Source organism: Phaseolus vulgaris, chromosome 7 (genome assembly GCF_000499845.2).
Source record: "Phaseolus vulgaris cultivar G19833 chromosome 7, P. vulgaris v2.0, whole genome shotgun sequence".
Lineage (NCBI taxonomy): Eukaryota > Viridiplantae > Streptophyta > Magnoliopsida > Fabales > Fabaceae > Phaseolus > Phaseolus vulgaris.
Window position 1 is genome coordinate 3,815,394 of NC_023753.2, and position 57,579 is coordinate 3,872,972.

At 32.1% G+C, this 57,579-nt stretch overlaps 6 protein-coding genes across 12 annotated transcripts; 2 read left to right on the forward strand and 4 right to left on the reverse strand.

The window, feature by feature from the left end:
- The first annotated feature begins 7,528 nt into the window (after positions 1 to 7,528).
- LOC137828612 (protein SOB FIVE-LIKE 6-like) lies at positions 7,529 to 8,904 on the forward strand. The gene is made up of 4 exons (XM_068635258.1): positions 7,529 to 8,212; positions 8,327 to 8,410; positions 8,490 to 8,557; positions 8,660 to 8,904. The coding sequence occupies exons 1-4, from the start codon at positions 7,550 to 7,552 to the stop codon at positions 8,691 to 8,693; spliced, it is 849 nt and encodes a 282-aa protein (XP_068491359.1). The 5' UTR covers positions 7,529 to 7,549; the 3' UTR covers positions 8,694 to 8,904.
- A 3,505-nt stretch (positions 8,905 to 12,409) lies between these two features.
- Positions 12,410 to 13,231, reverse strand: LOC137828613 (uncharacterized). Its single transcript, XM_068635259.1, has 3 exons — positions 12,996 to 13,231; positions 12,852 to 12,898; positions 12,410 to 12,730 (listed from the first exon to the last, which is right to left on the reverse strand). The coding sequence occupies exons 1-3, from the start codon at positions 13,213 to 13,215 to the stop codon at positions 12,599 to 12,601; spliced, it is 399 nt and encodes a 132-aa protein (XP_068491360.1). The 5' UTR covers positions 13,216 to 13,231; the 3' UTR covers positions 12,410 to 12,598.
- A 1,645-nt stretch (positions 13,232 to 14,876) lies between these two features.
- LOC137829507 (uncharacterized) lies at positions 14,877 to 17,839 on the reverse strand. Of its 2 annotated transcripts, none has more exons than XM_068636314.1 (8): positions 17,605 to 17,839; positions 17,167 to 17,240; positions 16,425 to 16,567; positions 16,265 to 16,311; positions 16,061 to 16,169; positions 15,855 to 15,916; positions 15,429 to 15,543; positions 14,877 to 15,162 (listed from the first exon to the last, which is right to left on the reverse strand). In XM_068636314.1, exons 1-8 carry the CDS (start codon positions 17,764 to 17,766, stop codon positions 15,011 to 15,013), a joined length of 864 nt encoding a protein of 287 aa, XP_068492415.1. In that variant the 5' UTR covers positions 17,767 to 17,839; the 3' UTR covers positions 14,877 to 15,010. The 2 variants fall into 2 exon arrangements, with proteins under 2 accessions (XP_068492415.1, XP_068492417.1); XM_068636316.1 differs by lacking the exon at positions 17,605 to 17,839 and adding an exon at positions 17,394 to 17,472.
- Positions 17,840 to 22,584: 4,745 nt separating this feature from the next.
- On the reverse strand, positions 22,585 to 23,365 carry LOC137829774 (phytosulfokines 3-like). Its single transcript, XM_068636677.1, has 2 exons — positions 23,062 to 23,365; positions 22,585 to 22,969 (listed from the first exon to the last, which is right to left on the reverse strand). Exons 1-2 carry the CDS (start codon positions 23,194 to 23,196, stop codon positions 22,844 to 22,846), a joined length of 261 nt encoding a protein of 86 aa, XP_068492778.1. The 5' UTR covers positions 23,197 to 23,365; the 3' UTR covers positions 22,585 to 22,843.
- Positions 23,366 to 24,780: 1,415 nt separating this feature from the next.
- Positions 24,781 to 45,568, reverse strand: LOC137829775 (pre-mRNA-processing protein 40A-like). Of its 6 annotated transcripts, none has more exons than XR_011084082.1 (32): positions 45,415 to 45,568; positions 45,059 to 45,114; positions 44,911 to 44,979; positions 44,480 to 44,827; positions 44,218 to 44,391; positions 44,047 to 44,123; positions 42,941 to 43,010; positions 40,167 to 40,219; positions 40,025 to 40,082; positions 39,558 to 39,925; positions 39,396 to 39,468; positions 39,211 to 39,306; positions 39,057 to 39,125; positions 38,858 to 38,935; positions 37,244 to 37,330; positions 37,115 to 37,149; positions 36,801 to 36,906; positions 35,326 to 35,406; positions 35,159 to 35,251; positions 34,997 to 35,050; positions 34,781 to 34,897; positions 34,505 to 34,603; positions 33,962 to 34,009; positions 33,793 to 33,885; positions 32,812 to 32,919; positions 32,646 to 32,710; positions 28,558 to 28,660; positions 27,630 to 27,914; positions 27,400 to 27,518; positions 26,880 to 26,989; positions 26,635 to 26,747; positions 24,781 to 25,188 (listed from the first exon to the last, which is right to left on the reverse strand). XR_011084082.1 is itself a non-coding variant. In XM_068636679.1 (30 exons), the coding sequence occupies exons 3-30, from the start codon at positions 45,089 to 45,091 to the stop codon at positions 27,396 to 27,398; spliced, it is 3,063 nt and encodes a 1,020-aa protein (XP_068492780.1). In that variant the 5' UTR covers positions 45,092 to 45,114; positions 45,244 to 45,311; positions 45,415 to 45,516; the 3' UTR covers positions 27,215 to 27,395. The 6 variants fall into 6 exon arrangements, 3 of the variants coding, with proteins under 3 accessions (XP_068492780.1, XP_068492779.1, XP_068492781.1); XR_011084083.1 differs by lacking the exon at positions 24,781 to 25,188 and adding an exon at positions 33,276 to 33,409 and having other exon boundaries at positions 26,461 to 26,747; positions 33,825 to 33,885; positions 45,415 to 45,554; XR_011084081.1 differs by lacking the exon at positions 24,781 to 25,188 and having other exon boundaries at positions 26,461 to 26,747.
- A 7,738-nt stretch (positions 45,569 to 53,306) lies between these two features.
- Positions 53,307 to 55,250, forward strand: LOC137828359 (F-box protein SKIP22-like). Its single transcript, XM_068634889.1, has one exon. The coding sequence runs from the start codon at positions 53,460 to 53,462 to the stop codon at positions 54,837 to 54,839; it is 1,380 nt and encodes a 459-aa protein (XP_068490990.1). The 5' UTR covers positions 53,307 to 53,459; the 3' UTR covers positions 54,840 to 55,250.
- Positions 55,251 to 57,579: the final 2,329 nt, after the last annotated feature.

A 57,579-nucleotide genomic window follows, 5' to 3' on the forward strand; every position in this document is an offset into this window, starting at 1 on the left:
TAAAAATATAATAAAACATAAAGCTTTAAAAGAATTTTTACAGAGAAAAAAATTATAAATAAAATAAGATAGTAAGTTTCACGTCATTAAAAACATAATAGATAAATATATAATTTATTAAATAAAAAATACACATCTATTGAAAAATTATGATTTGTGTATTAAAAACATAATAGATAAATATATCATTTATTAAATAAAAAATACACATCTATTGAAAATTTATGATTTGTGTATTAAAAATATAGATAAAATAAAAGGTGTATTTTTCAAAACTTGAACGGATGCGAGTGTTATTTAGTATACTATTATAATTTTTACTCAATAATATAATAATTTAATTATTAGCTTATTTGATTATATCCATCATTATTGAATTATAAAAAAAAATATCGAATACTAATAGATTAATTTTCTAAAATTGTAAGATGTATTTGTTCTAAAATAATAATAATAATTTTGAAAGAGACAATTATGATTTTAAACGTTTAATAAGATACTTAAAAACAACATAGGAAGGTGGTCCCAAACCATGACCATGATCAGTGCAACATGTTACGTCGTACGAGATTTAGTCCGTTGTACGGAAGAGCGTATGTGATAGAGTTACGTAGCCGTACAAAGAATTGACATGTAAACATTGGCGTAATGTAATAATTAATAAACACCCCAGTTACTGTTACTTTAGTTTTCGGAAGTTCTTCCTCCGAATCACTCTCAAGCTAAATTCAAAACTACCACACATTGTTACTTTAGCTTAGGGAGAAAGTTATTTATAGACACAAAAAAAAAATTCACACTAATTTAAAATCATTTTATTTTAATTAAAACTAAAATTGAAATATAAAAAAGTTACTGTGGAAATAAATATATATATATAAAAAATTCCCTTTCTTTATTAGTTTCATAAACTGGTCAGCATTGATTAGTTGTATATACAATATAGAAAGTGATTTTCTAAAAAAAAACACTTTTAAAAGTACTATTCTTTTTATATTGTTTGATTCTAAATTTGCTCACAGAACCAATCTATATTGTTGAATTGAAATCAATTAAAGTTTAAAAAAAAAATCGGCACTTGAGACGAATACATACTTATAAGTCTTGGCTCAAGAGAAAAGAGAAGTTGCTATTTCACAATGCAGTGAATCACAATTTAAATCTCCGTGTTCATATTTAGAGCCCAATAAATCATATATTGAATGAAAAATAACAAGAAAAAGAATTCTCATGTACATTCACTTAAAAACAACTATAATAAAATTTAAGTTCTGAGTAATTAAAATTTATTTAGTTTTAATCTAACAATTATTTTTATTAATTTTAGGTACAATAATGTGTATACATTAGTTTGAAAGTATCATTGAAAAATCATCTTTACATAATTTTGTTTTTATAAAACTTTACGTTAGACAACTTGACATTTTAGTTAGGTTGATACCCAGGTGTTAGGAAAATAAAAACATATTTTTTTCTCTTTGGTGTAGATACAAAATAGACACTTGTGAAAGTAATAAACAGACAAAAAAAATTAAAGCAAAATAGAATAATGACGTAAAAAAAACTTTTAAACTTGAGAAGTAAAATTCACAGGACCTACTATAAAAAATGTTTCTACTCTGAAAGTTTGATTATAATATTTGTTCATCTCACTTTGTAAGAAAATGCACAAACCCATTTTCTGCAAAGACAAGCCAGAAGGTAAGGATGACAAAGATTGAAAACTTTTGAATCGAAAAGTTGTTGTAATGATTCGAAAGTATATTGATAGAAGTTTGTTTGAGCATGTGTCCACATATACAAATGCTTATGAGTTGTGTGGTCAAAGCGTGAATCTGTGATTCAAAAGAAAACTCCAAGAAATAAAGCATCTCTTGTTAAAAGACTGGTGAAACTTGACTATTAGTATATCCTAACTTTCAGGCAATGAACTGAGTACCAAAAGTGTCTGCTACTCATCATCAATCTTCATATCTATCTTTGCCAATTGATTGACAAGACCCTTAAATGAATTTAAGTGTTTCATCATACTTTGACCATTCGTGTAGTTAAGTTTCGCCAGTCTTCTAACCAGAGATGTTTTATTTCTTGGAGTTTTCTTTTGAATCATAGATTCAAGCTTTGACCACAACTCATAAGCATTTGTGTATGTGGACATATATGCTCAAACAAACTTCTATCAATATACTTTCGAATCATTGCAACAATTTTTCGATTCAAAAGTTCTCAATGTTTGTCATTTTTACCTTCTAGCTTGTCTTTGCAAGAAATGGATTCATGCATATCCTTACAGTATAAGTGATCCTCCATCATGGGTTTCCGATAGGAATAGTTGTCTGTTGTCAACTTGAACATGTCTCCATTATAAAATACTTCTTCCATCTTGTATCAGAACCAAGTTCTAATACCACTGTTGAAAACATGAGAACTAATTATCCCTCTTTAGTATATAAAAAATGGGTACTTGCGGAAACAATAAGCAAACAAAATAAATTATAGAAAAATAGAATAATGACACTGAGAATTTTTAACGTGGGAAAACCTTCTCAACTTGATAAATAAAAACTCACGAGACCTAGTTCAGAAAATGTATTCACTATGAAAGTGAGATTACAATATTTGTTTCTCAAACTCTAAGGGTAACACTTAATCTCACCAAACTAGGATGAAATACAATAACTCTATATAGCCTTTCTCTAGGAATTTTAATCTCACACTATGGTGGTTATATATTCTCTCATTTACTCTTTATGTTGCTCTTTTCACTTGTTTGTTTTTTTTCTTCCTCACAGCTTCCCTCCCTTTATATATAGAATGAGAGAAAGTCTTCAACATAAAGAGATTATAGATAATTAATACTCGTTACATTTTCAAAATATATCTTCAACTTTTTAGATTGAACTTCATAATTTTCAAGAGAAATTAATTCCAAGACTTTGAAATGTTCATAATTAAATATATTCTATTGATCAATGATCAAAATTCATTAGTCACAGTCTCTTATTAATTAAGAAAGAATTCCTAACACAAAGTTCAACCATAATCTATCATTACTTAAAAAAACTATTAAACAATAAAAAAACATAAATAAATAAATAAAATTAGACCAAAATTCATATATATATATATAAAAAAATCTACAAATCTAGATCAAACTAAACATAGAAACTGAATACCTAAATAGGTAAATCCCGTAAAAAATTCATCACAAAACAAAGAGAAAAAACAGATAATAATTTTTTTTAGAACATCCAAATTTTCTAGAAATTTGAACAACATTGTCTTCCGTCTCATTTTTTTTTTAATCATTCATTTTATTTCAACTGTTTTTTCATTAAAATTATAGATTTTTTTATTATTATTATTTTCGTGTTTTTTTTTTCTCTCATTCACAAAACAAACATTTGTATTATATTATAACGTAGTTGGGAAGTAAAGATTTTAGCGCCTAATTAACCCGATCCATCGCAGATCTGGAAAATAAAAAGTAAAATATTTATATGAAGCAACTCTTTAATTTATTATTTACTATTTTAAATAATATATGTCCGAAATGGATGGTATTAATTTTTAAAACATGAAATGTAGCATTGAGCAGCTGTCACTAGGCCCCAGGGTAGGTAGGTATCCAGTAGCCACAAACACATTCTAGACAGCCCACATTTTTTTAATGTCAATTTAAGGGCATGTTCCTGCTTTGGATTTATGATTTACTCCACAGTGGGAAACAGTGAATAATATTTGAGAAAATTATAGAAGGACACCAAAGTGACCACTAAAGTATAGGAAAAACACAATGTACCTTTCGCTATTACCATTTACCAGCTCATGGAAGTTGACACTTTCGAAGGAGACTAGGTCAACATATTAATGGGCCCAAACCCATGCCAGATATTAGCTGGGTTTCAACTCAAAACAATTATGATGCCCTTTAATAATACTAATTATTATTTTTTTATTTAATAATATTTTTTAGTGTTTAGGGTTTTTATTACTTTCCACAAAAGCCATAAAGCCTTTGCATATTGCATGTATTAATTCTTGTGCTATGTATTTGCATTATTTAGGCCTCCTTTTCTTGGCGTTAGGTTCCTCCAGTTGTTTCCTAGTGTTTCAATAATGAGTATTCATCACCATCTCCTCTCACTAGAAAAATAAAAAATAAAAATAAAAAACCTCATAAATACTAGGAAGCTTCGTTAATTATAGTTTCCATGTTGGAACAGACAATTTCAGTTTGATTGATTAGTGTTATTTTGAACCAAACATTGACCATTTGGTTGTTGTATCAAATTTTAATATTAGTGACGGGTGGCTCAACTTTTATGGCTGCTGGGACTGTCTCTATTATTCAGTCAATTCTTTTGTACATAACAAAATTAAATAATCAAACTTAAAAACTAAGCAAATCATGGACATGAACATTCCATTTGATCTTATCCTAATTCACGCTAATCATATTACTATTACAGATTATTCGGTTAATTATTCTAAATAATTTAGTTTTTATTTATGATTTATTTTATCTATGAAATTCAAGCCTGAAAACATATTCATAGTAATTAAATCTGATAGGAGCCGAGTCCACAATATATTCGTTATCAATAAATTACTTTATGAAACTTAAAATTATTTTGGTGATTTTTTTGTTTTAAATCACATAAATTTCTATCTATCAATAGAAACAAAACAGTGCTCGCATTTTACTTTCTAAAAGTTAAAAGAAATATTATTATTTAAAACCAAATATATTAAAATTTATTTTATTATTTCTTACACTACAAGAAAATCATGAAATAAAAACTAATTTTTAGTAACAAAAAATAATTAGTTGTTAGACTAATTTTTTATTTTTTTTAAATTAATTTATATTATTTAGCAAGGTTTTTCTATCAAATTTAGAAACTAATTAGTATTAAAATCTTGGTTACTAATTAGATATTAATTTAGAAACCATTTAACAATAATAAAAATTAATTTAATTTTTTTTTTCTAAAATATTATCTAATTTAGTTAGTATAACAACTAATTATTTTTATTTCTAAAATTAGTTTCTATTTTCTAGTAATATATTAATATTATGTTATTTATTAATGATATTAAACTTATTGAAATGACATTATGATAATTATGAAGTATAATCATTACAAGATCATTTATAATTTAATGATCTTATAAGATGGTCTCATAAAATTTTATTTTACTTTAAGTGAGTTTTATTATAACGTATCATTCTAAAGTTTTGCTATGAGTTTTATAAGACTTGTAATGTTTCTAATTTTAACTTTTTTACAATTTAAAGAAATAATGTAATTATTTTAATAAAATATTTTTACTTTTAAGATTCAAAAGATTTTAAATCTTAAATTTAAGAACATGAGTATACTGCAAAAGATTTTTTTTATAAACTTATATCTTAATTTTAATATTCAGCTAATTGAATTCTATGAAGACAACTATATTCTGTACGACTTAAACTAAAAGTTGGAAATTAAATAATATTAATTTATATCCTATCAATAATTAAATAATACAGATTAAGCTACTTTTGTATATTTTCTCTGGGTATTGTTAAGTTGTCTCCGAATCATGTAGTACATTGTACTTGTATTATTTGACCATCATCACGTGCATAACACCTTTTTAATAGGTAAGATTAAGAATCGTTATTCACATTCTCAATTATATTCATCTGTTGCTTTCAAACAATTATTTTTTTGGTAGAAAGGAACAAACGGATAGAAATTTGGGATAATTTAAGAAAAAAATAAGAAAAAATAAGCAACTTTTTAATTTTTTTTAATTAAGAGTAGATATAAAAATTAAAAATAAAAATGAAAAATTATATAAAAACCCTATGAAATTAGAGTGGGTGCAAACCTCAACCCTATGAGCCGATCCTTTCATTGTATATAAGTGGAAACCTGGCTCTGATACCATATTACGAAATGGACTTTAAGTCTAACTCAACTTCATAAAACCGGTTCATAGAGTTGAGATTTGCACCCACTTATATACCATAAAAGGCTCTAATCTCTAGTCGATGTGGGATCTCCAACTATATATATAATTTTTTCAGAACAAGTGGACTTTGATATTTAACAAAGGAATAAAGATGGGAAATTCATTTTTGCATTAAAAAAAATCGTAATTAACCGTTATTTACGTGCTAGTTTTGTTGGTATTATAAATAAACTGGATCGAGCCGATATTTAAATTGAAAAAATATTTTTACCAGTTCTAATATTTATATATATGTATATATTTGAATTTATTTAAAAACTGTGTTATGTTGTTGAGATTTTATTTATATTTTATGATTTATCAATAATAAAACGTGTCTCCCGACACACTTCTGTAAAAAAAAATACTGGTTTGAATTTAGATTGAAGTGCTTGTACACGTGCAGACATGTGTTTGAATAGTAAGCAATAATACTGGAATTTGGAATATATACAAACGGATTTAAATGTTTTAAATAAAAAAAAGATACATTATATATTAAAGGTTTGAAGCAATTTGAAAAGACTATAAAGAAGTTAAATCGAAGAACTTCATGATTTATTAAAAATATACAAAGAATATTATAATGAATTTTGAAATAGTTATGAGGTGAAGCTTGTCCTTTTGAAGACGAACTCAATGCACACGTGCCCACATGCCTATGTGATTGCATGTGGATGCATAAATCCTAGTCAACTGCGCTATGCCCCAAAACATTTTCACAGTCTCTCCACTGATGCACTTATGCATCAAGCTTTATAACTTTTGCAGTGCTATTAATTAAAATACTATTAATAAATATAATACTTTTATTTTATTTTCCCTCTTCATCACAATAATATATAGATTATTTAAATATTAAAAAATATGCAAAGATGTAATTGATAAAAAAGTAACTAATGTAATTTTGAATTTTATAAAAGAATTGATAATTAAATGAGACAGAAGAGTAAATAATTCATATTTTTATTTAGTGTTATAAATAATTATTTTCATAGAAATCTTAAAAACATTAAATGTAATGGAGCATGTGATTGAAAAAGGAGAAACAATAAAAATACAAGGTGGATATAATAGTTAAAATGTAAAAAAGTTAATGTTATAACTCTTTTGTTTGCTAATAGACTGATTTGACAGACATATGTATTGTGAAAGAGGAGAAAAAGAGAGGTACTAATGTATACTAAATACTATAGTGTGTGTGCAGTGTCTATGTTCAGAATGTTAACGTACTTCTTTTTAGCATTCTTCCTTCCTACCAATCATCATGAATACTGATAAAAACCATTTTTTGGGAATCCCTTTTAGTCCTATGATTAAACAAAACCCTTTACTAAACCAGTATATATAGTTAGATTGTTCCTCTAAATTGGGATAATAACAGTGATGATAAGTGAAGAGAGAAAGAGGTGCATAGTATAGTAGTAGGTGTCCATGTTTTGTTTGTTAAGAGGGTACACAGTGCTTCGCTGTCTAGCATGTGAAAGGGGTGTGGCTCACCCAACTGGCACTTACTCATTGGCATAGAAAGGCTAATGAGAGGAGAATGAGGACAAAAAGTAGTGTAGGATTTATTTCACTCTCATTCTCTATGCTCTTTTCAACCTCCTATCCAAATCCACTCTTGTTACTTCAATACAACTTGGTGTGTGTGTGTGAGAGAGGACATTGCTCCCCAAAACCAAAACCACATTGCCATTCCGTTAATAGGGTGTGCAAGAGTTTCATATTTTGTTCCATTCTTTTCTTCCTTTTACCACTATCACTCTCTCATCGTAAATTGGAGACTCCTATATTTTCCTATATACTAGGAAAAAAGAAAAGTAAAGACAGGAAGATGAACACATTTGGTTCAGAAATACGCAGCAGTGGGTGTGAGTCTGGCTGGACTCTCTACCTGGACCACTCTTTCCTTAACCAGAATGCTTCTTCACATCAACACAAGGACAAAAGATTCAAAGATGAGGACTCTGGGGAGGAGGATTTGTCCATGCTTTCTGATGCTTCGTCTGGACCTCCTCATTTTCCACACTACGACTCTTACTTCAATGAACATGTCAATGGTTGCTTCTATTCACCTTCCAAGGCTGTGAAGCTGGCCAAGAGTGCTAAAAAGAAGCAGAAAGTTAAGGAAAATCAACACCTTGAGGATCAACATCCGACTTTTCTTCATGACACTGCTAGCTCTCCTGTTTTTGACTTTTCCACTGTAAGTTTGATGTGTTGAAAGCCAGGAGTTTGAGCTTGCATTGTTTACTATTTTACCAAAAATGATGAACCGCTTGAACGCGTTTGTTACTCATGGTTCTTGAAAATTTTGCAGGAAAATGTCACAAGGGGCAACCAGCAAACATCTGTAGGGAGTGTGGTTGATTATTCACAAGGCTCTTCTGCAACTTATTTTGAGGTACTTGACTTCTATTCTTTTGATTTCACTATTTTACACCTCTTTGAAAGACATGGCTACAATATTTATATTCTTTCAGGGAAGATCCTCATTCCAAGAAGAACACTTCGGTTTCTTACAATCAAAAAATGAACTTGAAGACAACAAGTAAGTTTCTTCTTGTGTGTACAGAAAGAAGAAAACAGATTTCTAGATTTCTACATTTTGGTTGTGATTGAGATTTTTTCATATGCATTCTTTGTTTGACAGATGGTACGGAGGGAAAAGAATGGGAATAAGGTGAATCTGCTAATGGCTGTCTCTGCAATGGATGGAGAATCGTGGTGTTGAAAGGGACCCTGTACCTTTCTCTTATTTATTTTTCTTTTGTAGTCGTTAATGTAGTGGGAAACAACATGAAAAGACAAGTTAGATTTTTTTGTTCACTTTTTTGTTTTTGATATCTTATTTTCTTGTCAATGAATGATGATTACATTTACAAGGCAGGCTTTTCGTATGTGTCTAAGGATGCTCCTCTTTTGTTTCCATGAAGCCTCACTAGCACTAACAACAGTGAAGGATTTAATATTCAATTAAAAATGAAATATAACCCATCCTTATTTTTCGTCCTTTTCGATTCACGCGAGCAATAATCTATAACTTCAAATACAAAATGTTAATTTGAACTCAATAGTATCATCTGTTCTACAAATAAACTAAAAAGAAAATTTCTAATCATAAAAAGTGAGGAAAAGACTAAGATAATTTGAACTCAATAGTATCATTTGTTCTACAAACAAACTAAAAAGAAAAATTTCGGGGTAATATATGCAACTGATAAGTATTAAAATATAAACTGACTAAAACTAAAAACTAATAAAATTTCATTATGATATAATCTAAAGACTTTATAATTGCTGCCGACTTTATATACAAACAGTGGTCTCACGAATAATTCAGATTTAGGTAACGTGACCCTTTTGAGAGTTAGGTAGGATTGGTTGTGATTTAGATTTGATTAAGTAGAATGTTTATATTAGTAGTTGTAATAGCCATGATTAAAGGTTAAGGAAAAAAGGGACAAGGGGTTTAAGAGTGTTGGGAGGAGGGATGGGCAATGAGGAGGTTGTAGAAAGAAAAGGAAGAAATGTGAAAGTTGATGTTGGAATATTTGGCTCATTCAAGCTCTCTGGAGATCTGCCTGTGATCTTCCTGACCCAAAGTAACATGACCCATTTTGTGTAGTTTCTCAACTTTTATTTTCTCTCGGAACAATCATCTTTTAAAATATCATATTTCATGTTGGTTTCTGTGCTCTTTCTCCCTCCAACTCTGTCTGCTTCGAAACTGTCGTAGGACTTTGATGTCATCCACAATTCTCCCTTTCATTTTTTTATTCCTAGTTAGTTCCTATTAAAATAAAGGACCAAAAATCTTGCATGAGTCCAGAAAGGTTGAAAAAAGCTAAAGAAAAAGATATCCATTCAGAATCTAGGATCACAAAATTATAATCTCAATCCACATGTTTTCCAGTACATAATAGTTCAGTTATTCTATCTATGTATCAATATATAACATTTTTCTATTCTTGTTTCATTTTCTTTTCTTCCATACATTTCTTAACTTCACTTATATAAAGACTAATTTGGCTCATACAACCAACTACACGCACTACTGATATGACTAATTAACCTATCTAGTTTTAAATGATAATTTTTAAATAACAAAGAACAATCTTTTGAAGTTATACAATGGTAGTGTGGATAATGAAAAGTTAAAGATGCAGAAGAAACGAAATTGTAGAGAGAGAAAGTAATTAAAAAATGAAGATATTCCGTGGCTTGCGGCATTCCATCGAAATGGATAAGAATGAAAAGGGTGGTGGTGGGAAGGAAACATCTGTGTTCTTCCAACCACAACCAAACCCCTCTGTCATTGTAAGAGGGTAAGGAGGGTGCTTTGTTTCTTCCAACAAGTTTTTTGTTTTTTGTCTCATCTCTTATTTATGTGACAATGCCCAATTTAGTTTGGATGTTTCCATTTCTCTGGACAATTTCTGCACTCTTGAAGATTGATAGCTCTGTGCCAAGAACATGAACATTTATTGTATAGTCTGAAACTATATCTGATTTCTCATAAATATGTAGTCATTTTTTTATTATAATAAACGAATAAAATTCAGTAATGTATCTCATAAAAATAAGCTATATCACAGATATATGATAATGTCCTACCTATGTTAATTTCTCCCAGGACTTGAATTATACACACTGTGAACATACATCACTGCATAATTCATGTCATGGTTGAAAGCAAAGTGTATACTGTAATTACTGTTCACTATCACATTGAAAAAGTGTAGCAGGCAAAATCATTCTTCCTTTACCTTTTAGTCAAAACCTACACTTCAAATCCCAATGGAATTTTATTTTCTTTTGAAGTGTAGAGTGTTATTTTGGTAAGTAGTACTAAATTTGCAGTGTTGAATCTGGGCTTCACATGTGGGACAAGGACTCTCATATACAGCTTTTGAGGACAGGATTAGCAAAGCAAGTGATAAAAAATTTGAAATTTGATCCTTCACAGTGTTAGTACAAACAAAAACATTGGAGGAAGGTACCCCTTTCTACAGGTGAAGACGGCTGCAGATTTTACTTCAAATGTAACTTCATAAAGGAAATTCATTCTTATAAGTAAAGTTCATAATAAGAGTTTTAAAATTCAGATCTTATGGAAAAGTTTCATTAAAACATGATAACATATTAAAAGAATTAGAATTAAAAAAACTGTGTCTAGAACTGAAAAATATAAAAAAATTCTATGTCAACTGTCATATTTTCAGAACATTACATTTAAACGGAATTAAATTTAAAAAAAATTAGAATTTTACATAGTAAAATAAAATTTTATAAGACTTAATTAAGTTTTAATAATTTTATAAATTTATGTATTTTAAATTAAAAAAATCCATTTTATTAAATATTTTAAATATTTTTTTACTTCTATTTAAGTATCATATTATTTGATCAACTTACACATTTTTTCTCTTTAATCTTTCACAGCACATCGATGACTCATTAATGGAAGAATTGGAAGTGATTGGAGAAAGAAGAAACATAGTTGATAAATGAGTTGGAAGCATGAAAAAAAAAAGTTATGATATTATATTAATGACAAAAATCAAACGCTCAAATACTTATCTAAAAATAAAAAATATTTTGAACACTTAATATAATCAATATTTTTCATTGAAACTTAATTAAAAATAAAATATTCAAATTTATGAATTATTTAAAATTTAATTAGCTTTTTATAATGTAACTTTTGTTCACTGTGGGAAGGATGAACTCTTATATATTGATACAAAGTTATGAATAAGATATACAAAATAGGGGTATTTCTTTGTTCAAATAATTTTGAGATTCTGAGATTCAGTCAAATCCAAATAAATTGACTTGAATTTTCTATGTGCAAATCCAATCCAATGCGAATTGATCCAATCTCGTAAAAGTTAGATGCCTGAGTTAAGTACATTGAATTCAAATTCCAATTAAATTCAACTAAAATGATGATAAAACCATATTTATTATTTGAAAATTTAATAATTTATTATTTTTATTTTATAACCATATTTTTAATAGAAATTTTCAAAAACATCTAAAAATTAGTGTTATTTATCTTTTAGATGGCATTAGGTTTGGAGCTGAGATTTAAAAAAAGATAATTAAATGTGGGTTTAATTAGGAATTGTGAGCATGAAATGCATGTGGTGATTGGTGAATCTAAAAGTAATGTTTGACCATACCACCAAATCATTCCTTGGATTAGTCACAGATTTATTTTTGAGGGAAGACTTTGAGGCCTTATTAGTCTGCCAAAAATATTTCATGTCCTTTGAACAAGTCATGGCAATGCAGTGAAATGCTTATCTTATTATGCTACATACAATTGCCACCATATCCAAATACCCCACAAGGCTGGAATTGTGGAAGACAGTGAAGAATGTGATGCCATCCAATGTAAAATTAAAGTCATTAATTGAATCACCTGAAAAGGTTGTACTCAGAGGATTTGAAGGACACAGTGAATCACAATGTACAGGGTTCCTAAGTGGATCTCTAGTGTACAATTCCATAGGTAGAGCTACAGTCTACAAAAGCAAATTCAATGTTATCTGAGAACCATAGAAAAGTACAACAAGAAAACCTTTCACTTGTTCTTTTGAAGCCACTCAAGGATATCCTTTTCTGCATCCGATAGCTCCCCATCCCTTCTCTTCAATGTCCCTTCCATCAATTCAAAGTAATCCTTGTAATTGCGTTTGTAATAACTATCCAGCCTCTGTACTCAATGTGATACAAAATTAGACACACCATAAAACAAACGTTGAGTGGGGTTCACTAGACAAAATAATCTTCATTTGGCAAAATATAAGAACATTCTCAGCTAGTGATTTGTTTACCTCTTTGTCATTTTTCTCCTTGTTTTCCTCTGATTTCTTCTGATACTCTGGAGATAATTTCAACACAACATTTTGATGTTAACAAAACCAATACAACTTGTTAAAGCTCAAGAGTAAAGAAGGAGAATGGAGAGAAATGTGTACTTTGAAGAAGCTGAGTCCTAGAGTCAGGTATTTGGGTGGTGGCAATTAGAGTGCTTAAGACAACGCCTCTTCTTCCCAATTCAATTTTGGTGCTTAGGTTTGGTGTGGATGTGTGTGGTGCTTTCCCTCGTGTTCTATGAACTGCTTGCAAATTAGATGAAGCATACTTGTTTAGTGTAATAGTTAGTGCCATCAATATGGTTTGCCCAATTGAACTCATTGGATATTTTTATTTGTCTTGTATGCGTCTTGTTAAGCAACCAAGAATCAAGAGTTATCCAAATGGATAAGGAGATGAGGCAGAGCAGGACGTGTGGACTAGCTTTTGTAGGAACTAACCCATGAAAAAAACAAAATCCATGTGGTCATACTGTGAAAAATTTGTATCTACTTTTTTAGGTAAGTCGAGCACATATTTAAAAGCTCTGAATTAAGAGTAAATTAGTGTTAATGTCACCATTTTTAAGATAATTTACACACTGTTTTTATATCAAATAATTTTGTGGAAATTCAACATTACAAGATTGATTTATTCCCCCATTAACATAGATTGGTTAATTTAGGACCATGCCGAGGTATTGTTACTGTGTTTGACCAGTGTTAGTAAATTTAATTTTAGATGGTGTCCATACGTTTTAAACTTATTTTTGGTTAAAAGCGAATATAAGGTGAAGTGATTTTGATAAAAGTTTAAATACATTGGCAAAAATTACTTTCTAGGGGTGGAAATAAAGGCACGAAGTCCTGTTTTATTTAATATTATAATATTAAAATATTTTTATAAAAACTTTATTTTGGCTGAAAGAGCAATTAAATATCACTTTATTTTTGTCTTATAAAGATCGGCCTGATCTTATAGGACTGAATATTATCTTTTAATAAAAATTATTTTCTTCTATTTTGATATGTCCTAAATTATTTATAATACTTCATTTTATCTTTAATTTTCACTTTTATTGCACACAAACTCCATTTAAATAAAATTATATTCCACTCATTTAAAGTTTCAAAACTGCATAATATATTAATATTTAATATACGGTCAATATTATTTATGTACTTATCAACTCGCAAGAATCTAAGTATTTAAACTAATCAACATAGTGAGATTATTTACTGTAAAGTTAAAAAAAAAAAATACTGAATACAACTACGGAGAATCGAAAATGTTCACAATTTCATTCTTATATTATCTTTTACACTATTTTAATAGCTTTTTTTTTAATTTATCCTTTATACCGTTTAAATGAATAATAGAATTACAAATTTTCTCTTTCATATCTATCTTTAAAACCTTAAGTGAGTCATTAATAATAAGAGACATGTTTTGTTTCTAAGAGAAATCAACCTCTTAGATGAATCTTGGAGAGTAGTCTTTGTCGGCTATAAGATATGCTAAGTTCTGACAAAAATAAGGATAATCTACACAAAGAAAATTAAGAAATTAAAATGACTTTCCTTTGTTACACTATTTGTTGTCCACACACATCACAAGTGATATTTGAACAATGAACTTCGAAAGATGCAAAGACAATAATTACACCGCATTACCTAGTAGATATAAATTGTTTATCCTAAGATGCATAAATATGGGGTGTGGTATGGATCCTTAATACAAAATACGACATTTAAATAATATAAAAAAAAATACAAACTTCATGATCAAAGGGGGAAAATAATCTTGAGAAATCAAGTGGGAATAGAATAAAAAATCTCTAAATTTAATTAAAAACATGACATTTCTGAAAGTGGGAAGATAAGTTATCTAGCTATACCCCAGGTCAGGTCGCTAATAAACTTTTGTGCAGCATTACCTGACGTGTCTTCTCCCTTGCCACGGGTTGGATTTATGAATTGATACCCACAGTGAATTCTCTCAATTAGAGAAGGAAAAGATCAACAAAATCTTTACTGCTTTATATCCATTACACTAAATTAATCTAAAAGACAAGTAAAACAAAATATATATTCTGTTTCTAAAACATAAGCATGCCTGACCTACCTACACTGAGGAATCAACTGACCGAAGTTTCCAGCGAGTCAGACCATAACATGACAGTTGCCAAAAGTGATATCGTGGCAGTTTCAACCCGAAGACGATGAGGTCCAAGACTAACAGCTGTAGCACCTGCTTCCATCATCAAACTCGCTTCATTCTCGGTGAAATCTGGAGAACCACATGGCAACATAAACTAACGTTAGTTCGATTTAAGCAGAAAATAGGTATATTTATTCCCTCCAAATAAACATAGCAATAAATAGGCAAGCACACAAGGTTAACACAGTGTTATTTTACCCTGATGATGAGAGGGAGAATTCACCTCAGGCTCACAGCCAACCTCAACTTATTATCTTATCAGTTGAACTTTCATCATGTCCAGACATTTGGTGAAACAAAAAGATGAAATTGAACTGCAATAAACATATACTAACCGCCTTCTGGTCCAATAATTATTAAGCCACTGGTTTCCTTTTCCAATGATGTCAATGCACTAAGAACAGGAGTTGCCTTCGCTGTCGCAACAAGAGCTAGTTTTGATTGTGCTATCTAAGGGACAGAAAATAGACCAAATTAATTAATGACATCAGCATAATAAGTTCATTAATTCTATTATGTATCATGTATATCAATTAAATTGCCAACAAACAACACAAGGATCAAATTCGTTGTTAAACTCAGGAATTTACAGGAAAGAAAAACGACAGCAAGTAGATAGAAGAGTGTAGACATCTAGAATTACAAACATATCACTGATTAATCCTATGGAGCTTATTACAATGTACTGGTTAAAATTATTCTCAAGGAATTGAAATTCATGCATAAATTTCTGGCTAGGTAGTACGAAATGGAGAGCTCACAAGGTTCAAAAGGTCATCAATCTCTAAAGGATCTTTCAGAACCATTTCATGCAGTCGTTGACCTGCAAAAGAGTTATCAAACAAAAAGCAAAATAGGGTGTCATTTTAGACCCAAGTTTAAAATTCACTTCAGTCTGAATGAATCAAAGATTCTGATGGGAGTATAATAATTGTATAATCTCAAATGAAAGTAAAAATACAGTTACATTGTTTCGATGCTGCTAAAATGACACGTTTCAATCTGTCCACCCGATTTTCTGAGATCGATGGAGAACGTTCAGTCAACAGAGGAGTTACACTATCGGCTCCAAGTTCCTATCGCATTTAAACATGAAAAAAAGAAAACAACCGTCACACATTGAAGCTGTAAGTCTAACCAGATAAAATCTCAATATATTATTGAAACATACTGTGCACTTCTCTACAAGCCAATCAGCACGGCCACCCTTTAGAGTACCTAGACAGGCATCGTTCTCAATGAGGGAAAATTTGGTTGTAAAAACTAAAGTGTACAAAACATGCAACAATTATTAAGTAATTGTAGTTTGGTATAAGACTACAAGAACTTGCCAAAACCAGCAAATACGTGCAATTGTGTATTTTGTGGAGGTATTGATATCAAATCACTCGATGCAACAAAATCAAGTCCACTGCGATCAATGTCCTGTATGCATCCTTCTACAAGACCTCCTTTCCCATTGAAGAGCTGTACCCTTGAACAGCATGATAGGATTATCAACAAAATCTTCTTAAGATCAGAGTGTAAGTGTAGTGCTAAAAAAATGAGAAAGAACTCTCTTCCTTTGCTTCCTTTGAATTAGTAACAAAGAAAATCGTGTCTAAATAAACAACCCTAGATAAACAAAATACTAGCCATAAATCATTGGAAATAATCTATCAAAGCAACTCCCCTCCCATTTCAGTACAAACAAATTAGTAATAGACTCTACCACACAAGATTTGTCGAAACAAGATGTTCGACTTTCATCTACTTGTGATTTACTAATGCCTTTATTCTCCTTCGTAATTGACATCAAGAAATTTATAACTACTATCTTTTTTTATTATAAACTTTTAAGTAAAAAAATAAAAAGATAAAATGAATTGAGTTTCTCTCATAAGCAAAATAAACTTACGCACTTAATTTTTGCATGATTTCTCTCATTTAAATTCTCCGAAAGCTGATTACAGTGATAAATTGATTTTAACTCATGAAAGAAAGCGAAATTCATATCAAACTTCAAGGAGAAGACAAGTTGTCACAAATCAAACTGTCCTATCTGAATAACGAGCAATCATCAATCAGAATTACCTATCGTTGGTGCTCAACCTCAATACTTTTGTCATATGCCAGAATTCATCACCTTGCACGCGTATAACACTACCCTGCATTGTCCCGGGTAAAAATAAATAAAATAATAAACCCATCTTTAACCAAACTAAATAAGGCATGCAAACCAGAATGACAGTTTAGAAGGGGAAAGTTGGAAAAAAGAATGTCAGAAAGCCGTTAAATGACATTTACAAAACACGACTTACGAACTTTCATCAAACCCTAGCTCCATGAAGCTAAGTAATTTATAAATTACACCCAACAAGGATAATGACAAACGAGTGGTTGCCAACTGAAACTCATTCCAAATTGAAACTACAAATAGTGGAATTGATAAGGATTTGCTGAGTAAACATGATTGTAGTAATATGAAAGAGTCATAAACGAAGAACGGAGAAAGAGGAAGAGAATGAATGCCTTGGAAGGAGGAAGAATTTCGGAGTAGAAGCGGGGAAGGCCACCTCGTGACTGGTCTCCATAATCGGAGGAGGAAGAGAATGTCATTGCACGCACCGTCGGGTTTCGGAGCCATGACCGATTCACGAAGCGAGGGGTTACGCCTCCTAGGGTTTGCAACATTTGTCTTCGGCACCCAGTTCAATTTCAATTTTGAGATTCTTCTTGTCTTCACCAGAAACGGTTGTGCTGCGTTTGCAGGGTGAGAAAGAAATGTTTGTGGCGGGAAAAACCCACCATGGCCCATATAGGTTAGGGCCATCTAAAATTCTAGTCCGTGGACAATTACTTTCGGCTTCTTCTTCCTACACCCCTACATTTTTCTTCCTGCACCCCCACAATTTTCTAAATCCCAAAACTGATCTTAACCTTTTATTTGAAAAAGGACACCATGGTTAGCGGAAATCGAAATCTGGGAGTGTGTTACGGATTCATCAATCCAGAACTGAATAGTTTTTTTTTTTTTTGGATGAGGGGTGTTCTGGAAGCAAATTTTTGCATAAATTATTGATTTCCAGATTGTTGAATCTGGAAGCCTAATTCCGTTACGGATTGGTAGATTCGAAATGCATATTTCTGTTACAAATTGGTGGATCTGGAATGTTTTTTTTGAATGTGAAATGCATATTTTGAATTACGGATTGGTGGATCCAAAATTTTACCGGAAGTATCAATCCAAAAATTTTCTGGATTTCATAATTCAGATTGTAAAAAAATAAATACAGTTCAAGAGCATTTTAGGATTTTTAAAAAATAATAAAAACAATTTAATATTTGCATAACATTGTGGGAATACAGGAAGAAAAATTAGAGTTGCAAGAAGAAACTTCACTACCTTCTGGAGTTTCTTCCTGTAACTCCATAAGAAGTGATAATCATCTTCAAACTAAACAAAGAGTAAAACATTACTGTTTTGGTAATGCTCACTTACTGTCTATATTGATTTTTCTAGACTTTGACTTCTCTTTTAAGGTAAACATCAAAATTATGAGAATAATAAGCACTAGTAATCCTAGGTGTCCAAGTCAAACATGGAAAAATAAATCCAGAGAGAACATTGTATAGTTAGGTTAGGTGGTGTGGATCTACATTTCTAAGCCAATTATAACCCACTCAAAATAAACAAATCCTTGAATTTGATCATAGTGGCTCCGAGTCAGCTCAAAGACACGCCACCATTAGTAGCATGCCAAAATCATGGTTGTAGACCAACTTATTTACATTGGTCAACAATGCACTAACTGTCCCATAATGATAAACTCCATGGTAAATATGTTAAACAATGAACCAAAAAGTTCCATACTGTACACATAATATCTCTGTTTTTAGAACCAAACCCACCAAAAATGAACGGACAGAATCACAGATGAGATAAACATGTTGCCTCTTGGTTTTCATTAATGATGTGTTGTGTGGGCAGGCAGCCGCAAAGTCCACTGCTAGTTGTTGTTTGAAACATGATTTGATTGATTACAGTTATGGTTAATCGAATCAGAAAGTGTATTATTGTTTGATTAAAAAAAATCATTTGTCTCCATTTTGCACCCTCAAGGAAAGCATCAAATGATAGATCCTTCTCAAACAGATCAATGGGCGTGGTTGTAACTTGTATAAGCTAACAAAGAAGGCAACCGGGTGGAAGAAGAGAAATCCACAATTATCAATATCAATGTAAGGTAAGAAGAATATATATATATATATATATATATATATATATATATATATATATATAAAATTGATAATCGAAAAGTAAAAATAAAAAAAAAATGTCCAACTTAAAGCAAAACAATCAAAATATAGTTAAGTGTCTCGAAAATGAATATTAAACATTCCTAACTTAAAACAACTATCTTGAAATAAAGTTTCTGAGAAAATTTCTATGAATATATCTGAAATCTAAAGAGAAGAGAAGATGATATTTGCAAAAGTTTAATCAAACCATCATTTTAACTTTACCTCTCACATGTGAAAATCAATTTCAATATACTTAGTCATTTTATAAAAAAATTGGTTAGAAATAATTTGTAATGTTAAATGATTATCACAATATGACAATGCAAACTAAGATATGACACATGAAAGTCTGCAAGTAAGAATGTGAATCATTGAATCTTACAAGTAGTGGAAGCAAGAGCACAATACTCAACTTTTAAGGAACTCTTGGATACTGTAGTGATATGAAATTAATGAAGATTCAAAATAGATAAAAAAAAAAAGTCAGTGATAGATCGACAATTATCAACACACCAAACCCAATCCAAATATAGTTGAAAGCCTTAGGCCGAAGAGTAGAATTTGCATAAAGAAATGTGCCTACACCAAGTGTACTTTTCAAATAACATAAAATACAAAAGACAACTTGATAAAGATCTTGAATAGGAGATGACATAAATTGACTCAAATGTTGAATATATGTAATGTTTAGACGTGTGTGAGTTAAGCGAAGAAGTCGGTCAATCAACCAACGATATGTCGATGTGTCTTGAAGAAGTTCGCTTGAAGTAAAATGAAGACAAGTGTTGTAATCAAGTGGAGTAGAAGAAATAGGACAAGAGGCCAACATGCCATTATCAAATAATAAATCAGGAGTATATTTGTGTTGACATAGATCACTGCTATCTTCAATGTGGGCAACTTCAATACCAATGTAGAATCTTAGATTTCTAAGATATTTTATTTTGAAAGTAGCATGAAAACATGAAGTAAGACATTGAATTTCAACAAGATCATCACCAACGAGGACAATATCATCAATGTTAATAAGGAAAGTAGTCATATAAGATGCCAAAAACTTAAGAAACATAGAGTGATATGGAGCATAATAATGATCTCCATTTTGAATAGAAGAAAGAAGAAAGACATGTATACCATTAACAACTAGCTTGCTTAAGATTGTAAATAGGTCGTTGAAGTTTACAAACTTCTCTAGGTTTTGATAGAGATAAACCAGGAGGAGGTTATATTTATACCTCCTCAATAAGATCATTATGCAAGAAAGCGTTGTTAACATTCAGTTGCTTGAGATGCCACTTATGGTGGACTGCAAGAGCAAGGAGGAACTGAACTATGGTTATCTTAACAACAAGCGATAAAGTATCAAAGTTTTCCAACTATGTGTATCCCTTGAGAACTAAACTTGTTTTATATATTGTTCAATAGAGTCATCCACATTATGTTTAACTATGGTAGTGTTAACAGAACCATCAACTTTACCGAGAAAAATATTTGTGCATAAATCACTGTTTACATTACCAATTTTTTGCTTGTTGTTTGTATCCCTAATGCAAAAGTTATGTGAGAAAATTAAATGACATTGAATTGAAGTTACAAGTTTAGAGATGGATATAGATTGAACAAGAAAATGGGATATACAAAATATCAGTGAGATAAAGAGAATCATGATAGTAGAAAAGTAAAAACAGAAAAAAAAAAATTTGTAAGAGAAAGCAAAATAGAAAAAAATGGAACCAAATTCAAAATTATTTAAAATAATGAGATGAAATTAAAAAATATTCATGAAACTAATATAAAAAGCCTATTTAACCGATAAAATATATATGATTTGATCTTAATGAACGGTTGTGTTGGATTTGTGTAAATGCATGAATACCCGAACACTAGGAATATCTTGACAGAGGATAGCACTTGATTACCTAAAGGCTATAAAGCATAACTAGTATGATCACGAAGACTAATTATAAACATCGTTGACTTGTATACCTTTTTTCCAATCTATTAGTTATGAAGGGAATGGTAGAAAATATGGGGTTTGAATTTGGAGATTTTCTTATGAAGGAAAAGTTGTGGAAACTTCTTTTTCTTAGAAATGAGATTAGAAAGAAAAAAAAAACTTTTTCTAATAGATTTTCACGGTAAAATAATTAACTTTGGTTAAACAAAAAAATTTCTAAAAATCTTATTTCTACACATATTGAGACTTTTGTATAAATTATTTCTTTACTTATGGACATAGATAAAATTTTTAAAAATTATTAAAATGAGTAAGTTATCTCATTTTGATACGAATTTAATTAAAATTTAATTATAATAAAATTATACTACCTTAACACAACTTCAAATTAAATATACTAAAATCTTCTTATTTTAAAATTTCTTCATGAAGTTGTGTTAATACAACTTACCAATCTTGATAATTAATAAAAATTCCAAAGATGAGCATGCCTTAGAAAGTTTTTGGATAAAAGTCACGAATTTATGTTTAAGATAAATTAGTTTGAAGTATTTAATTTTTGTTTCCATCCTGCACCAGGAACTTCATAAATCTTGTTAGAATATTAATCACTAAGTAGTCCTTTAGCGAAAACATTATCTTTTGTCCCAAACAAGTTTCATTATCTTTTAACAGTGATATAAACATTGATTATAAATAAACTAAGAAACGCCAAAGCTATAATAATGAAGGATCTATAATTTGAAGTTTTTCTCTTCATGCACATGTTATTATTCACTTTGGGTCCATTGTGTTGGTTATTTCCCAAACAAGTTCAAGACTTTACAGCTGATGCTTGGCTTCATCATTCAAGGTTCCATTCTCTTTGATATCACCAATCAAATTGTGAACATGCCAGTGTCCACCCACCACCACCACAAGGTATGAAGTCAGGACCAATTGGATTAGACTAAATAGACATCATGTTTTAGTGAGTGTACTTAATCATTGTGTCTCTTTATTATCTCTATTTAAAGAGATCATTGTAATTGTAATTGGGTGTAACAGAATATAATGAAAACCTAATAATTGTCTGTGTGGATGTAGGTTGCAGTTGGTGACCGAACCACATTAAAGATCTTGTGTCCTTTATTTTTCTGCAATTGATTCATGATTGTGTGTGTTGTTTTCGCGTGCGTTTTTCCCATAAAAAAGAAGCATACTTTCTCTAGTCTAAACAAAGTCTCAAAACAATTATGGACAAATAAAAATAAGGGTAATATCCAAATTTATATCTATCAAAATCGATATCTACATATGCATTGGTTACAATATATGAAACAAAAAGGAATACATCTTTCAATACAGATTATAAGAAACTCCTATCAGCAAAAGCAGTAAATGAAAATAAGTAACTCTTAGAATTTCAGAAGTGGGTTATATTTATGAATATATATGAAAAGTATTGCTTATGCATAATTACAATTATAATTTATAGCTTGAATCTGATATGAGAAGCTGCTATGAATCTCATGGTTTGTGCTTCTGTGTGTAGATATAATCCGTGTGAGCCACAAGTGTTCTTCTCATCAAGCAATCTTCTTCTGAAATACCATCACAACTTTCCTCCACGTCCAACTTCTCCTCTTCCAAAGCCTTAAAGCACATACCAGAAGAAGATTATTACCAATTGAATAATACAGAAGAGAAAAACATATGGTGTATATGAATTAAGAAAACAAACTCACCCCATGTTGAGTTTTGGTTGAAGTGAGAGAGGAAGAAGAAGGGCCAAGTCTTCCAGCAGCATATGTGAAGGTTAAGAAGAGGAATAAGACTGCAAGGCAAAGGGTGGCACTAGTGAACTTTGAAGACATTTTCATTCTCTGCTTTCTAAGAAAAATTTCCAACTGAGAATTACTGTGTGTATATATGTTGTTCACGCACCAAGAATATGACTCTATGATCAATTTATATAGATGGTTGGTGTAGGGGCACTGGTGGAACTTTACTCTTTGGATACATATAACTTTGCAGAACTTTTTACAAAGAGAATATGAAAGATGTATAAAAAATTCTTACTAAAATTTAATGCGTAGGAAGCTACAAAATCACTACCTTATTGTGGTGGGGACTACTCCTACTATTTTTTGGATTAATTACAATATTTTTAGAATGTTCTTTCTGTGGAAAGAATCTTTTTTGACTTTTGAAACATGAATGATACTTATGCTACAACCATTCATTCAAGATTAGCGTGGAAGATGTGTTCATGATATTTCAAGTGTCTGAGAGTGCTCATGGTATGTAATCATAAACTAAGATTTTAAGATTTTGTGCTTTCCTATGTATATTTGACAGAGATTATGAACGTGTGGTTTTGACAAATTGCATGAGCCCTGACAAGGAACGGTGAAGGGTTTTTTTAAATTAATATTGATTAAAAATTAAAATGAAATAAGGTGAAATTTGAGGGAGAATATTGAAGAATAGTTTTTTGTAACAATAGTACTTTAATCGTTAATAGTACCAGATAACTTAAGATATTAGACACATAGTAGTGTTGTTTTATAATCTATAAATAAACAATTATATCAGATTAACAAGACTTTGTACTTAAAAAATATCTGAAAAAACATAATGTAAATAATCATATCGACAACAATTGGTAGAAAAAAAAAGAATTTCGTACATCATGTGTGGCTGTTTCACTCAAAAGTGCAAATGTATATTTAACCATAAAATATGATGTTGCTATGATATGATTCGTTTTAATATCAGCAATAGAGAAGCAAGTTTGGTTTTTAAAGTCCTGATAAATTTGTTTCAGAATTTATTTAAATTGTGTTACAATTATCTGTCTAATATTTAATAGATAGCAGGAAATGTGTTTTACTCACCCATTTTAATGACGAAACGACTTTTAAAACGTTAAAAAAATAATTACGAGTATTGGAATTTTCTTTCTTCAACCATCGTAGTATTCTAGAAAAATGACTTTTAATGTGAACCAAAGCATTTGGTGGCCCTTGGAATTTAAGTTGTTAAGGATTTGTCAAATGATGTTTTAATATAGAGAAAATATGTTCCTTTATAAATTAGAATGTCATTATTTCTCTTTGAAATATTTCTCTTGGCAGAAAAAGTCCATTAAAATATAAAATATCAACGTTTTTTTTTATAAGATCAAAATAGTAATATTGAAGGAAATTTTGATACTTATTTTTGTATTTTTAGTTAATGGGTGACATGACATTTATGTTTAAAAAATAAATTTGAAGCTTTACTTTTTCCAAACACAGGTAGGACCAACTGCAGAAATAAGGCATCTATTGTGATTGGTGAAATGGTCCCAGTAATTGAGATGATGGATCTTTTCACATGCGTGTTATGCATAGCTTCATGTGTTTACTTAATCCTTTTTTTTTTCCTTACAATATAAAGCTTTAGAATATTAATGGCTGTGACATCAACATGATAATCCAATTCGTGACAAAACAATGATGATGTGCATCCACATGTAATGCAGAATTGATTACAGTGATTTTTAAAGGTGTTTGTGAAATAATATTTGGCATGTCTAATGGGGAACATTAGCAGCTACAAGCAATGAGAGTGCACCCAGTGGCACTACTGGATGACGTAAACGTGCCAAAAGTTAAGAATCAAAAGCATGAAATTTGCAAAAGGAAGAAGCTTTTCATTTGCATTTATTATTCAGCTTTTGCATTTCTAGAGATAATCTAGCTCAGCATCTATCTTTCCATATTCACGAGTTTCTTCTTAACAGGATTCTCATTTTTTGTACTTATGAATGTTGTTGGAGTATCTTTACCTTTCAAACAGATGCATGCATCGTAGTAACTTCTAGAAACCTGAAATTTATGAATTCTAGCTTGGTAAATTCCATCCCTTTGCATTTCGATGATAATATAAGGTCTGTATTCAAACCAATTTTTATTAGAATTAAGAAAGAAGTAGTTCTAACTGTGTCAAAAGTTAGGTTCATGTAGTTTCCCATGTACTTCCGGTGTTGGACACTAGAGATTAGGCCATTCTGAGACCTTATTGTAATTGAGAACAAACCTACCTCATTGCATATCAAGAGGATTGGAAAAGTCATACATAATAAGTAGTGTTTTGCTCATGTATCAAGTTATGATAGATACTTTGTTCACATACTGGTTCGGTTGAACCAACCAAGCTTTTAATTGAACCTTTACCAAATATATCTATGATAGGACATTGAGACAGATTTTCACATAGATTAAAGAATTGAGGTGGTCTACAATGTCAGAACTCACAAGTCACAATCTAGTGGCGTCTAAGGCTAAAACTCAGGAAATTGTGCAATAGCCCAAAAATTATTATTCAGTGATAGCAATACATGCCTGTAAAATTTCTGCATTTCTCTTTTATTATAAAGGCATTTAAGAGCGGAGGTGGGGACCAGGTTATGCAGAATTGTGTTGCGCAAGTCTTCCACATTAATGAGTTGATTTCGCTTGTCAACACAGAGAGGCAAGTAATGCATATATTCCACTTTTGACTTGGTATATATGACTAGTTAGTGATTAATGTTGTTGAGTGCTTAAACTCCATTATGCAAGAAAAAAGATAAAAATGACCCAAGTTGTCATTGTTTCCGAACTCTTTTAATTTGGGTGAAGCATTTAAGAAATTGAAGATAAGACCTTCATTGTAACTTCACACTCATTGTATTTTGAATATGTTTGTCATAATAGACGCCAGAAAATGACTTGAGGGAACAAGTTCTTACCAGCAAAGTCATTGAAATGAAAGGAGAAACGAATGGAAGGTGCGAAGAAAGGCATAAAAAATGGAGCATAAAGAAATAGCGCGGCGGTTGTTTGGCCATACTTGGACATCTTCATTAAATATTACCATTTTTTTCTGTTTGTTTTGGAATATATCGAATAAGATGCTTCTAACTTTCCAGATATCATATACAAGTCATAAAACACTGGTACACGATAACAGAAAAGATAAGGACCATTTGCTTTGAATCTATTCCAAAACAGAAATAATAACTTCATTGTTCATACTTCACCTTGGTCATTAAAAAAGGGTAGGCTAGATGCTATTTGTGAAAGAGTTCTTTGGTACTAACAATGAAAAAGGCACACTTTGAACCATAATCTGATACTGGATATCTATAATCTATATTTTCAATTATCTCGAAAAGTTAATTCAGTAATAATTGTAGGAGGGAAAAAACAAAGTTTAAAAGGTTTGTGTCTAGTATCAACTCCACTAACTATAGATAAAACAACGCAAGTCAAATAAGCGGTGCTTGTTACCTGATCAACAGAATGATTTCTCGGTTATGACCATTTCGGAATTTCCAATAGCTAGCGGTGTTAAGCATTTCCCTACGTGCTGAGTTCTGATCACAGGCCAGAATGCAACTCAACTGTAAATGATAATGGTTTAAACGTAGAATCAGCTGCAAACCATTAGCACAAAACCTCGTAGAAATCTTAGGCCTTGGCATTAAATTTCTGTGAATGTAGGTCCTTATATTATTAATGAGTTTTGGACACACCTATTCGTCGTTATGAATCATGTTCAGCCTAGGAATGAGAAACAATAATTGTTACAGGCAATCAGTGACATAACACCATCGCAAAGTAACCAAGTCCGATTCAGTCCAGTCTGCACTCAAAACATTGGTCTAAGATTCAGCGTTAAACTACAAATGATATTACATATGGACCAAAATGAAATCACATAAGTGCCAATAACCCTCCTAATTGAAGCTAACTAGATACACAACAAGTGGGATTTTATGTAATTAGTGATTTTAGTGATACACAAAGAACATGAACATGATTTTGTGAAAACTTGACATGAGAATGTTCATTTATCAATCAAAGCAAGTTGCAACAAACTGGGATCCTCACGTGAGAACTTAACCTTTCATTCTTGTGGCAAAATCTTCAGTGCAGAACATTAGAATACTAGTAAGTTCTCTTCAAAATGTGTTTGAATAATTTTTTTGGAAAAATAATACATATTGAGCTAAAGAGGTAAGCATAGGAGTTCGAATAGAATAATATGGCTACCATCTATCCACACCATCTCCAAACTCCCCATCTTCAAGATCTCCATGATCACCTTCTCTCCGGTGGTCTCTCTTGTGTCTTTTGTGCCGTCCTTCATCTGATTCATGGCCAGATGCACGCTGCTCCACCAAGGGAAAAATGCAACCAAAAGACAGAAATCAGTGAACAATAAATTATAGAAATCATTAACAATAACATCTTTAAGACAGACAAGTCACAAATCTACATACACGTTTTGACTTCTTGCGGTCACTACCATGACTGTGAGATTTCTTAGTCTTCTCTTTATCCATTTCGTGCTCGGGACTATGACGTTGCTTCCTTTGTTTTCTACTATCATCTTCAGACCTTTTGTTTTCTTTGGAGGATTGGATTTCAGATAACTCCATACTGTCACTGTCTGCTTTATCCTTCTTGTGTGCCTCATCTTTCCCTCTTTCACGCCCACCATCTTTTTCCCTTCTTTGCTTCCCTTTCCTTCTCTCTCTTTCCTCCCTGTCTTTTTCCTTCTTCACCTGCAGAAAAATTATTACAAGCTACTCAGTGACTCCTTTTCTATTGACAGACTTAACTTAATGAATAAAGAAATTCATATCAGTTTAAGATATTGCTGTCCAGATTTGACACTACTCCATGCCTGACTATAAAGATGGTGAAAAACTACAGAGGATTTGAAAATAATTTATATACTGAAATTACTACGATATGCACTATGTATTTATTTGGAAAATTCACTCGTATTCTTTGTTAATGGTAGAAAATTATAGTGACAAGCATGCATTAAAAGGAATTCATGTACACCTTAAAAGAAAAGGATAAAACAGAAAAACTTAAACAGAAGAACATACTTTCATCTTTAGAAATACTTCATTTAGCAAGATGTCCAGATAAAAGTAACAAATACATAAATTGGCACACTCTAGCATACATCACAATTCACAATGACAATTATGATAACTGATATTCCCAGCTATCGAACTAGGCAGCAATCAACTAGCTGACTGATTATCCACAACATATTTGCACTCCTTTTCTTCTTTATTCTCCCCTAGAATTTAGAAGGATTTGCACGTCGTATAATGATAGCTTATTATTCATATGTAAGAGAAAATGAATGACACAAATCTCAAATACATATGCAATGAGCAAAAATTATACCCTTTCCTCCTTCCGTTTCCGCTCACTTTCTTTTGCCTCTTCTTTCAGTTGTGCAATGTACTCCTCAAATACTTCCCTGCAAAGACTCTCATCTCCAATAGACCTAATAACATGACAAATAAAATAAAAATAAGAGCTTGAATGTATTATAGGTTAATTCTAAGAAGCAAATCCCAAAGACCAGTGTGAAGCAGAGAAGCTAAAACATGTAATCGCAGATCACACAGTGCCTGCTATACTATACCTAAGATATATACAATACAATATTAACTAATTTATAATACATGTAATGATGCTCTAATCTCAAAAAGTAAATCTGTTCAAGCCATTCATCAGTAATAGGCCAGATGAATATACCTGGATAAAAAGATCCAACCAAATCATATCCAGATCCAATTAAAAAAAAACTGGATATATAAAATATATTTTAACAGGATTACTCTTTGTCCATATTCAAAATTTCGTTCTATATCCACATTTATCCAAAAACCATTTTAGCAATGAACCTCTGATCCTTTTTCTCAAAAAAAATCCTCTGATAAGAAATATTCCATCAAATGTGTACTAAATAGTCATACTCATACGTTTGAGATATTCAATCCTCAACAACATGATGGGGTGTAATGGAGATCTCACACTAACTAGAAATATAGACAAATTATAGTGCATTTATGGTTGCAAATATCACCTTACAAGTCAGCTTTGAGAAGTTAAGTTAGACTTAAAGTCCACTTTCTAAGAATCTCCATAGTACTCGGTGAAAAATATCTTCAGAATCTTCCTATTCGTTCCATCGTTTTTTTATTTTTTATTTTAAAGGATTTGATTATTACAAATACAGATGATAAGAATGTAATTGGTGTGATTGTGATCAATAAAATAATTATTTATTTTCAAGTAAATGTCTGCTTCATAGTTTCAAATCATCCCTGGAGTTGGTTTTGGGCATTTGGCAATGGGAGGCACCAAACTGGGTGGAGGCAGTTCTGAGGAATGGAGGGTGGACAGTCCAATACATCCCAAATGGATACAGGTTCGGGTTCAGGTTCTGAAGTGGTTTTGTTCCATAATCGAGTGGTGCTGGAAGATCTGGTTTTGGAAGAGAAAATTGTCTTTGTAATCCTCCAGAAATATGGCTAGACATCCAAAGAGGTGTCAGGTGCCAAAATCAGCTTGTAATTGATACATTTTGGATTAATCAAACCATGCAGGTCTCTGATCATTAATACTCAAAATCAATAATCCAAATAGCTTACTAAAAAGTTTCAATACTTTAATCAAAGAAAATTATGCATACTAATCAATGTGTTTGAATCACTTAAATAACAAATCCCATGTATCAAAACAGCCTATTATGCAAATTAAAAAATGGTAATCCAAAGTACAACAACAATGTCAACATCAAAAGAAAAGGACCGTCCTCAATCTGGATCATTTCTTAAATTCGAAAAAAAAAAAGGACCAGATCTAGTCAAAGGTTAGATAAGCAAAAGAAAGAAGGCTTGAATCTGCCATGAAAACAAAGCCAAAACACCTGCAGTGGAATCTTCCAACCGAACAGCAGGTATTTCTCCCATAGGAGCAGCACCAGACATTATTTGACGGTGATCCCAGTCAGAACCGCCACAAGAGAAAGATAGAATGTTACGGAAGGTTTGTAGGGACCACAGGTGGAGATACAATGCTGCAGCACAATGGTGCTAAAAAAATTTTGCATTTCATTATTCTAGATTTATTATGGAAAAATAGGATATCAATCAAAAGTAATAAAGTGCTGGAACTGCACCATACAAGTATTTGGATACTCTATATTATAGTGTGTTTGGATAGAGAATTTTAAGAGGAGAATTCATTTTTATAAAGAATTTGAATTTTTTTATGACAAAAATATGTTGTTTTTTAGGTAAGGAATTTCAAAACAAAGTTTAAATTCTAGAATTTTATGAGTAATTGGATTACTTAAAATTAGACAATTTCAAATTTTATCTAAAATATAAGAATTTGAAATTCTTCATGCCTCTTTGTATTATCTCCGTAGCTTGATTTTGGTTGAAATAATGACTTGACTAAAAGACTAAGACATTGTTGGAATGACTATTTTTCCGTTGATATCAACTAAGATTGTTTTATTGATACTGATAGGAGTTATTTTTTAATAAAATTGTTAGGATTAATTTTTGTTGTTATAGACAACTGTTATTTCTCACTTGATGTTGTTAACCAGTTGGCCCTTATAGGGAAGACTCTTTTTTGACGGATATGAACTAGATTTTTTCGATTGACTTCTGGTGTGATTCTTTTTTTTATCGACACCAATGTTATTCTTTATCAATAGTTTGTTGGACTTATTTCTAATATTTGATTAGAAAAACTTTCAGCCAACATTAATTAGGATTGTTTTTGGCCAACTATGACAATTTTTCAGCCAACATTGATTGAAGAGTTGGTAAAACAATATCTCAAACCAACAATGTAAAAAACAACCACAATCAATGTCGACCTAAATAATTGTCGTCAACATTATATGAAAACAATTTTGGCTAACATCAACAAAGAAAAAGATTTGTCAATATCAGTTAATAAAATTTTGACCAAAAAACATAACATGAAGCAAGATCGACTAAAAAATAATCAATATTGATATTTTTGAAATATTAACAATTGTTTGATTTACAATAATTTTGCATTTGGTGGAAATTGAAATTATTTTACCAAACGAGAAAATTAAAAATCAATAAATTTGAATTGCCTTATCTAAAGAATCATGTGTTAACATAATTAATGCATTTAAAGAATCAACATTATAATTTGTAATTAATTGTCTTTTTCTATTCTCTTGTATTATTGAGAGGCATTCCCTATTTGGTACAAGCCTAGGAGTATAAATAATTAGTACGCTCCCTTTGCGTTTTATACACACTGCAAATAACATTTCACATATTCCTTAACAGTTTCAGCATGTTATAAAATGAACTATACCTAACTTGACCCTAAAAGTTAGCTCAACAGAATTGTTCAAGCTACGTAAAGACTGATTTGGCCATATTCCTTTTGGGTATAGGAAGTATTAACACTACTCTTACCTAAAACTAAACATTTGACACATGTAGTTTACAAGAATGGGCATCCACAACAACCCTAAAATCAAGAATAGATAGGATCAGATGCCATATAAGAAATGGAGTGGGGTTAACTCAACCGAAAAATCTAACTTAATAGGGAGAGAATTGTCAAAGCCCCATAAAACATATAATAATTAATCCTATTTGATGAGGGACTTAACACTGTTAAAAACATCACTGGCTTTGTTCAAGCCTACATTTCCCTGTATTGGCTCCATTCTTGCTTGTCTTTATGAAGAATGGCATGGCTTCAATTTGGTTGATCTTTCCTCATATTGGCTTTACTCTAGCATGTCTTGAGACGAGTTTGATTTACTTCATCCTATTTTTTCACGCTCAACTCCCTCTACTTTTCAGTCGTCATCATCAACTTATATTTGTCATCTGCTCATTATCCCCTAACCTATTCCCAACCTGGCATACGACCCTATCATTGACTGCCACTATTATCTCTCACCCATATGTCAGTTAAATGGATGGATTGTCTTCTCTGCAAGTCATCAATTGCCAAAGTTTCTATCACTTCATTTGACCAAGTTTTCATACCCTAGTATCTAAATGCCAGTCTTTGGGTTTAACATAGACAATCGCATAATTTACACAATGAAATGTTGGGGAAATCAGCATCCTCATTTGTAATTAATTGTTTTTCCTATGCCTTACATCGTTGATTGTAATTCCCAATTACATGTATTTACCATTGTACAACCTTACGACTGTAAACAAGGATAGCTTTTTTTTCTAGCATGTTCCAAATAATATTCAAATATTCATATGCAACTTAAATCCTTGCAATTTCAACACCATAGAATAGCTCCACTAAATGAGATTTAATTTCTTTTTCCAAATATATTTTCATTTATTTTAAAGAATTAAAATCATCCTTATATAAATAAAGCCTTATTGCTCCACATCCACCCATAAAACAATTTATTCACAATGTTTAAATTTATCATTGATTCACACCTGAACTCCTGGCTATCCTCAAGAAGTGGTATACAGTCCTCCCACTTTGAAGACACGGTAATGTCCTGCAGTGAAGTAAGCAAAAGAAAAGATATATAATAGTCCTTATTTCTCAACCATTACAGTATATAACATAACTTAGACATTGATGTTCACGATACTGCACCTTGATAGAATATAGCAGATGAAAGAAATCATCGGCAAAACGTTTGCGCTTCTTAGCTTCCTTCTCCTCCTTCTCTTTCACCCGTTCTAGTAGCTCGTCAAACACTAGCTGCAGGATAGTAAAGCATCGGTCAAACATGCATGCACAAATTATATTCCAAACTGAGAATTATTAGAATCAAACTCTAAGAAGTTAACCGTTGTAAGACATATGACACCATTTATGGTCACTTATAAATGAAACAAATATTAAGGACTGTGGTAAACAATTCATAAAAGACAAACTTCGATATGTCAAAGACAAAAGTAACTTTAGATTTCTCCAATTATCATAATAACCAGTTTTCCAACTGTTTCTTTCTATTAATTCCTGTATTGAGTGAGAATACGATTGTGGGTGATCCATTCGGTTATATAGGCAAGTTTTATGATGACTGTTTAAGGCATTACAGGAAATCACCTCACCTTAAAAGGCACAGTATCAATGCATCATGAGGGTATACAGGGGTTTTCAAGCCTCATACAATTGCACTCACATCTACCATGAATCAGATAACCACCAACACTGTAGTGGCCACAATAGTCAAAAAAATGAAGACCTGGTGTATACAGAAAATGGTACACAAAAAAGGTACACAATTTACAACTCTACTTTCAAGAATTTCACAATTCATTTTTTGTTAAGGAGCTAGTCTACCTATCTGCATTTGTCTATCCAAGTAAGATTGAATGGTCAATATTAGTGCCTCTCTCCTAATATACTCCCAACACGGGTACACATACACAGAATATCATAATTAAAGCATGCAAAGAAAAACCAAAACTAAAGAATAGCTGAGAAAAGCTAGTGACAAAAGCAAAGTTTAAGCCACCATTCATTGTAACAAACAGACTTATAATTAGTATTGAGACAAGTAAAGAAATTTAATATTGAAATGCACAAAACAGAACATAAAAGCATATATCCCACTCATTTACATACCTTTAAATTGAAATCAGATATAGGAAAAGTACCAATGTCTTTTGATAAAGCTGATTTGAAGTCTTCAAACGTCCAGGTTGACAATAATGTGATCTGAGATGCATGATAACATCATATCCATCAGAAAATATTTGTTAAGCAGAAACCACTGAAGAGTGATACATCATACCTTTGCCAATTTCACTGCATCTTTTATTCGACTTTTTTCCTCATGATACTGTAATATACAAAACAAGGGAAGATTTCCGTTTTATGAGAACCACTTGTTATCAATGGTAATTTTTTTCAGGATTCATGAAAGTAGAAGTCCACCAGCTCTATTTAGTCATACAAGAACCTCATATAACAAGATGTGTATTGTAATGGACTCTCATTAGAACCCCATCTGACCTTTTACAAATGTGGATATCTTTAACCCACCTGGGCTAGTGTAAATCCTTATGGGTGTGCATGATTCCAACTAAAGATGTGTAGCCTCATGATTTAATGGGAGAGAACTTAAGAGATTCCAACTAAAGATGTGCAGCGTCATGATTTAATGGGAGAGAACTTAACAGACTCAACAAAAATATAATAGCTTTTTTCGTTTAAAAATAAATTAATGTATAAATGCATGAGATGAAAGACCCTAAAAGGAAAATAAATAAATTTTACCCATGAAATTACTAGACAAAGTTCAAAGCCAACCATAAAGAGAGATTAGCATGCTCACTTGTTTCTCTAGCTCTTCAGCAACATCTTCATACAAGTCTTTGGGAGTTGAACCCGAAGTGTTTGATGCCACTGCTACGTAGGCAGGTAAATCTTTCACCTACAAGACCACTCAAAAGATATCATCTCTGTTGTCATAATAAAAAGAATTATCCTAGGCAACAAATAAGAAAACAGAAAAAAACTTAAGGTAATATTACGTAAGCTACCGCAGTTTAAATTTTGCACTTTAAAATATAACAAAAAAATACAAATAACCACAAAATAGACACTTAACCTTTGTATAATAATCACGCCAGTGAGTTTTTGCTGTAAGAATGCCTGAAGCAATATGGTCTTCCATCAATTTGCGGAATTCATCACGGTTTTTACGTTCTGTCTTTCTCAATTCTTCCTATTATGTTATGAAAACATATTCGATGATATTAAGCAATAAACAGAGGAACTACAGGGTAGAGTTAAAGAGCCCTATAGAGGATGAACATAATAGCACCTTTTGTATCTTCTTCTGCTCTTCCTCTTCCTTTTCTAAATCACGTAAATAATCCTGAAAAGAAAAATATAATTAGATGGGCACAAATTTTCAATAGTAATGATGTTGATTTAGAATGACAGGTAAGTTCAATTGTGAAGATAAATAAAAAAGATAAATTACCTGGAATATTTCCAAGCGATCAATCTTTTCAAGACAAGAACATCTTTCATCAGCCTCTAAGCGATCTTGAACTTTTCTCCACTGTGTACTAGCCTGTGAAGAGTTGGATGAGAGAATAGCATCATGGAAAAATCTTATAATCTTTTAGGGCATAAACAACTATTTACCTTTATAAAGTCACAAGATTCCAAAAACTTTTTGTATTCCATTATATTTCGCTTTCGTTCCTCCTGTACCCTTGCTCGTTCCTGATAAAATTATATATCAGCACATATTTATTTAAAGCACTTCAAAATATTTCTATGTTTTAATGCATTGATTACAGCAAAAAAACTCCACTCATGGTTCCATACCCAGTAAGAATGGAAACTTCATTCTTTTCTCAACTTTTAGCTTTTTTTATTATTTGACTCCTGACAAACTTCATTTTTCCATAATATAACTTAGCTACCAACAATGTTGTCAAAATTTGCAAATGCACAATCCTGCGAGTATGGAGACCCAAGCATGCAAGGCTGATAGCACATAGCATTGATCCTGAAAGTATTTGTGTGGGCTTGGGCATCGTTACCCAACTCATGTATTTGGGCTTTCCGGGTTGGGTTACAGTGACCCAGTTTTAAAAATCTAAAAAGGATGACCCTTTTCCCCTAGGATTACCAATGAAAAATCAGTACCAAATGACATCCTGTGTGACTCAGCTCTGCTCAACTGTGCTCATCATCAATACTCCCATCACCATTGTCAGCCATTATACCTCTCCTGACACCGGTCATCGCAGTGTACCTATCGTGGTCACCGGCCATTGCAACACTTGATTTTTTGTCGCCAGCCATCAAAACACTTGTGTTGCTGTCCCTGGCGACAAGGCTTGCATCACCATCGCTAGTGCTGGCGTCATTGGCATCAGTCTTTGCAGACAGTGACACCAATGTCGGGGTGCATCAGTCTTCTCTGTTACTTTGGAGGTTGCTGACTATTCAGAGTTTTTCTTCCGATGAAGCTTTTTATTTTATCATTTTAATAAAATATAAAAATTTAAAAGATACTTCTTCTCAGTGATCTGTTTTATATGTTTTCTATTCTAGCTGCCATTTAGAGTTGGAGTGTTCAGTTACGTTTATAATTTTATTAAGTTATACTGATTTATTAGTTATTACGAGTTAGTTATTTTATGACTTATGAAACTATGTTGAGTTGTGTATGTATTGGATCTTAATATTTGAGTTATCATGCATTTTTTTTGTCCATATTACACTTTTAATCTATTACCAGTCGAGTTATGATCCTTGAGCTTGATATTTAATCCCCCTTCAAATCCCTTGAGTTTGACAACACTAGCTACCACTCTGACTTAAATCCTTGAAAAAAAAGGTGTTGCACTTCACAATAGCAAAATTTTGATCATCCCAGAAACATCCAAAATAAACCGTAGTAAATAGTGAAAGTATAGGCACTAGAGACTAACAACACTATATATCATCCAAAGACATAGCATGCATGTCTAATCCAAAGTTTTTACTCAGAAGCAAGGTCAACATACTTAACATTAACAAATATGGGCATATATAGTAAACATTCAATCAAAGGCGAATGCCCAAAGGTTCTATAAATGGTTGAAGGATGAGGTAGCAGAATCCACCTTGTTTAGAAGTTCCTCCAAGAAGATTTCAAACATATCCCTGCGATCTCTGTCCCGTTCAACAGCCTTGAAACGTTCATCATTTTCAAATATAGACATGGCTTTGCTGAGTGAGTCCAAAAGAATCAATAGCAAAGGTATTAATTATCAAGTATATCAACTGGATGCAATATCTCAAAAAAAAAAAAACAATTTAAATATCATGAAAAAAAAAACCTCCAAAAGAATCAATAGCAAAGGTATTAATTATCATTAATATCAACTGGATGAAATATCTCAAAAAAAAACAATTTAAATATAATGAAAAAACAAACCTCCATCTAGTGGATGAAGCCAAGTCCGTGGATTCCTGGAACATAATTTAATATATTAGCAAAAGGAAGGTAAAAAAGGAAGCCACACATAACACAGCTATAAAGAAACATGGAAGCACATAAACATACTTCCAACATTTTTTTAAAATCCTCCCGTGCTTTTTTTTGTTTCATTCGCTTTTCCTCTCCTTCATGTTTTTTCCGCTGATTTAAGTACTGAAAAATGAAAAAGATAAATAGTGTTATCATTTTACCAACATTTAACGTAGTCATCCAGTACATATTATATTAGGGATGGTAGTAAGAATAGAATCTCCCCCAATCCCTGCAATTAAAAGAGATTTAGAGATAAATCTTGTAGGGATGTACAAACATGGAGGAGGTAGTCACCAGTAACCTATTCTCTCTTAATAACAATCATACATAAATATATTCTTATTCAGATTTGTTAAAATAGTAATTTGGTATAAATTTTCCTTTCTAAGAAATAGAGACAACGAGAAGTGTTAGATTGATCAAAAGAAATAATGGGAATTGAGAGAATAAAGGGGAAACCGTTCTAGAACAAAATCAAACTCAGGCCTAAATAAGGGAAGTAGATGACGTCCCCAGAAAATATCATAATAGTGTATCCACAGGAAATTTGACCCCATCCATTCCCACATGTCTGCATAATTTCTTGTGTTGAGGAGGAGGCATTAAGCTTTTTTATTTTCAAAAGTGCATAAAAAGTCCAACATATTCTGCAAACATTTAAAAAAAAAATAGTTCCATAGATTGTATTTCTATAGCATACATCCAATGTGATGCACACGAACAAGACCACTTGACAGATATTTCAGCCTCTTAAGACAGTTGTTGCTCTTAGACACGACTACAGTTGTCAATAATTAGATTGAGTGGCCAACCCTAAAAGTGCTATAGCAGGTTCAGAGATGAAAAATCCATCATAACAGATACAACATATATATTTTATACGACACAAAAATGCTCAAAAATAAAAATATGTTCATAATTAATAACTAAAAATTACATTACATCACAATACTCCAATAACTCACAATTAAAACCAAAAAGGACCATAATGGCATTAAATGGAAAGAAAAAAACTCAAAGGTCGTAAGAGTGCAAAGTACTCTACATACCCAGGAATAGAGCATAGTGCCTATAGGAACAAAAATCTAACAGGCTTGTGCAAGAGTATTGGCAAGGAAAGAGAGGGTGTCTGAACAGTAAAGGACATGAACAGAGACCCATAGGAGGGTAGTAGCTGACAATGTGACTGAAGAGTGGGACATGTATGCAGTGGGTCATGGATTGGCTAAAAATAAAGGTAGGTTTTAAAAGTTGTGTAAATGATAAGAAATGAAAATTTTCAAACCCTATATAGTTTCAGATGCCAAAAATGGAGAGATGATGAAAATGATAGAAAAAATGTTTAATAACTCAAACATGTGAGCCAAGATGGGTTTTAAACAGTTTCGGTATAGTGCAGCAACAGTCACAACAACCACAGGTGTCCCAAACACAATTACTACAACACAACTTTCCATCTATTATTTATACACTTCAAATTGGACTTGTTCAAATACTTTACAAATAGAAAAAAAACAATTGATACTTACACCTTACAGGATAAAATATGTCAGCTAAAGCAACAGGGACATAATAGGAAAAAGAGTAAGGGAATAAAGGAGAATCTTAAAAGCAATAATAGTTCTCTCCAAATTATATAAGAATTACCTCATTGAAAGCTTGCTTCCTTTCACTGAGTGTTTTTAACGCACCATACCTTTTGTCATTAATTATTAAACGCATAGCCTAAAACATAGAAATGTCTATGTTAGACAAATCACATAAACAGGAGACAGAGAAACATTCAAACAATTTAAAATTGTATAGAGGTATGTGACTTTAAAATATATCAATGAAATCACTCTACCCGATCCCAAGTCCAGTCAGATCCAACATTTGCAGATTCCAAGAGTGCTTTGAAAGCATCTTTGGCCTCCTAATAAGGTAATATGATGAATGATTAGTGCCCAGGAACATAATACAGATAGAAATAAAAAAAAATTGATATTTCATTCTCATACCATCTTATTTGCAAAAATAAGGGTTTCTGGCTCAACTGCCTTTGTTTCGGCAGCCACATGATTCCTTCTCTCCCCTACTGAATCAGTTTTACCATCCTACAAAATTTGAGACAAATCAGACTGATAAGCACCAGAAAAAAAAAATCATCCAACACATAAAGAAAACAACAATGAGAGAAGTGTACTTCTTTATCTTCTGCGGGAACTCCATCGGCAGAACCTAGAGTATCTTGAGCTGGATCATTGTTAGTGTCGTTCCTACAACATTTACCACACAATGAATTTGTCATTCATGTAGACAAAAAATAAATAAAGACTGAAGAGGAAATTAGTGGAATAGACACTACGTTGGAGTTATAGCAGTGCTAATATCCGTAACTACAGCTTTATCACCTCCCACGCTAGTATCTGATGGTGTGACAGTATTTACAGGTGCGTCGAGTTCATCCACTTTTGTTCCAGTTATAGGGGTTGCAGAAGGAGACGTAGATGGTCCAGGAGGCATCTCAGATTGTTGAATACTTGTGGATGTAGTAACAACTGGAGCAACTGAAACAGGACTTGATGGCTCTCCTTGACTGGTTGAAGATATATTATCTGCATTTAGTGTTGCTTCAGCCACAGAAGGTGTCGGAGAGGGTTGAGTATGAGAATTGAGTAATGCCTCAGAATGTGGTCCACTGACAATTGCTTTTTCAACTTGCTCACGGGCCAACTTCAAGGAAATAATTTGCAGAAAAAAATTAGTTCAAAATTTAAAGGCAGAAAATAACAGGAAGAATTTTGAAAGAGCATTGCTTGCAATGGTGGAAACCTTCAGTTCCTCAGGAATTAACCACTTAGATTCCTTTGTGACCTTGTTGTAGAAATACCTACAGAATATTTCATTAAATATAAAATCAGAAATGAATATTAAAAATAGAAGGGAGAAAGACATTAATGAAACTAACACCCACTTTCGTCCATCGGGACTAATATACTCCTTCCAGTTTGTTGATTCATCCACCCTCTAACAAAATAAAAAGGAAAGCAATTTGTGGATCATTTCTCATAAAGATATTTCTTTTCAAAAGAAAGATTATAAATTAGAAAAATTAGAAATTCAAGTCTCAGAAAGCAAGAATGTGAGAGAAGAGAGAACATCAAATCCAGAAAATAAATGGGCAAGGTAAAGGATAAAAACTAACTAACCAACTCACACCAAACAGTGACAACAAACCTATTCGACTCTTGTTATATTTTTCTAATTTCTAAGCAGCAAAAAGTGAAGTGATGTTTCATGAAATTTGTAGTTTCTATTAGTCCAGTCCCATATTCTTGTGTTATGAACTTCAGCAAATAAAAAATGATTTAAGTATTTCCAAAAACTGGTCACATCTGCATATCCATAAATTTCAGAAGTCATATATTGCTTAGATAGTATCCTGCAATCATGAAACCTCTGTGAGAAATGTCTATTTAGAAGAAAATTCTAAATATTTAGTACTAATGCTGATTGGAAGTCTGCTTCCAAGTTGTTTATTTTTAATTCACTTATTTTCACAATAGTCAAAGAAAATCCAGTGAAACAAATCATTTGACTGGCAACGTAGTCAAGTCTGTCTTGCTAATCACAGTCCTTCCAACAGAGCATATTTTGTATAGATAGGACTATCTGAACCTTCGCTATGCATCTGCACCTTACATTTGTACCAAAAGTCCATTAAATAAATACACCTGTAAATTTCTTTTACAAATATCATTCACAGTAACCTTCGAAGATCCTAGAATCAGACACCTTTTTACATGTTTCCTACTTGCATAATATTAATAGAAAAATCCAAGTGAACCAAACCATTTCACCAGCAATGTTGTCAATGTCCATCTTGATAATCACAATCCTCCCAACAGAGCATATTGTGTATAGACAGGAGTACTAAAGGAGTCATAGGTAGTGCACATGATGATCTGAATCTTCATTATGTAACTACACCTTACATTCATACCAAAAGTCCATAAATAAATGCACCTGTAAATTTCTTTTACAAATATTATTTACAGTAATCTTTCTAAGATCCTAAAATCATACACCAGTAAACACTGCAGAGAGGAAATAGAAGGCAACCTAATAGATTGCTGCCATAGCAGAAAACCAGAGCTCCAAGGTGTGAGCCATAGTAATACAACAAAAATCAACACCCATGTTCTAACAATACACTTCTTCCACACAAATGAAGATTGGAAACATTCTTTTAGAATTTGGACAAAAAAAATGCCTCAAAGACATTTACTTCATCTTTTACAAATCATGATATTTGAAACTGATGATAGGATGCAAGTACCAAAAGTCGTGCATAGATTTAGAAGCACGTGATGCTCATTTTATCAAGTGACAAGATTAATAAATCATGAGAACATCCATGACAAAGGAATTAATCATCACGACAGTAATGCAATGATAGAATTTTCTAACATTCAAGCAATATAGGTAGAGCAACCAGCAAAGACCCACGGCATCACCTACCTCTCAATAGAGTAGCACAGCATGTACCTGTAAGCACCTTAAAGCTATGGGAGTCACACATGCAGATTTCAATAAGGTAAAATTGAAAGATATGAAGTCCTAAAGGCATTAAAAGAATTTTGAATTGTCTGCACTGATACTAAAAGATAATCACCATATGTTCAATATTTACAAAAAAGAAACTGTCTTTTATACTTGAAATTGTTGAGTAGTGAATTTAGAGTTTGAGTATATTGACCTTATGAATTTTCAATTTAAGTTTACATAAATTAAATTTAGTAGAGATGTTAAGGTTGTTTTCCTTGTTATTTTTAAAATATAATTTATATTTTTGGTAGAATCATTTGATCCAAGCTATGATAGCATGATTTATGCCCCCTCCTAACCTTAGGTATGATCTTGATTTTGACACCCTTGATCCAATTGACACTTTATCATAAAAAGAAAAGGGTAGAATAAGAAGTCAAGTCAATATTACAATTCTCCTTATTTAATGTAACAATATAATCTATGTATTGTCCACCAATGGATATGAAGTAAAAATGAAAGAAATAATCATAATCAGAAGAAATCCCTTTAAAAGTAAAAAAGATTCACACATACAGGAATAGGAAAGAAACAGCACTTTCTTTTCCGAAGCTTAAACAAATAACAAAATATATCGAAGTAACAAACATAAGCAATCATGAGTAAGAAGTCAACAAACCATTACTAAATGCCCCAAACATAAAGAAATAATCCTAGACAAATAAAAAGTGTTTTAATATTGGATAGTGAAAATAAATGTAGGAGAACATCAACAGTCTTTTGTCATTCTTTCTGATTTATAGAACGGAATTTCTATTCTAGACTAAAAAAAATGGAATAGAAAATTCTTCTAGAGCATCACCCAAGGAAAACAAAAAAAGTTGATATCAGACAGCCCAACCGGCATTTATCACAACACTGACCTTACAACAAGACGTAAAAGTCAAGATTGATGGTTGCCTGCCTGAGAGAAAATCAGTTCAGTAATGAATGAGCTAATGGAGCAGATTATTTTCACCAGACTTGGACAAATAGAAAGCACATAACAATACTTGAATAAGTTGACTCAGCTGATACAGTGAATTGACCAAGAGAGATATATACATCGTGACATTGGCAGAACCAAATAAATAAAAGATCCAGGGGTATGAATAACAAGTCGTTTAACAAAATGATAACGAAACCAATCGCACGACTAACCTCAATAGGCGTCATCAATTCAAAAGGCTTCTCCCAGCTAGATACTTTAGTTTTCTTATTGTAATAAAATCTGCAAAATTAATTGAAAACTCATACAATTAAACTTGTGGACAAATAATATCTAGAAACCCAGAAATATTGACTAAATTAAAACCTAATCCCGCTTTACCAACCCCTAGTTTATATTTAACCATGATACCACATTATTCTAATTTTTGTATCTGAGTTGACTGACTGTTGTGCACCTTCGGATGACCTAGATTCAAGTTGACAGACAGTTGCCTTCCTTTACAGTAAGCCTAAGATGCGGCAGAGGTAGGTTACAAAGACACTGCAACGTTCTGAGTTAACAGAAACTTTGTAATTTAATGATTAGCAGTAAATATGCCAATTAGTGGGGCGCATGTTATTTCTCGATTGAATGTCATTTTCAACCCTCGCAGCAGTTATGACTGCAATTGTGGGATTTCACGTTGCAATCATGGCAATTGAAATCTATGGCCAGAGTGTCATTTTCACCATGTATTCCAATATATACATGGACATTGAGGGGCAAAACAACTTTTCCACCTTCAAACAAAGGTAAAAGTGGAACCCCAGCCAAAAATCTAAATTTTCATTATTGCAACAAAAAACCCCACAATTGTTGTCATATTTGTGGCAAGGCTCAAAGACTGACATCCAATCAAGTAACGACACATGTCCCACTAACTGATGCAACTATTGCTTATCATTAATTTGCCAAAATATTTGTTGACTCGAATATCAAAGTGTCTTTACATATACCAACCCATGTTTACTGCACTGCACCAGAAAGAAACCGTCCATACAACTCGGATCTCAGTTAACAAGATCCATGCCTTGGCCAAAATCAAACCAGTACACAGTTAATATCTTGAGTACCTCAAATAAAACAATTCTTAATACCAGTATATATTATTTTTTTCATTCACCTAGTAATCAAAAACAACAAGACCATTTCCCACTTGATAGAATTGGCTACACGGATCCGGCGACATGCCATAATGTTCATAAATTATTTGAAGAATATGCAATATAATGAGCATCGTAACCTAAGAATACAAGCAAATATTCAAATCACTTACTTTCTTCCTGTAGAAGTGGTATGCTCAATCCAATCTGTGGAACCATTCTTAGCAAGCTGTGGCTGGACAACGGTAGCCTGAAAGACAGAAATTCAATCTGCATGAAATTCTACTTATAGATGAGGCAAAACACTGAATCCATGTTATGTCAAAAATAAGTAAGATTCATACCGAAGGTATGACAGTTGTAATTAAAGGCTGTCCTCCACCATTGCTCTGAAGAGTTGTCCCAGTGGTAATGCTTTGGGACGAAGAACCCGTGAGAGCATGAATTTGAGGAACATGTTGGAATTGCCCGGCAGAATTAAAATTTGTCTGCACTTGACCATAAGTGGGTGCTGCAAACTGTGTAATGGCAATCTTCAAATCAGCATTCACATATAGGAGTTTTAGCTTACCCACTACAAATGCAACATACAGGCCAAGACTTTACCGTATATGATGACGACAGTGCCATTCCCGGACCACCTACACCTGGTGTGTAACCATTTGGAGCTTGAGAATCAGGCTGAGGCATCATTGATTCAGAAGGCATGTGCATGTTTGGGCGCGCAACCGGCATTGGAATTGCCTGTGATGGGGGTGGTAACTGCGGACTAGGCCTTGGGGGCAACTGTTGAATTGGTTGAGAAAATTGGGGCTGTTGATTTTGTGGAGGCATTCCAACACCAATCATGGGAACACCACCAGGACCAACAGGTTGATGTTGGTGATGCTGGTAATGTTGAGAAGGCATGGAAATGAACTGTTGTGGCTGCTGAGCAGGAACAACAGGTCGGAACTGCACAAACAGATAAGTTGCTTAAGATAACTAATAATTTGACATAGAGCCAATACAATCACAGGAAAAAAGAAACGCATTACTTGAACAGGCATAGGTGGAGCATAATTGCGGGGAGGATCCACTGAACCGGTAATAGGAGGCCGAAGAGGCTTTCATAACAAAAACAAAACGCATTAAAACAAAAGAGACAGCCGAAAACCAAAGTTCATAGTTCAAGATATACTCTACCTGTAAACCTGGAAATTGCGGATTATTTGACATCTGAGCAGAGAACCCTCCACACACTAATGCAGTCAAAAGAGTATATAGTTATCAGTATCTTAGGAACCCCAAAGATATCATCTTGAAAAAAAAAATTACAAGTTTCGTGTGCCCATAAATTGAAATTTAAAAAATTACACAGAAACAGATACCCAAAACAATGTGCCTCAAAATTGACCGACAGAGAAGTTGTGTGGATGAGAAAGTTCCGATACTGAATCTTTTTGGACCGTGGGTAAGGGAAATTAGGTTGCAAGAAGAAACGAGGGTGGCATAAAGTGAGGGTACGGAGAATAATTGAGGAAAAGATGAGACATACGTACCAATATATTAGGTTGATGCCTGCGATTGGGTGCTGAATGAAATGGTAATGGGGATTTTACAGTGAACGAGATGAGGAGACAATACAAGAAGACTATGCTGTTACCTTGGTAATGGTAAGTGTCCCTCTTTATATCTTAATTAATTATTTTTCCCAAACCAAAACCTTTTCTCTCTCCTTTTTATTTTCTGCTTTTCTTTTCTTAGGGCTCAGAGAAACGGGTCGTGGACTCATGGCCCATTAATTCTTTTTTTAAATTAAATTATGTAATCTTTTTATATTGAAAAAACATTTTAAAGTTAAATCATTTGACTTTTTATGACCTTTAAATACTCATTTTCTATTTCAAACATCTACTTAAAACTCATTAATCAAAATATTAAAATTTACTTTAAAAAATCTCGAAGCTCAGCTTCTCTAAATCCCAACACTGATAAAATCTTACAACTTTTATCAATATTCCATCACGTTTCTTATTTAAATAAAAACTTTTAATTTTTTTCATGTTTCAGATCTATTACAAACTCCCACATATTTAGATAAATAATAATAATCTTAGACTTCGAAGTGAAATAGAAATGACAAAAGGGTCAAAAATGTATAAGGTTAAATAAACTGAAAAAATGGAAAAAAAAATTGTAATTTTTATAAGTATTTAATAATATAAAATAAATGTTTATATGTTTCATATATTCGGCCCGTTTATTTCCTCTGGTAATTATGTGTACTTTTCTTTGTAATTTCATTATTATTCTTGGAATCTTAAAAAAAATTATACAATTAGAGGATTTCAAAGTAAATAAACACCTCACTTACAACTTTTGTGATGTTATTATGTATTGAAATAAACAAGTATACTTTCACTAGTAGATATTATTAGAATGAGAAAATTGCATGTACCATAAATTTAAAATTTAAATAATTAATAATTAAAACTTTAATAGTTAATTATATACTAATTTATAAACTTATTAATAATAAAAAATAATTTAAAAATCAATAATTTTTTTAATCTCTAAAATAGTATCTAATTTAATCAATATAACAACTAATTATTTTTAGTTTATAAAATTTATTTTTATTTAATAATTTTATAGTAATATTATCATCTATATTTTATCATAATAAACAACTAAAACATATTTAAGGTAATAAGAGAAAGCTTTATATAATCAAAGTTATTATTATTACAAAGGAAGATTTAATAATGGTGTTGAAACATTTAAATTATTCTCTTTTATGAATCTTTATGAATTATATTCTTCCATCTTATGTTATTCAACCATTCAAAACGTTATGGGATGTGTGCTCCAAAACATAGACATATGATTGGCCAGTGTAGTATCACAAAGGCACTGTTGCATAATAATGAGATAAAAGAAGTGAGAGAATTTGACTCCAACAAATAATGTGAGTTCATACAACCTTTAGCAATGTAAACATGTTATTGAAAAAATCAAGTTTCTGGAAAAATATGGAGTTGAGAAATAACTTATTAAAGTCATTGAAAAAAATGTTTCCCAGATCAATTATATGATTTTCACAAGTGTTTGCTATTGGGATTGAATGTAACCAGCAAACTTCTATGTATTGAATCTAAGATTTATGCTAATCATCTCTATTCTATTTTATTGATTCAAATTTCATACTTACGATGTTTAAAAAAATTATGTTTTGCGTTTACAAAATTATGATTTATATTTGGATATAGAATGCAATTTAAAAATATTTTTTCTTATTAATTTGGATTGAATTATATAAGAAGTTTGATGGTTGCTTATTAATTATTATATATTGTTAGTTTTAAAGTAAAATGTTTTATTAAAAATCCATTAATTATTATATTTTGTTAGTTTTAAAAAAATATTAAGAAATACAAGAGAGTCAAGACAATATTATTACGATAATATGACAATTGTTATTTATGATGATAAACTTTATATTTTCCTTACAATGACACACGATCTTGACTTACTCAGAAAAAAAAATTGACCAAAATTTTTTCAATTTTAAGGAAGATGTGATTAATAAATAAGTATTTGAAAAGGTAAAAAGTTAAATTTATGTTAGTGAATTTTAAAATGTCGACTAACTCATACACATATGTTACTATTATCTTAAAAAATAATTACTAATTATGTGATCCAAAATATATGATAACATTATTGATGCAAAAATACCAAAGATTAAAGAAGAAACCCAAAGGATCATGATAACATTATTGATGCATGAAGTTGTACCAAAATACATTATACTAGATTTTGTATACAAATTTCTCAGAGTATGATTTTTGACATAACTGTCAAAAAAAATGGTAGCCACGAGAGTTAAGGTAGAGAATTACTTATCGAAATTATATATTGTATATCCTTCGAAAGGAAATAATCTCTTTTGCATATTTTGATTTGTTATATAAGGAACCAATTAGTTGGGAATACTTATTATCACCGTCAAACATATTCTTTCACATTAAAAAAAAAACGGTTGAGAAAAGATAATTTTTAAAAATGATAACAACATTCATTAATGCTTAGTTTAAGTATCAAGTTTACAAATATCTTATGCATTAAAGAGATTGTTTGTGATCATATTAATTTGTTGTGAACCACGTCAAAAGTTGCTTAAATGAGTTTTGTATCTCTATGATAAATTTAAATTTAATTCTTTAAATAAAATAATTTAAAATTATATTAATTAAAATTTAATGCATTTAAATATCCTAAAAGTTAAAAAAAATTATATCCAAGCACAAGGTTTACTACAACGGAAACACACATGCTTGGTTACTTCAATAAAGTTGATTCAAAAGACTAAGTTAATGGTCAATTAATATTCAACTTCCTCGTAACTTTTAATTAAGATTGACCTTTAGATGTTTTTATTCAAGAAGGAAAAATATAAAAATTTGAGAATCACATGAAATATAAAAATCTACCGATTAAAAATTAAATGAACTAACAATATAATGGATAATTTTTTTTTATAAATATATATTTAAAAATATATATTATTTTTGTTCTTCTAAAATTTAAATATATATTTTTAAAACATATCTTTAAATTTTAGAATAATTAATATTTAAAAAAATTATTGTGGGGGAAAACATATTCGACCTAGTTATAATTAACTAATTTATTTTAAAAATAAATATTATTTATAATTAATAATTAAGAAAAATATATATAATTATTTTTCGTGTACATATACCAAATTTGTCATTATTTATAATCTATCTATAATATTTATAATAATCTATACATAAAGAAGTTCCCTTTGAAATTGTTTTTGTGTACAATTTTTGTTTTCCTATTTTACCTCTCTAATCTCTAATATAGTTGATTATATTATTCTATCGGAAGAATTATCTGGTGATTTAGTAATAGCCCCTTCCACTAAGCAGTTTTCAAGTTCACGAAACTGTTTGATATTCAAATTAAAACCTGCTAATAACTGATATAAAACTAAAAAAATAATATAATAAAGAAAAGAAAGAGAAAAAAATAAGATAACAAATTCCAGGAAGAACCCAATAAAATATCTATTTTCTAATCGTTTTCTTGTGGTTTATATTTTTTTATTTTCTTTTTCTTTTTTATTTGTTTTATTATTTTTTTCTTACACTTCTCTCAATTTTTTGTGTGTACCTTTTTGTCTGTTTGAATTAAAAAATAAGAAAATAATATGCAGACCTCATCTATACTTATATATAAAAGGATTTTTCATTATAATTTTTTTTGATTGTTACAAATTTATTTCTATTTTATTCTTATTAATATTTTATTTTATTATTTTATTTTGGTTATTTTATCATTTTGTAATTTCAACAATTAACAAAACAGTTTTTTGGTTTTAAAAAATTATTTTATTTTCTTTATTTTATAATTACTTAAATTTAAAACTAAAAAATAAATAATATTAATTTTGAAAAAAGTTGTCAAGAGAAGTGCACTGCATTTATTATTTGAGAAGAATGAGTCAAGTTTAACTTTTGAATTGGTTTGATAAGTTACTTAACTTCCTATAACTCACACAAAAAACACACTACAAAAGAAAACTTTGAGAAGAGAATCTTCATAAAAAAGAAAACTTTGAGAGAAGTTTGAGATAAAGAGACTAAATTGTTGTTTATTTTGTTATAATCAATGAACGCAGGTTGTATAAATTCGGATTATTTAATTGTTCATGCTCCTCATTTTTATTTATTTTTACTCTGTTTTTCATTTTCATGCCGCAAGTAGAGGCGAAAGAGGAGAAAGAAGATAGAGAAGCAAATTATCTCAAACCATTACTTTAATAAATAAAAACATTAAGATTTTGCACAAGTACATAGTTTCGATACCCGCGATTGTCAAATGTGCTGCATGGATGTTCACGACCTTCTTTTTCGTTCAAGAACAAATTTATAAAGAAATTAAGAAAAAAAGGGATAGATGATGAAGGACCTATGACAAGGAACACTTTGATTGGACCGCCAATGTAAGTTTTATAAACTATCTTGATGTTATTGTTGATGTGGGCGTCGACAGGGAGGATGAATGCTTTATGATGTCGACATTGTTGCGGAAAATGTGAAGAGATTATAAAATATATATTTTCCTAGGGTTTGTTAAAGGAGTTTCTCATCTTATTCCTATTTTTTTTTCTTCATTATTATATTCCTTTTGCTTAGTTTTATATTAGTGACAAATTAAGATTAGTGATTTGTAAGTCCTCACAATGAAACAACATATGGCGTAATTGTTTTAATATAATGATGTTCATTGTGTTAGCAGGTAGCAGGTAATAGGTAGTAGGTAGTAGGTTACATGTTGTAGGTAACAGGTTACAGGTAGCAGGTTACAGGTAGCAGGTTACAGGTAGCAGGTTGCAGGTTGCAAGTGGCAGGTAGCAGGTTACAGGTAGCAGGTAGCAGGTTACAAATAATAGGTTACAAGTAGCAGGTAGCAGGTTACAGGTAGCAAGTTAAAGGTAGCAGGTTGCAAGTAGCAGGTAGCAGGTAGAAGATAATAGGTAGTAGGTAGCAGGTAGTGGGTAGCAGGTAGCAGGTTGCAGGTTCAGGTTACAGGTACCAGGTAGCAGGTTACATGTAGCTGGTAGTAGGTTACAGGTAGCAGGTAACAGGTTACAGGTAGCAGGTTATAGGTTATAGGTAGCAGGTTACAGGTCACAGGTTATAGGTAGCAGGTTACAGGTAGCAGGTTACAAGTTACAGGTAGCAGGTTACAGGTAGCAGGTAGCAGGTTACATGTAGCAGGTAGAATGTAGTAGGTTACAGGTTACAGGTAGCAAGTAACAGGTTACAGGTAGCAGGTAGCAGGTAGCAGGTAGCAGGTAACAGGTAGCAGGTAACAGGTAGCAGGTAGCAGGTTACAGGTAGCATGTAACAGGTTGCAGGTAGCGGGTAGTAGGTTACGGGTAGCATGTTACAGGTAGCAGGTAATAGGTAGCAGGTAGTAGGTTAAAGGTAACATGTAGCAGATAGCAGGTAGCAGGTAGTCGGTTACAGGTAGCAGGTAGCAGGTAGCAGGTTACAGGTAGCATGTAGCAGGTTGCAGGTAGCGGGTAGTAGGTTACGGGTAGCATGTTACAGGTAGCAGGTTGCAGGTAGCGGGTAGTAGGTTACGGGTAGCATGTTACAGGTAGCAGGTTGCAGGTAAAATGTACCAGGTAGCAGGTAATAGGTAGCAGGTAGCAGGTTAAAGGTAACATGTAGCAGATAGCAGGTAGCAGGTAGTCGGTTACAGGTAGCAGGTAGCCGGTAGCAGGAAACAGGTAACAGGTAGCAAATAACAGGTAGCAGGTAGCAATTAGCAGGTTATAGGGTTACATGTAGCATGTTACAGGTTACAGATTATAGGTAGCAGGTTACAGGTAGCAAGTTGCAGGTTGCAGATAACAGGTAACAGATAACAGGTAGCAGGTTACAGGTAGTAGGTGGCAGGTAGCAGGTAGCAAGTTACTGGTTACAAGTAGCAGATAGCAGGTTACAGGTTTTGGTAGCAGGTTACAGGTAGTAGGTAACAAGTAGCAGGTAGCAGGTTACAAGTTATAGGTAGCAGGTAACATGTAGCAAGTAGCAGGTAACAGGTTACAAGTTACAGGTAGCATGTTACAGATAGCAAGTTACAGGTAGCAGGTAGCATGTTACAGGTAGCAGGTTACGGGTAGCAAGTTACAGGTAGCAGGTTGCAGGTTACAAGTAAGAGGTAGCAGGTTGCAAGTAGCAGGTTACAGGTAGCAGGTTATAGGTAGTAGGTTACAGGTAGGAGGTTACAGGTTATAGGTAATAGGTAGCATGTTAAAGGTTATAGGTAGCAGGTTACAGGTAGCAGGTAGTAGGTTATGGGTTACAAGTAGCAGGTTAGAGGTTACATGTATCAGGAAGTAGGTAGCAGGTTACAGGTAGCAGGTAACAGGTAACAGGTAGTAGATAGCAGGTTACAGGTAGCAGGTTATAGGCAGCAGGTTACAGGCAGCAGGTAGCAGGTAACATGTAGCAGGTGACAGGTTACAGGTAGCAGGTGACAGGTTACAGGTTATAGGTAACAGGTAGCAGGTTACAGGTTATAGGTTACAGGTAGCAGGTAGCAGGTTACAGGTAGCAGGTAGCAGATAACAGGTAGCAGATAGCAAGTTAAAGGCAGCAGGTTAGATGTAGCAGGTTATAGGTAGCATGTTACATGTAGTAGGTTACAGGTTATAGGTAGCAGGTTACATGTAGCAGGTTACATGTAGCAGGTTACATGTAGGAGGTTACATGTAACAGGTAGCAGGTAGGAGGTTACATGTAGCAGGTAGCAGATTATAGGTAACATGTAATAGATTATATGTAACATGTAGCAGGTTATATGTAACATGTTATAAGTAGTAGGTTATATGTAACCAAGTTATAAGTATTAGGTTTTAGTTAACAAGTTTTAGGTAACAGATTATAGACAGTAGGTTTTAGGTATCAGGTTATAGGTTTTAGGTATCAGGGTATAGACAACAGGTTATAAGTATAAGTATCAGGGTTTGGGTAACAAGTTATAGGTATTAGGTTTTAGGTACCAAGTTATAGGTATTAGGTAGCAGGTTATAGGTAACAAGTTATAGGTAGCAGGTTATAGGTAACATGTTATAGGTACCAGGTTATAAGTATCAAGTTATAAGTAATAGGTTATATGTAGCAAGTTATAAGTAGTAGGTTTTAGGTATCAGGTTATAGACAACAAGTTATAAGTATTAGGTTTTGGGTAACAAGTTATAGGTATTAGGTTTTAGGTACCAAGTTATAGGTATTAGATATCAGGTTATAAGTAATAGGTTATAGGTAGCAGATTATAAATAGCAGGTTATAGGTAGCAGGTTATAGGTATCAGATTATAGATATCAAGTTATAAGTAGTAGGATTTAGGTATCGGGTTATATACAACAAGTTATAGGTAACAAATTATAGGTAGTAGGTTATAGGTAGCAGATTATAAATATAAAATAAATATTTTTTTAGTAATGGAGTTTCTCATTTTTCTTTTCTTTTTAAAATCATGTTAATTATGTTAGAAAATTAAAATTTATTTAATATATTTTGTACTTAATTATTAAAATTGTTAGTGATATTTGATAAAGAAGGTCTACAGGTGTACATAATTATTTTTTTAGTTCTCTTCTTTATAATATTAAAACATGACAATATGATAACCATGAAGTTATTGTTTTGACACTAACGGTTACAATAATAAAAATCATATTCACACGTGTAATAGCTATTTCATATCAGTTTTAAAAACTAATTTTTACTCGTGACAATTTGTTCGGGTAATATTTTTAACTCAATTTATAATTTTTATATATGTAAACTAAAAAATTCAGATAGTATTATTATATATAATAAAATGGATTTATTCATGTTTGTTTATTTTTCGACGCTCACACAGGTAAAGCGTGATAGATATAAAAGATCCGTCAACGAATTGAAGCAGTGTGTGCGAGACACAAAACGTTTCTCCCTTCTCCCATCAAAGAAGAACCGAGGCAGGAAGAAGTAGCGACACAGAATCAAACACGATGAAACTGAGACTCAGATCCTTGGAATCCAAAGAAACCCTCAAAATCGAAGTCCCCAATTCATGTTCTCTGCAGCAACTCATCGACACCGTTTCTCACACCATTTCTTCTTCTTCCTCTTCTCTGCACCTTTCCCTCAACAGAAAGGACGAAATTCGCGCCTCTTCGCCAAACGACTCTCTCCACTCCCTTGGCGTGGCCGCCGGCGACCTCATATTCTACTCTCTCAACCCCACCGCCTTCTCCCTCGAAACCCTCCCCCACAAGCCAGAAACCGCTTCCCGCGACCGACCCACCGTCCAAAACTCGCCGGAAATGCTCACCGGCGATTCCCCCTCGACCCCCGCCGTTGAAAAGTGTCCGACTTTGGACCCTGCGGAGGTGGAAACCATCGAAATGGTTGATGGATCTGATGAGGCGGTGGCGGTGAGTACCAATTCAGAACCTTTCTTTGTGAAAAGTGTTCTAAAAGAAGCCCTCGGAAACAACGTTAGTGATTTCAAGTTGTTAGTGTTTACGGTCCACGGTGTGGTTCTTGAATCTGGGTTTGTTAGAATCGACAAGGATTCGGGTATGGCGGTTAGTTGTTTTCACCTTCTTGATGATTCTCCTTCGGCGTCTTCTTCAATGATATCGTTGAGGTATGCCCTGCCTGAAATTCTGGTTAATGGTGCTTCTCATAGTGTGAATTTGAGATTTCAGACATTGGGGCATTTTGTGAATGTTTGTGGGTCGTTGTCTGATGATACTGGCTCGAGGTTGCATTATGTTTGTTTGGATAGACGTAAATATGTTAGGCCATTAGAGTTGATGCTGGCAAATTCTGAATCTAAAGGCAGTGTTAATGATGGGGAAGAAATTATCTTTGGGAACGAAGTTTTTGAAATGTGGAAGTTGGTGAAAGATAGGCTTGCATTGCCACTGTTGATTGATCTTTGTGAAAAGGCTGGATTGGAGCTTCCACCTTGTTTCATGCGGTTACCGATGGAGATTAAGCTCTTGATTTTGGAGCGTCTTCCTGGTGTTGATTTGGCCAAAGTAGCTTGCACCTGTTCAGAGTTGCGATACTTGTCCACTAGCAATGAGTTGTGGAAGAAGAAGTATTTGGAGGAGTTTGGACAAGGAGAGACTAGAGGGTGGCTTTTCAAGGATTTGTTTGCTGTGTCCTGGGAAACAAAAAAGAGGTCCCAAGGGGTTCCTTTTCGACGACATGGGATTTCAAGACACTTTATTCTCCCACCGAACCCCTTTAGAATGCCTCCTGCTCCAATTTGGGGTGGAGAATATGGTGTGCAGCCAGTCTATGGTGTTGCTTTCCCTAGATACCAACCAAGCCGGATTATCATTCCTCCGTGTAATCTGAGAGATTTCAATCCATAATGCTAAGTTCTCCTCATCAATGAAGTGAAGTGCTGGGACCCAAACCTTGGTATGGCTCACCTATTTTCTCCTTAGTTGTTTAGAAAATAAGTTGCAAAGTTAGTGCATCACGAGTGTCTGGTTTTTGAATAAATAATGTTTGTAAGTATTGTTTGTCGGTTTTTTTTTTCCTGGTGGGAAATCATAATTTTTAGTCGGTTTTACTTGTGTAGTTATATGTTTTGGTTAAGATGATAGTATTCCAAATATGTGGTCAGGACATAGTTGTTTTTCAGTCTTTGTGCGTGTTAGCTTTGGTTCATGTCTTCCAATTTATGCCAAGGCAAAGCCTAACGCTGTTCCAGCATATGTATAAAACTGTCTCGGATTATTTTCTCCAAAAATGTATGGACCTCATGTTTTTGCTTTGTACATATTACTGTAGTACAGTAGAGCAGTATATAACGTCATTAATATAAAGTGATTTGAATGTTGTGATGTTTCCTACTAACATAGCCAATTGACCATATGAGGATGGTATGTTATGACATTAGAAAAAGTTATTGTTTGCGCACGATTCCTATCCGCAGAAAGAAAACATTGGCGTGGTGCCAGGGGTAGTTATTTACGATAATGATTCGTTTGTGCGATCCTATTTTTCATACTTGGTTTTGAACTTAAACATGTTTTGATAAATGGTGAATCCAAACTTCTTAGAAGCGAGTCAAATTTAGTTTTAGTTTGTAGGGCATGCTAGCAGTGTGATGTGTAAGTGTAATAATTTAACTTCATAGATAGTAGGATGATGGACAATGAAGTGCATGAACTACGTGGTGACATTGTATCTTGATTCTTGCAAATGGGAAGGAATATCATGAGCCAAAATAGAGCACTGTGCATGTGTTACCTCTTTTTTGCGGGTGGAGGTTTACTTTGTATTGGTAACTACTAAACTACTTTTTGCCTACTCAACTAAATGGGACGTCAGACATTCTGAACTGACTATTTTTTGCATACTTTTTCTTTTTCTTTTGGTTATTCTACTTCTATTTTTGTCATGCATTAGGCTATCAGTTTAATTATAAAGCAGCTCTTTACCATTAATGTCATGGAGTAATGGGTTCTCCATTGTTTGTTATCTTATAGTCATAGTGTGTCTCTGGTTTGAGCATGACTTCTTATAGCTATCAGTACTTTTGCTGAACCAAGTGTCAAAATTACTGAAACAAGAGGCTGCTGCTGTATTTGACATGGACACTGGACTGAAGTGAAATCCAGCCTCCATAAAGGAAGTGTGAATCTCTCCAGTAATTGTTATGATTGAATGAAATGTGATGTTCAAAGTTTGAGTGTATACATTATAAATCGCCTCCATCAAACAGCTCATAGTGTAGGAAAATACAAAGAACAAAGAATTGAAATATGGCTAAAGGGAAGTAATCTTCAGGCATGGACTTTTTTGTAGAATGATTGGAGTGGAAATTGTGTTTGTTTTTAAGTGCAGTGTTACTGCATAGATGAAATAACTTGGACACTAGAGTTTCTGGTTTTGCAAAAGTATTTTTGTTTGATACTACAGAAAGGGGGAGGGGGAGAAGAAATGGTAGGGAAATTAGAAAAACAAGAGGTATATTAACCCATTCAATTAGAATTGGGTTGAACAAGTTTATATATTCTAAGTTTGATAAATTCAATCTAATTCAACTTATAATAAATAAATAAGACATATTATACATGACATATTATCATTATTTTATATATATATATATATATATATATATATATATATTAAGACATATTGAATCGACTTGTTAAATTAAAAAGCTAAGTCTAATTTAATTAAGTTGGATAAAAACTTAGATTAAACTTGATTCATTCTATCATTATCCACAGTCACGGCTTCCTCAAGGAGTTCCCAAGAAATGCCTCCTCAAGCAGTAAGATACAGTAGGAAAGAATAATACAACATCAATATCGTTATAGTAAAAAAAAACTCGTACTTTTGTTACTTTAAGGTTTAATATTATTTTTGTTCCCCACATTTTTTGCAATTACTTAACGTAGTTTTTGAGTGTTATTTTTCCGATTCAACGTAATCTTAAATTTTGACAGAACGACTCAATTTGGTCTATTTCTAAATGTTCAACTTTTATTATGTGTTTAAAAATTTGGTTTAGGTGACAGGACATCATGCATTAATTCTACCTATCTTAATGATATCAAGACAATTAATGGAAGAAATTAAATTAAATTATTCTAATAAAATTGGAGATTATATTAAGTAAAAAAAAACTAAAAGACTATTGAGTAATTACAAAATATACTAGGATTGAATTAAATTATTCTAATAAAATTGGAGATTATATTAAGTAAAAAAAAACTAAAAGACTATTGAGTAATTACAAAATATACTAGGATTGAAAGCGGTGTTAAACCTTACTTTAAATATAAACAAGGAATATAGACCAAGTGGAAAGATAAAGCTGACATGAAGTTGCAACAACATGGACTAGTAAGTTTATTTGATGTGCATATATCCCCAGGTTATCACATAGACGCGATGATGTACCCTAGCTTTAAGTTTTTGAGTTAAGTGGGGAGCCGCTTAACTTTGTTTTAACTGCTAAATGCTTAATTAGGAGGTCTATGTATAAGGGTTGGAACACCCCTAAAGTGTTTCATTTTATTCTATTAATTCGTTGCTGATAAAAAAAAAAAAAATTTGATGTGCATATATATTTTTTCCAAATCAAATAAGTAT

What these genes read in the sequence shown, in the direction of transcription:
- LOC137828612 (XM_068635258.1), top strand. Translation starts at nt 7,550, where the DNA reads ATGAGGACAAAAAGTAGTGTAGGATTTATTTCACTCTCATTCTCTATG. An exon ending in CTGTTTTTGACTTTTCCACT is followed by an intron (nt 8,213 to 8,326) that starts GTAAGTTTGATG and finishes AAAATTTTGCAG; the next exon opens with GAAAATGTCACAAGGGGCAA. An exon ending in CTTCTGCAACTTATTTTGAG is followed by an intron (nt 8,411 to 8,489) that starts GTACTTGACTTC and finishes ATATTCTTTCAG; the next exon opens with GGAAGATCCTCATTCCAAGA.
- LOC137829775 (XM_068636678.1), bottom strand. Translation starts at nt 45,091, where the DNA reads ATGTCAAATAATCCGCAATTTCCAGGTTTACAG. An exon ending in TGGAGGAACTTCTAAACAAG is followed by an intron (nt 35,407 to 36,800) that starts GTGGATTCTGCT and finishes TAATTTTATCAG; the next exon opens with GAACGAGCAAGGGTACAGGA. An exon ending in ATGCAGTGAAATTGGCAAAG is followed by an intron (nt 33,886 to 33,961) that starts GTATGATGTATC and finishes CATGCATCTCAG; the next exon opens with ATCACATTATTGTCAACCTG.
- LOC137829774 (XM_068636677.1), bottom strand. Translation starts at nt 23,196, where the DNA reads ATGAAAATGTCTTCAAAGTTCACTAGTGCCACCCTTTGCCTTGCAGTC. An exon ending in CAACCAAAACTCAACATGGG is followed by an intron (nt 22,970 to 23,061) that starts GTGAGTTTGTTT and finishes ATGTGCTTTAAG; the next exon opens with GCTTTGGAAGAGGAGAAGTT.
- LOC137828359 (XM_068634889.1), top strand. Translation starts at nt 53,460, where the DNA reads ATGAAACTGAGACTCAGATCCTTGGAATCCAAAGAAACCCTCAAAATC.
- LOC137828613 (XM_068635259.1), bottom strand. Translation starts at nt 13,215, where the DNA reads ATGAGTTCAATTGGGCAAACCATATTGATGGCACTAACTATTACACTA. An exon ending in TAGGACTCAGCTTCTTCAAA is followed by an intron (nt 12,899 to 12,995) that starts GTACACATTTCT and finishes AATTATCTCCAG; the next exon opens with AGTATCAGAAGAAATCAGAG. An exon ending in AGGAGAAAAATGACAAAGAG is followed by an intron (nt 12,731 to 12,851) that starts GTAAACAAATCA and finishes CATTGAGTACAG; the next exon opens with AGGCTGGATAGTTATTACAA.
- LOC137829507 (XM_068636314.1), bottom strand. Translation starts at nt 17,766, where the DNA reads ATGTTGCAAACCCTAGGAGGCGTAACCCCTCGCTTCGTGAATCGGTCA. An exon ending in AAATTCTTCCTCCTTCCAAG is followed by an intron (nt 17,241 to 17,604) that starts GCATTCATTCTC and finishes GGGACAATGCAG; the next exon opens with GGTAGTGTTATACGCGTGCA. An exon ending in AATTATTGGACCAGAAGGCG is followed by an intron (nt 15,163 to 15,428) that starts GTTAGTATATGT and finishes GTGGTTCTCCAG; the next exon opens with ATTTCACCGAGAATGAAGCG.